Source organism: Desmodus rotundus, chromosome 5, assembly GCF_022682495.2.
Source record: "Desmodus rotundus isolate HL8 chromosome 5, HLdesRot8A.1, whole genome shotgun sequence".
In the NCBI taxonomy this organism is placed as follows: Eukaryota; Metazoa; Chordata; class Mammalia; order Chiroptera; family Phyllostomidae; genus Desmodus; species Desmodus rotundus.
This window is the reverse complement of record NC_071391.1, coordinates 115,149,691-115,221,300: the sequence shown is the minus strand read 5'-3', so window position 1 is coordinate 115,221,300 and position 71,610 is coordinate 115,149,691. Positions and strand designations below refer to the sequence as shown.

The 71,610-nt window shown below is 40.6% G+C and overlaps 2 protein-coding genes, 1 non-coding gene and 1 pseudogene across 10 annotated transcripts; 1 reads left to right on the top strand and 3 right to left on the bottom strand.

Moving 5' to 3' along the window:
- The first annotated feature begins 906 nt into the window (after positions 1 to 906).
- On the top strand, positions 907 to 7,469 carry MRPL19 (mitochondrial ribosomal protein L19). The gene is made up of 6 exons (XM_024558527.4): positions 907 to 1,031; positions 1,225 to 1,342; positions 3,625 to 3,743; positions 3,932 to 4,066; positions 6,736 to 6,917; positions 7,054 to 7,469. The coding sequence occupies exons 1-6, from the start codon at positions 929 to 931 to the stop codon at positions 7,273 to 7,275; spliced, it is 879 nt and encodes a 292-aa protein (XP_024414295.2). The 5' UTR covers positions 907 to 928; the 3' UTR covers positions 7,276 to 7,469.
- Positions 7,470 to 24,784: 17,315 nt separating this feature from the next.
- GCFC2 (GC-rich sequence DNA-binding factor 2) lies at positions 24,785 to 60,068 on the bottom strand. 8 transcript variants are annotated; one of them, XM_053924807.2, is made up of 17 exons: positions 59,744 to 60,068; positions 55,813 to 55,938; positions 52,116 to 52,340; positions 51,106 to 51,203; positions 48,570 to 48,688; positions 47,236 to 47,422; positions 45,706 to 45,829; positions 44,717 to 44,798; positions 44,076 to 44,188; positions 43,105 to 43,304; positions 41,289 to 41,439; positions 36,317 to 36,438; positions 33,788 to 33,864; positions 32,316 to 32,382; positions 29,126 to 29,272; positions 26,175 to 26,299; positions 24,785 to 25,083 (listed from the first exon to the last, which is right to left on the bottom strand). In XM_053924807.2, the coding sequence occupies exons 1-17, from the start codon at positions 60,039 to 60,041 to the stop codon at positions 24,966 to 24,968; spliced, it is 2,379 nt and encodes a 792-aa protein (XP_053780782.1). In that variant the 5' UTR covers positions 60,042 to 60,068; the 3' UTR covers positions 24,785 to 24,965. The 8 variants fall into 8 exon arrangements, 6 of the variants coding, with proteins under 6 accessions (XP_053780782.1, XP_053780784.1, XP_045049757.2 ...); XM_053924809.2 differs by lacking the exon at positions 52,116 to 52,340; XM_045193822.3 differs by lacking the exons at positions 55,813 to 55,938; positions 59,744 to 60,068 and adding an exon at positions 53,503 to 53,938.
- LOC112303136 (small nucleolar RNA U3) lies at positions 31,016 to 31,227 on the bottom strand. The gene has a single exon (XR_002974620.2). It is a non-coding gene; the product is annotated as a small nucleolar RNA U3 (small nucleolar RNA).
- On the bottom strand, positions 31,153 to 31,937 carry LOC112303030 (small membrane A-kinase anchor protein-like; annotated as a pseudogene).
- Positions 60,069 to 71,610: the final 11,542 nt, after the last annotated feature.

Here is a 71,610-nt window from a genome sequence, read left to right as displayed (position 1 = left end):
GGGAGGAATCCAGGATGGCACTGAGATTTTTAGCTTTAAGCAACAGATTGGATGCTGAAGCCATTCCTTTAGATAGCCAATACTGCCAAGAAGGCTGGAGGTGAACACCATGCATTCAGTATGGACATGCTGAGTTTCAGCTGCTTTGGGAAATCAATCCAACTGGAATGACCACTAAGCAATATAATAAATCATGTCACTCTGACCGTGAAACCCTTACAGGGGTACAATTTCAAATTTCTTAACAAGACTTAGAATTAATTTACCTTTTTTAGTTTCAGCTCTGTTACTTATCTCCATCCAGGTTCCCAGCCCAAACTCAATTTTAGTTCCTCAAAGGGGTAATGCTCCCTGTCTCCCAGGGACTTTGTGCCACCTGTCCTGTCGGGATCTATTTATTCTCCTTGCATTCCACAAAGAGCGAGAGCCAGGTAAGGTGATGGGATGAAATGGTAAACAGAAGACCACCTCATCCGTGCCCTTGTGGAGCTTACAGTATAGTGGCGTAGCTAGACACTAATCCAACAATTCCACAGGTAACTAAAAATTAAATTAAACGTTAAAATTGCAGATGATGTAAGAGCTGCTAACAGAAGGTGCCTAGTAAGGATGAGAGCCCGTAATGGGGTTTTGATGTAGTGAAGATTTGCCTGAGAAAGTGAAGATTGAGTTAATTCAAAGAGGGACAAAAGCTTTCTAGGCTGTAAGAATACTCCTGTATAAGCTCATAACTTGGTACATTATAGGAAACTAGAGAAATATTCACTTTTCGTAAAAAGTCCAGGCCTGGTAGGGAAGGGGGCGCGTAGGAGGGGGGAAGGGGGAAACTTGGCTATTTTGTCCCATAGCAGCTGCCATAGGGCCGTAGTGGGCCGCGACTAGGCGCACGGATTACCGGGAGTTGTAGTCTCTACCTGGGCGAGCAGGCATGGCGGCTTGCCTTGCACGGGGATGTGGAGCAGCGTCAGGCCTGACCCGGAGCGTGGGGGTCGCCAGGGCGCTGCTCCCTGTGCCGGCCTCTGTCGCCTGCCGTAAGTGGAGCGAGGCTTGAGAGCCGAGGCGCGGGAGGGATGCAGGGCCAGGGTGGTAGTAGGCGAACGTGAAGGTCTGGGGTGACCTCGGCGGAGGAACCTCGTAGGATCTCGAGCTGGGGGAGATTGCAGGGTTCCCCAGAAGGAAAGGGCAGGCTCCAGCATGCTTGATCTCTGCTGTCTGTTCCCGCAGGGGCTGGCGCGGGGCCGGGCCGTCTGCAAAGCACTCGACCTTCCCAGTCCGGCGCGTTCCAGCCGCCTTCAAAACCCGTTATCGTGGACAAGCGCCGTCCCACGCGCGAGAAAACCAGGTGAGGCCCGGACCTGGGCACGATTCCTTCTTTTTGGGTCTGCGCTCAGGAACTTGCCTTAAGTCTGGGCTCTAAACCCGGGGCCGAAACTCCTTCTGCACGAACTCGTGGGTCGAATTGTTGAGCCCGCGTACTGAAAGCACACCCAACTCAGGCTTGCCTTCCTCGCTTCTTCCAAGCTGAACTGAACTTTGTCTGCAGTTTCATTAATTTAGAACTTTAGATAGGGATTTCCCAGATTTGAAGGTGTTAGTGTTTCTGTAGATCTAATTAGAAAGCACTTGGCGGGGTGCGGAGCGCAGTACTTGCGGTGAGAATAGGCTCTGTGAAGGCGCTCTCGGTTGCTGATTGGGTGGGTTATCTCTGCCTGAATGTGTATGTATGTTTAACATTTCAAATATGCTGTGGTTCTGTGTTGAAATAAAGTTGAATTTATGGAACTTAGAAATTAAGAAAATACTTTTATACAGCTTTTTTTTAATGTGGAAAAGAAATAGCTCCTTTAAATTGCAGCACTTAATGTAATTCAGTTAAATGAAATGTAAATTGTGTAACAACTTTGGAAAACAATTTAACACAATTTAGTAAGTTTGAGGTTGTGTATACTCTTCCATCCAGAAGGGTATAAAACTTAAAGTAATAAATATGAAAAGATACGCGTACGAATGCACACAAAAGTATTGTTTGTAACAAAAATTAAGAAGTAACCTAGATGTCCGTCAGCACGTGGGCTATTTATTACCGGCAGTGAAAAATGAATGAACTAGAGCTAATGTGGATTAACTTCAAAAATACATGTGTAAAAAAGCAACCTGCAGAACTGATGTAGTATGATAGCATTTTTATATTGCCTAGACATATATGCATATGTAAGGATAAAAAATATGTAGAGGAAATTTTCCACTTTCACAGAGCAATCAAACCTAGCTTTCCCAATAACTCTACAAGCCGACATTATGTGCCTCCTTGATGTGGCAAAATAAGATCACATCATCGCCTCTGTAATATTTTTACCAAAAATATCTAACCTTAGTCCAGGCATGTGGAAACAATAAACAAATCCAGATTCCAGGGACTGTCTGTAAGACAACAGGCTTTGACTCTTCCAAAAAGTCAGTGTTATAAAAATCCAAAGATGGGGAATAGTTCTGGTTTCAGAGACTGAAGAGACTAACGACAGGCACAGTGTGTGAAGCTTGATTGTAGCTTGGATTGGGCAGCAAATAGCTATGAGACCTTTTCCAGGACAATTAGGTATATTTAAATATGAACTATATATTAGATTGTATTTTTGAATTAATGCTGGAATTCTCAGGTGTCCTAAAGGAATTGTGATAAATGTAAGAGACTGTCCTTGTTCTTAGCAGACACCTTCTAAAGTACTGAAGGATGAAATGCCTTGCTGCTTGTCATTTTCAAACAGGTCAGGAAAAAATCATGATGTATATGTAAATTATGTATGTATATGTATATATAAAGCAAATATGCAAAATGTGGGCAGTAGCTGAAGTATATTTGAATGTTCATTGTATTACTATTTCAACTTTTGGTAGGTTTGAAAGTGTTTTAAGTAGGGAATTGAGAAAAGGAAGAAATTCATAGGAATAATCATCGCCGAATTTCATTACAGCACAGTAATTAGAGGGGCAGACAGGGGTGCACGGGGCTGCAACCATATTGATAATTTAGTTCTTGAGATGGGTGATAGGGACATGAACTTGCATTGTAATGTCATTTATACTTTCCTGTAGATTAACATTTTATAATGGGTTTAAAAGCAGTTCAAGAGACTTAGGGAGATTATTTTTTAAAGTCAGTTTGATTATTTATATGTTTGTGTCTTTTCCAACGTAATTTATTATAACATGTGCAGTCCAACATGTGGCCCATGGTTATGGTCACAGGCTTTGGAGTCTGACAGACATTTAAACCTTGACTTGATAAGTTTATAGCTAATATAATAACAAGTCAGTTATTTATCTTCTCCAAACTTAATTTCCATCTGTGAAAAGGAGATGTTGACGCCAAGCCACCTGGTTGTTGTAAGGATTAAATTAGGCCGTAGATGTTTAATAAAGCGTTTAACACAAGGCCAGGTGTGTACTCAGGGTTATTAGCTATTTTCATAAGCACTGACAACAATTTTAGAAATCAGATCAGTTTTTCTTATTTAGAGAAGGAGAATAAAATGCTTCAAAATCATAATCTTTCTTTTTTTTAAAGAAAGCAACAGATTCTTTTTTCATGGTCTTTAAACTTTGCTTTTAATTTTTTTCCTGCAGATTCTTGAGTCCTGAATTCATTCCTCCAAGAGGGAGAAGAAATCCTCTGCTATTTCAACTGGAAAGAAAAGATATGTTAGAAAGGAGAAAAGTGCTCCACATTCCAGAGTTCTACGTTGGTCAGTAAGGGCTGGACGCTTTCATTCGTAGTGACTGGAGGGTCAGTTTTCTTCCCATGGAGAAGGTTGTTTTTCATATGCGTGGGTTTTGCCTATATGAGGTTATTTCTAACAGTATACTAAAACCTTCGGGAAGTTATGCAGTTACCTAGAAATGCCATTGTTTGCTTCTGCGTCTGAATTTGTAGGCAGCATCCTTCGTGTTACTACAGCTGACCCATATGCCAGTGGGAAAACCAGCCAATTTCTGGGGATCTGCATCCAGAGGTCAGGAACGGGACTTGGAGCTACTTTCACCCTCAGGAACATTATTGAAGGACAAGGTGGGTAGGGTTCATTGCATTATTTTGGTTTTCTGGAAAGTGTCACCTCAGGATCCTTTTGTTTTCTGCACACTGGGACGAGACATCTGTGACGTGACAGTGCAGGGGGGCTCCTAGGGATGACACGGGCCCTGTGGCCGAAGAAGGCATGGAAGTTGAGGTGGCCGACTGAGTACAGGTGGTGCTTTGCTTTCCCTGGAAGGCTTCTTTTCCTGCAGGGACTACAACTGTTAGAGGGACACTTTCCAGACGCTGGCAGCATCACAGGAGGAGACAAGTGACTGCAGCAGTGTGGGGACATTCATTTTAGGCGCAGATAGCCCTTGAGAACATTATGAGCATGATGGTGTCTCTATGAGTTCTTTCTCCTAAAATGAACGGTCCCCGGTTTCCTTCATGTTAACAGCAGTCACCACAGGATGGGTTTTATAAGAATCGGAGAAATTTTTTTAAAACAATATTATGTAAGCTATGCCTAATAAGGCAGAGGAACAAGTGGTAAAATTTTAGAAAGATTACGAATCAGAATGGCAGGAACAGTGAAGTTTCCATTCTTTATGCTGTGCGCTGCTTGATCCCCAGCAGCCGAGTGTTGTGTTCCGAAGGAACTGAACATACGAGAGCAGTTGCTGCCTTTCTTGTCCTGCAGTGACCTGTGATGCTGTGCTTCAGTCAGGTTGTGTACTGGAGAAGCCGTGTCACAGAACACCTAGCAGGTGTGAGTCACACAGACCTGGGTTTGATTTTCTTTACAATCGACATAATAGTTTGTGCCTCCCAGGTTGCAGTCAGTTGATCGTGGTGGTGACATGAGGTGCTGGACACAATACTCAAAAGTAGTAGCTCCTTGTCATTCTTTTTTTTTTTTTTAAGGTTTTATTTATTTATTGTAGACAGAGGGGAAGGGAGGGAGAAAGAGAGGGAGAGAAACATCAGTGTGTGGTTGCCTCTGGCACACCCCCTACTGGAGAGCTGAGGTGGCCCGCAACCCAGGCATGTGTCCTGATGGGGAATCGAACTGGCGACTCTTTGGTTCACAGGCTGGTGCTCAATCCACTGAGCCACACCAGCCGGGGCATCTCCTTGTCATTCTTTTGACTGTAACCTGCCTGTCTCTTCCCCATCGATACTCCCATTTTTGCTGGTCCGTTCTAGGCCAGTGGCTTTAAATATCATCCTTATGATGACCATTCCCAAATATATACCTTGAGCAGTAACCCTTTCCAAATTCCGTATTTGCATATACAACTACCAATTTGGCATCTCCATTTGGATATCTTATAAGCATAAAACAAGTTCAAAGGAGAACTCTTTATTTCCCCTCACAATGTGTTCTTTTCAAGTATTTTTTTCCCTATTTCTATAAATGGTACCGCTCCTCATCCATTTAATAAAAATTGAGGAGCTTTTTTTTTTTTTTAAACATCAACGTGTGGTTGCCTCTCATGCGCCCCGCACTGGGGACCTCGCCCGCAACCCAGGAATGTGCCCTAGACTGGGAATCGAACCATGAACCTTTGGTTCATGGGCTGGCTTTTAATCCACTGAGCCAAGGAGCTGTTTTTGATTCCCTTTCACATGCTTAATCAGCAGGTGTTTATAGCTCAGTCTCCAAAAAGTGTATCCCAGTTTTCTCTGTTTCCCCATCTCCATTGCCGCTGCTCTTGTCCTTGCTGCTACCCTCTCCTCCTTGCAGCTGTGCAGTATCACTGGTTTACTCCCCCGGCTCACCAAGGTAACATGCTCCAGACAAGTGGGCCTTTTTCAGGTTTGCAAACAGGGCAAGTTTGTTAAGACTCCAGGAGCTTAGCATTTCCCATTCTCACTGCCTGGGGCATTCGTGGCCCTGTGCAGTATCAATTTAAATGTCACCTTTTCAGAGAAGCTTTTTCTGACTACGCTATTTAAAGTAGCGGCTTCCCATGCACAGTGTCATCACCCACTACACTGTCAGCTTTATGAGGGGAGGAGATCTTACTGTCTGGGTTTTGCTGTAGGTGCAGCTCCTAGATCAGTGCCTGAACCAGAGCAGTTGTGCGGGAAGTCCTGGATTAAATCCTGGTGTGGAGCACTGGGTGTTAACACAGATCACGGATTTCACTATTTCTGTTCCGCTCGGGCTTATTCCAGGAAACCTTAGAATATACTATTGCCACTGAGCATTTGAAGATACAGATAGTATATATTAAGTTATTCCTGGTAGCATCTTGGAAACATTAAAAACTGTTCTTAGCTTGCTTCCTATGGAAAGCTCCAGAGTGTTTAAACAACAAAACAAAACAAAACAAAACAAAAACGAGGCTATCCTTACCGGGGCTTCTAAACCAAAGTTAGAATTTAAAAATGTACTTACTCTCTTTCGCATCATCAATCCTCTTGCTCTTAGTGTAGACAGTAGAGGTCTATTTAAATAATTGGGAAATAAACTACACGACAGTGAAGAATTTACTCAGGTTTTCTCCAAGTTAATACTGTCAGAATTGAAGAGCTATTGACCCAATATATTTATAGGAGACATCATTCTTTTGACTTTAAAGATTGAAATTTATGCCACATTTCCTACCTGCAAAACCCTGTGCTTGTTCCTTGACGAAATAGCTTTTACTGTATTGGGAGGCTCATGCAGGAATCTGGACTTCGATTGTAAGACTGTTTTCTTCTCTTCTTAGGTGTTGAGATTTGCTTTGAACTTTATAACCCGAGAATCCAGGAGATCCAAGTGGTCAGACTGGAGAAACGGCTGGACGACAGCTTGCTGTACTTACGAGACGCCCTTCCCGAGTACAGCACTTTTGATGTTAACATGAAGCCAGTAGTACAAGACTCTAGCCAAGAAGTTCCTGTCAATCAGGTATAAGTTGAACACTTCAAACTGGAAATCGAAATATAAAATGAGAGTCAAATTAATGAAAACTTTTAGAAGAATTTTGCTTGTGACTCTCAGTCTAATTTGTCCCCCCTGTCCCTTGTTTTAATCTCTTCCTCAGCTGAAAGTGAAAATGAAGCCTAAGCCCTGGTCCAAGCGCTGGGAGCGTCCAAAGTTTAATGTTAAAGGAATCAGGTTTGATCTCTGTTTAACTGAAGAGCAAATGAAAGAAGCTCAGAAGTGGAGTAAGCCGTGGCTGGAGTTTGATATGATGAGGGAATATGATACTTCAAAAATTGAAGCTGAAATATGGAATGAAATTGAAGCATCGAAAAAGTCTTGATCTGAAAATGTGTTTAGCTCCTTGCAGACAACACGCCGACTCTCAGAGGATTTTTTTAGAAACCAATTTAAATTTCGTATATAAGGACATAGTCATTCAATCAACTCAGCATTCATTATTTTATGAATACTGTTTAAAAAAATTTAAATTAGCACATCTGTTTATTACTTTAAAAGATGAAGTATACATGCCAAGTGGTCTGGTGTCTGTTCTGTTACTGGAGGCGAAGCTAAAATAGTTAAACTCCAAAGAATTCTCTCACATAAAATCTGGGCAAGGAAGCAGCACCCAGCCCTGACCAGCTGGGTGTACCTCCTCAGGCAGGCACAGCCCCGCCCACATCTCCAGTCTGGTGTCAGAGCAACACAGGCGGACTGGGTGTCTCCATTGTGCGGATGTCACCAGAGTTCCCCATTTCCACTCACCTAGTACCGAGCCCTTCCGGTGAAGCAAGGGGGAGCAAAGGCCAGTGGCCAGGCAGGACAAATGCACTGTCTCTGGAGCACCATGGCAGCACATGGTCACCTCGGGAGGCTCTGGGGTGGAAAACAGGGTGAGAGAAGGTATCTGACCCCAGCTGCCCTGGGCCTTCCAAGCCCCTCCCCTCCCCGCTCCCAGTTCCCCCTGACCCAGTCCCCAGAAGCCAGGCCAGGAGACCACAGCTGTAGGGGCTCTGGCTTCACGGGCTTTGCCAGGTCTCCATGTCCATTACCCTTGGAGAAGACCTAACTCAGTCTCTAACACCTAAATCGGACCATGTCTCTTCCCCGCTTAAAGTGCCTCCAGAGCTGTCCATCCCCTGTGGGGTAAAGTGTATAAAAGTAGACTTGAGCCCCGGCTGGCACAGAGGGCTGCCCCTCAGCAGCCCTGAACCAGCACTATGCGAGACACTTCCATCAAAATCATCGGGGTGCCCATGTGGTGTTCCTCATGCTCCGTTTTAAAAGGCAGGGAACGTGTAATGCGTTAGAAGGATATGGGGACAGTGGTCGCAGATGTCAGAGAAGCAGGACAGGGTGGTGGCTAAGACCTGGGCTCCAGAACCAGACTATGGAGCTGCGGTCCTGGTCTCCCCATGCTGCACGGCCTTGGGCAGGTTACCTGACCTCCCTGGGCCTCAGTCCCCTTACATGCAAAGTGGGGGCTAAGATAGTCCCCTACTCACAGGACGTCAGGACTAACGAGTTTTGGAATGCTTAGGAGAACATCTGGCACCTGGTAAGCCAGTGTTTGGTGTTAATAAATAAAATTTATGTACTTATTAAATGAAGACAGGCATACAAAGACTTGACTCCCCAAGCTATATTTTAATTGCATCCAGCCCTGAACTTGTCCCCAACCTGCGGTCCACTGCCTCTCTCCCCGTGTGAACGCACACCCCACCCCCTCTCGTTTATGTGCTGTTCTGGAAAGGAAGCCTTAGCACGGCCTCTGTGGGACAGACATCTGCAAGCTTGACCTTCCCCTCCCCAGTGCACAACCAGGCTCACACATTGGCCCATCCATCTCTTGAGTTACTTCAAACTTCTGGTCATCAAACAAAGGCCAAGTTCTCTTCTCATGAATCCACGGTGGAGCCTGTCCTGAAAGCCCATCCCTGATGTTTTAACCACAGTGACACCTGTGCTCTCTCCCGCAGTGACCCACAGATGGCGCCGTTTCCTCCGGCTGGGCAAGGGGCAGGGCGGGCAGAGAGGGGGCTCCCAGGGCTGAGCGCACTGTGTTCACTGTGTGTGTGGATCTGGTCCCCGCAATGTTCTAGTTACAGTGTCTTCCAGGGCTCCAGACCCCTCCATGGTGGGAGCTAGTAACCCCAGTGACCTCATCCCTGGCCCGCATTCCCTGGGCCAGGGCTCGTGAGGTTTTGGTAAGTGTAGAAAGTTGTCAGTTTCTCTGAACAGGGACAGGTGATGGCTAATGAAGGACAGATGACTGGGGCCTTGTCCCCAAGGAGCTGACACAGATGGTCAGTCTTCGTTTTCAGGACCTAGGCCGAGTGGAGAGGGCCCCTCTCCCACCAGCTGGAAACTGTTAAATACACCAAACCCTGACTCCAAAAACGGGAGTCAGGCAGTCGTGGGGCTCCACGTGTCCCCCTCCACCACAATGTTCTTGCCAAGGTCATGGTGAAGTGACCCTTTTATTTCTGCTATGGTCTGAGTGTTTTTGTCCCCTGCCCCCAAACGAACATGTTGAAATCCTATGGGATGGTATCAGGGGGCGGGGCCTTTAGGAGGTGTTTAGGTCATAAGGGTGGGGTCCCCACGAACCAGAGTAGTGCCCTTAAGAAACAGGAGAGGTGGCGTCCCTCTCCCCCATGTGAGGGTGCCCACACACAATTACTTTCTCTAAAGCAGGAAGAGGGCCTTTGCCGGGCCAACCATGCTGGCTTCCTGATCTCCCACTTCCAGCCCCCAGAACTGAGGGAAATAAGTGTTTGTTGTGGTATCTGTTACAGCAGCCCAAACTAAGACTGCTTCCAAATTCAACAGGTACTTTCCTCCTTTGTTTTTTTTTTACCTTTTTGCAGCATCCCTTCCCACCCCCACCCCTTGAAAGTCCCCATGTCCTTGGATTTTGTGGCCCCACAAGCTCCTGGTTTCCTCCTATCCCTGGCTGCTCCCACTCAGAAACCTCCATGAGTTTCTCTTTTTCCACCCTTCATCTGGTGTTGGTCTTCCCTCTATGTCTACTCCTCATGCTCTTCCCTGCCCTCCGCACGGACTCACCCTACGTAATCTCCTCCCTCCCTCCTCTCTCCCCGATTCTATCTAACTTAAATCGGTCCACCAGTCTCACGAACCAGCTGCTACAATCCCTCCACTTTCTCATCACACAGCCCCTTCAAAGGCAGGGTATGCAAACCCGAAGCAAACCCCAGCACCCGTCCGCCACAGTTCCTATCCCCACCCAGGCCACCAAGCCAAGTCTGCCCCTGGCCCTATATCCAGGGTCACCTAAGCCAAGAACTTGAGTATCATCCTTGACTCCTTTATTAGTGTCTAATAAGTAACACAAACCGAGTGGCTTAAAACAACAGAATTGTTTCCTCTCACAGCTCTAGAGGCCAGAAGTCTGAATCAAGGTGTTGTCGGGGCCTCTCCCCAAAGGATGTAGGGGATGTCTCCAGCTTGCATTCAGTTAGTATTTCCAAAATGGGGAAGATAATCACTGCCCCCCGTCCCTGCCCTGTGACTGGGGGAAACGACCACTCCTTCGTCATGACTCCAACACGTGGCTCTGGTGACAGGCGCTAACCCAGCCTAGAGTGGCTCCCTCCGCCTGTGGCTGGCTCTGAGCTCCAGAACATCTCCCTGGCGGGGCTGAGCTCTGTCCCCATCACTTGCCTTGAGGCACGCAGTGTCCAGCTCCTCTTCTGCCGGACAGCCCTTTAGTGGCTCCCCTCTCAACATCCATCTAACAGGGAGATGGCAGCTGGGGTTCCAACCCTGCTCAGTAACCACGAGCCAGTCTTGCCCACCTTGAACTCAAGTTTTTTCCCTTGTACGCCAAGGGCCTGACCTCTTTACCCAGAGTAGGACCTGGGTTTGTGCTGCTCACACCTTAAAGTTCACATGAACCTCTGGGCACCCTGTCCAGTTCCAACATGGGTGGGGCCTGGGGGTCTGAGCTCCTAATAAGCACACTGGTGGCAGGGAGCTGGGCCGTCTCCAATGCCCCCCTCCCCCGCTTAGTTCTCTGTCCCTGAGGGATAACTCTGACCATGGCATAGAGACCCCTATGCTCTTGTCCACGGTGTTTCACCCTCCTCCCCCTCCCTTCCTCCCTCCCATCCTTCCTCAAGTCAGGGACATTGGAACTGCGGGAGAAAGGAAGACTGTGGGGCAGTTAGCCCCTGAGGGAGACGAGTATTGCCTGCAGAGGGCCCAGGGGTGCTGCCTGGGAGCAGCAAGTGGGTGGGGTGGGGAGGGGGTGCCTAGAGCCTGTCTAGACAGATCAGCCTGCTGTGACCCCTTGAGTGCTTGCACCCCATTTCTAGGCAGCATCGCTGCTGAGCAGCACCCCCTCCCTCAAAGCCAAGAAAACGTTTCCTGGGCTACGTGAAGCAGAACTATGCAGCCATGTTTCACCGCATCTAGAACACTGTTGCCGAGCTGTTGATCTGTATGCTCCCCTTGGGGCATCTTCTAAACTGAGAAAAGTCCTGTCACAGATGGGCGCCTGGGTGCTGGAGAAATTAGGTGCTCATCAGCACTGTGTCTAAATTTAGCAGATGATTTTAGAGCTTTAAGCTAACATTTCAAGAATGACCTTTGTAATTTTGGCAAACAATGATGGCTTCCACCAAACAATGTTGATTTTAAGGAGCAGGATTGCTTTCGGCAACCCAGGGTGGATTCAGCCCTTTAGGAAGTGGAAGCGGACGGCAGAGCTGTGGGTGCTCAGGCCACAGTGGGAGGACAGGATGTGGGGTGGAGTGTACAGTGGGCTGGCGTGTGCTAGAGCAGAGTCCGCATCTCTGTGACCTGAGCTCAGCGCACGGTCTGACAGGCTCCCCCGGGCCCGCACACCTCTGCCTCCTGTGCAGCCCGCCGGTCACGCACGGCCTAGAGCAGCGGCCGGAGCTCTGTGCGCAGGCGCGGGCATGCGACTCTGCCACAAGCTCGCAGATCTGAAAAACAGATCGGATTACTGCAATGTCTGTGGGAAGGAGCCTGCATTTTAAAATGACGGGGATGTGTATTTTTAAAAACTCAGCAACACAGGCCAATGATATTTCCAGGACACACAGCTGACTTACGGTCGATTTTTTGTGTAGCTTCTGGAAACGGACAATGGCAGTTGACAAGCGGTGGAGGAGAGCAGGGTGGTGGGCCTCTGGGAAACAGAATCCAAGTCCTGTAGCTTCTCTGAGCGTTCCAGCTGGCGCGAGGTCTCAGGTCAACGTTGCCGCCCTGAAGATGGCCGTACATCAAGACAGACACTGCTGTGACCGCTCAGTCCGTGACGAGAGGGACATGAAAAGAGAGCCAGGGACAGCTGCAGTCCTGCCCAGAATTCGTACTTCAGCCCAGGATGCAGGGGGTGTGGCTGAGGGTGAGGGAGTGGCTGCTTCTGATCCCACCTGGTAAGTGTGGCAAGAGCTTGCCCAGCATCAGGGGCGCTGAGCGATACCCCAAGGGAGGGTTCAGTTCACTTTACCGTGTTCGTGCGCTGACCCCTGGGCCTCGCCCTGCCTTTGGAGCCCCTGCCCCCTGCACACAAGTCAGAGGACAGGGCTTGGGATTGGTCTCTGCCTCCTGACAAAGCGAAGCAGTTTAAGAGGAGCCAGGACTTCGCCTGGGGTTGAGGTCCCCTCATCAGTCCCGAGGGCATACTTTGGGCATTGCTGGGGCCAAAGTGTGTGCCCCCCAATTTTTATCTCGAGGCCCTAAACACCACAGCCTCAGAATGTGACTGTATTTAGAAATGGTGTTTTTAAAGTGATATTGGGTTGGCCAAAAAGTCCGGTTAGTTTTTTCCATAAAGTAAAAGACATTTGTCATTTTCACTAATGACTTTACTGATTTGGATATTTTGAGTATGTCGGCTATCTCCCATGTAGAACGTTGACTGTTCTCAGTTACTGTCTTGATCTGATCGCCATCAACTTCACCCAGTCTGCCTGACTGTGAAGCATGGTCCCGAGGGACATCTCCAGCACAGAACTTCGCAAGCCACTCTGACACGTTCAATCAGTCACAGCACCTTCTCCATGCACTGCACAGACCCGTTCTGTGTGTTTCAGTTGTGTTTTTACCTTTCTTGAGGTGACAAAGCATAATACTCCGAAAATGTTTCGTATATTCTTCCATCTTTGATACTGACATGGCTACACAAAAATTCACCAATTTTGATTTTTTTAATGCACGCTGATATGACAGCTGTTACAAAACAAAATTGTTTCGAATGAAGTTAAAGACACCTAAGCACCACTACAGCCATTTTACAGAAAAAACCAAACAAACGTTTTTGCCAACCCCATAATTAAGGTAAAATGAGGCCATTAGGGTGGGCCCTGATCCAACAGGACTGGCGTCCCCATAAACAGAAGACATTAGGACAACGACACATAGAGGGACGACCACGTGAAGACACAGGGAGAAGGCGGTGGTCTGCATGCTGAGAGAGGGGCCTCCGTAGGAGCCAGCCCTGCCCACACCTCAGTCTCGAACTTCCGCGCCCAGGACTGGGGGAAACACATATTGGTGGTTTAAGCCCCGGTCTCTGAGGTTTGTCGTGGCGGCCCTGGACCAGGCTTTAGTGCTCCCACCGCTCTCCGGATTGTTGACAATGGCAGCTTAAAAGTAATGGGCGTGGGTTCTTGGAGGCCCTTCCAGGGGAGAGTGGGGTCTGTGGCCTATTCCCTGGCACCCAGATGGGCTCGGGGCCACTCTGACAGAGGAAGGAGAAGTGGTGCCAGTGCCCTCTGAACTGGGTGCTGTGCTGGGGTTTGAGGATGCTTGTGTGGGCACACCCCCTGGGACCCAGCCACGTGCTGGGGAGCCTGGGCCACAGAGGGAGGCCCCATGTAGACTCTTGGTTGGCAGGCCTACCAGGTTCAACTCAGACTCGTCCCAGTTCAGACACTAGACATGAGTGACGAATCCTCCAGAAAATTCCAGCTCCTGGCCATTCCAGTCGCCCCCACCTGTCTGAGTCCCCTCATAAGAGTTCTAGGATGTCGGGGAGCAGAGGGCCAGCAGCGGCCAGCAGCCTTGCTGTGCCTGGTTCACCCTCCTGACCTGTAGAATCGTCAGATAAGTGAGCGGGCGGTTGGTTTCACCACTTGTCCAGGGAGCCTGTGCAGCAGCCCTGGGAGCTGGAGCACCGACTGCCTTCATGGGCCTCAGCACCCACCCATTCAGCAGACTCTGTTGAGGAAGGGACATTTGCCAGAGCTTGCACAGGTGCTGGGGTCACAAAGCTGAAGCAGAGCTGTTCCCGTCCCACAGGGCTTGATTGGGTGGCCTGGTCTTTGACAGCCCTTCACTCCCAGGTCTCTTTCTCCTAATGAGGTCACACCCCCAGGTCCTCAGATTAGGGCCTGCTCTTTGATCGCTGGTGTTCAGGTGAGTCTGCAAACAGAGGCCTGGGGGCAGTTCCCTAAACCAAGGAGCTCAGCCTGGGGTGAAGGTACAACATGGAACTGTGTTCCCAGACTGATGGCACTGGGCCAGGACTCCTGGTGCCGACCATCAGCCTGTTTCTTGGTTATCAATGTCTCAGGTTATGCATCCGTGAAGTGGGATGACTGTCCCTTATTCTCGCTTGGAGTCAGCAGACATACGGGGTATTGGGTTGAGGGCCTGACACACACTTTCTGGACAGATCTAACTTCTCCCATCCTTGGCTGGCACTTCAGGTGTCCCCTCCCCTTCACGTCACTCCCTAGATATGACCCAACTTGTTTAGCTGTGTCTCAGGCCCCCCTTGACTCAGGCTGGGGTCTTTTCCTGGAGAGACTAATACAGAGCCGTGGACGGCACTCTGTCTGAGGTGACCTGCCACTTTGCGTCCGGGCTGTGCTCTGAAAGGGCTGGAGATTTGGGGTCAGGGTGCGCTGGGACACTGTGGGAGGATGGACTGCTGCCTCCCGCCTGAGCACTTTGGCAAGCCCTGGGGGAGTGGGGTGTGCTGAGTGAGCCTGGCTTTCCATGCTCATGTTTCCATGGCAACAGGGAGAGGGGCCGGATGTAGCAGTCTCCAGGGGAATGCATGGGCACTGCTGTCAGCAGGAAACACCCCAGAGTGGCACCCTGATTCCAGCCCAGGCTGCCACTGCCCACGCTGGCATCCTACTGAAGCTAGGTCCCCCGGTCCCCGAGGGCGGTGCAGTAGACCCCATGTCGCAGAGAGGAACCGAGGTGGAGGCCAGAGGGACTTGCCCACAGGCACCTGCTAAAGAATAGATTTGGAGCTGAAAGGGAGCTTCTGACCTGTGGGTGCCTGACCCTGGGGGGTGAGGGTCCCTGAACTGCTCCAAATCCAGGTTTGTGCTCCTGTTGCCACCACGAGGGGCCTCACGGAGCTGAGGGCCGAGCCCAGTCTGTCTGACACTGAGAAAGCAGAACAGGCCCCACACGATTTTAGGGGACACTGGCGTTCCAAGGACGTCTGCCACACTACATCTTTTACTAAGGGAAATGCTCCAATGGCCTGTCAGAGGCACTTGCAGCAAATCATTGCTTGAAGGAAGGGTGGAGGAGGGAGGAAAGGATGTGGGAAATCAAGGTTATGGAGCCTCCCCAGGGACTGGTCCAGTTCCGCCAGCCGGACTGACGCTTCCTGACTGGTGGCCCAGCGGGAGCCTGGCCTTACTTACCCCCCGGACTGCCGACACTCAGCAGCCTGCTCACTAGCAGACGCTTACCAGCACAGCCCTGGGCCCCCTCTGGCTTGCCCAGTGGGCTGCCCAAGAACAGATTCTTCACCTGTGGGGCGTAGGGTCCCTCCCGCACGCAGCTGGTGGGGCGGCGGCGAGGCCAGTCCAGCCAAGGGCAGGGAAACACGTGCCCTGAGCCCCCCCGGCCACACCCCGGCCTGTGCTGTGCTCGGTGCCTCTGTATTGTAAAGGAAGTTTTATTCCATTTACATTTTCGGGTGGCTCTGCTTCATGAAGCGCACCTGTTGGCAATGATCTGCGCGCCTCAGCCCGATCGGTTTTCTAGATGCGGGTGGGTCTGACCGCCTGTCCAATGTCATCGTGGGTGGGCAGAAGGGCAAGAGGTGGCCAACGCAAAATGTGAATGTAATTGCAAAGAAACTGATTAAGTCCAGCCAGACCGTGGAGTAAATGAACCTAAATCTTAGCAAGGATACTAATTTCTGCCTATGAAATTAGGTGACAAATATTAAAAAGTCTTCAATGAAAATGGGTGAGAATGAAACTGGAGGGATGAAACAGGGCGCAGTAAGTTCCGTGAATGTTTCCTAAGTGAAAGGCAGAGTTTGGGGTCCTTCCGAACCAACAAAGCAAAAACATCTCAACTCGAGGCAGCCTGGAAAAATGTGGCCCTAAATTCCATGGATGAGGAAGTCTCGTTAAAGCTAACTTGAAAATGTTAAATCTATTCTTCTTAGCTGGAGGATATATAGCTTCAGTCCTCTCTCCCTTTGTCTTTGTCCATGTGTCCTTTACACATGTGCCTCAACTTGACCCCATTATCCATTATCCCCCCTCCCCTGTGGTCACTGTCAGTTTGTTCTTTATTTCCCTGTCTCTTGTTCTATTTTGCTTGCTTGTTTGTTTTGTTGATTAGTTTCCACTTATAGGTGAGATCATGTGGTATTTGTCTTTCACCACCTGGCTTATTTCACGTAGCATAATGCTCTCCAGTTCCATCCATGCTGTCTGTGAAGGGTAAGAGTTCCTTCTTTCTGTTTTGTAGTATTCCATTGTGTAAATGTACCACAGTTTTCTGATCCACTCATTTACTGGTGGGCACTTAGGCTGTTTCCAGCACTTGGCTATTGTAAATAACACTGCTATGAACATTGGGGTGCAGAGGTTCTTTTGAATTGGTATAACATCCTATTTTGACCTGATAACTTTGCTATCATCCTAAAAGTTAGACTCTAATTTTCCCCCTCACATTTTAAGTTATTGATGTTATAGTGTACGTATGTTTTATATTGTATATCCAATAACAGATTCTTGTAGTTATAGTTATATGTATTACATTTGTTTTTTAAACTAGAGTTGTAAGTGAATTACGTCTCACCTTTACCATATTACAGAATTTGACTGTATATTTATCAATAACAGCGAGTTTTAGACTACCTTGTTGTGTTCTATGCTATTAATTAGTGTTCTTCTCAACTTGAACTTCCCTTAGTCTGCTGGAGTCTCCATTGGAGTGTTGCTGGGCTGTGAAACTTTCCAAGTATTCCCAGTCAGGGGTTTGGATCAGGTGGGTCTGGGAGCTCCACTTAGCAGTGGGTTGGGCTACGAATTAGCTCTCCTGCCCCAGCAAGGCCCGGAGGGCAACTCCAGGCATCCTCGCAGGGGTTCCTGGTCAGGCTTTCTGGTCAGGAGGGGCCAGGAGCTACACGCAGCAGTGGGTGTGTGACAGGAGAGCAAGCAGCTAGGAAATTCCTGGGCAAGTGGAATGGGGAAGCTGAGACCAGACAATCAAACAAGGCCAAACAGCTTGAGCAATTTACAGCCAGCTGGTGAATCACAAGAACTTAAACCTCCCCTAACCAAGGACACTTGAGAACGAGTGGCTTACACCTCTCCTCCCTAACCAGAAAATACATAATTTAAATCTCCCCGGTTTGGGAAATAGAGAACAGAGACCCAATTAATGCCATTTCTGCCAGCTAAATGCAAGGCAGATAAAGTCAGGGGGATAAATAACAAAAACCCCATTAGAGCTGGACAGACCCAAGGTTACAGCAGACTAAAGAATCATTTCAAACCCTCCTCCAAGATTGTCCTCTGCAGGAAAAAGATAAAAAGGCTTCAGGACAAAGACTCAGTGTGGGCTCGCTCTAGAGCATGCCCCTGCCCCTTTCCTGGGCATGAACTTCTCACCTCTTCCTAGACTCCAAGGGTCCCCATGAGACTTGCAGCCAGGGCAGCAGGGGGCAGCGGCAGCTCCACCTGGACTTTTCTCCGACTCCCAGTGAGCTAACAGCAGCCCCGCCTTGGCTCACTCCTTTCCTTACGTTTGTACGGAGCCAAAGCAGAACTCTGCCTAGGCTCTCTCCTGTTACTTCTTCTACCGTAAGTCCTCCCTTCGTTTCACTGTCCCCAGCCTTAATAAACGTACTTTCAAAATCACCTGGACTCATATTGTGAAATCTTCCCTGCCCAAAGTCAAGAACACACACACTCCAGGCCAGTCCCTGTCCGGTAGGTAACAGGTGGGGCTGTAAATGAGCTCCTCTCTCTGACCAGAGTAAGGGAGCCAACTCCAAGTTCGGAAAAGCTGTTTGTTTCTGGTCTTTACTCAAGCCAACCTGCACCCAAATTCCCCGAACAGTGTCCCGGCTTTGCTTGTGGACAATCAGCTCTGCCTGCAGTACTCTGCTCCAGCATTTCTGCACTATTTATTCAGCTTCCAGGTATTCCAACAAGGCGTTTCCTGTGACGTAAGACTGGATGGGGACTCTCAAGAGATGACCAACAACGGTCGGGGAGCTGGAGGTGCACCAAGGGTTCTCTCTTCCCACTGGAGGAAATGACGGCTCAGGGGAGGCCTGCTGGTTCGCTGCTGCTCTGGCCCGAGGGAGGCAAATACGGTCAGCATGGAGCTGCTCCTCTTACTCTGCCAGTACAGACTGTCTTGGTCTCCGTGGTGCAAGGAGGGCTTCAGCTTCATCCCGGCTTCTAGGATTCTCCCCGTGGTGGTTTGTCCATGAACAGGTCAGTTGTTCTCGCGCGGGCAGCGAAGTCTGGACTGACTCATGTCTCCGTTTGGGTGACTTCCTACCATCTTAACGTTGCCTTTTTCTTGATTGCTTGGTTGCTATAAACTTCTTTTTTCAAGAGTTCTGACAAAGTTGGCTGTGTCTGCTGCTGCTTTTTCCCAGTGTTTCTGTGGGAGGATGAGATCTTGGATCTGTCTGCTCCATCATTTTGCTCAAGTGTGTGGTATTTTTAAACATTAGTGTTGTGGTAGGACTATTATTAGCTGGAGGGAAATAATTCTCTGAATCTTTTGTGTCATTCAGAGTTCAAAAAGTCATGCTTTTCCTATTAGAAAGAGAAACAATGATATATTAAAAATTTCATTTTTCAGGGATGGGTCAGTCTAAACCCCACTAGAAGGGCTCCTATGTTCCAGACACTGTTTGAAGCATCTCATGTCTCTTAACTTTCACAGAAACCGTGCGAGGCAGATGCTTTTACTTCGTTTTACAAACGAGATAGCTTCAGAGAGGGGAGCAGCTTGTCTAAAGCGGCACAGGGGGATAGGTGGTGAGGCCGGTACTAAAACTCACAAGCATCTGAGTCAGAACTCTGTTAAAGTCAATTTAAAAACATCTCCAGGGATGGATGTGGAAGAAGGAATAAAGGGGAATAAATGGTAATGGAAAGAAAATACAATAAAATAAACTATTGAAAATAAATAAAAAAATCTCCAGACTCTATCAGAATATGATGGGAAGGCGGGGGATGGATGTTAGTGTTTTACAAGCTCCCAAGGGGATTCTACTGCACAGCTAGTCTTGAGAACCACTGCTCTCTACGCCCTGCCTCCTACAGAAACAGCGGAATGCAGGTGAAATTCAAGGCAGGTTATTTTGCTCTAAATTAGGCAGACAACCAAAAAATGCCCAGTTAACTGTCTTCAGTGAAGTCAACAGAGTGACCGTGTCCTGGTTTTCCGGAAGTCTTATTCCTGCAAACCAGGGTGGCCGGTTACCCTAGCAGCAAGCTACCTTTAATATCCTTCTTAGATTTAAAAATCCTTCATGTGTTCCTGAAAATTGTAGCACAATAAGGAAAGTGGTTTTCCTACGTATTCCCTTAGCCTTAACAAACCCAAATGTGTCCAGGGACGTTCTGCATTTTTCAATGGACTATCAGTGGTTCTAACTTTCCCACCTCACAGAGCCTTTAGTTTTGCAGGAACTTTTAAAGGGTGCTCTGCCCACCCCCTAGGCCAAAGGAAAGAGTGCCATTTATTAATCATTTGTGCCCAAATATTTTAAACAACAGACATAAATTTTTAAAATTGCATCCTCAGCACTTTGCATAATGACTAATGGCAGTGTGCGTTATCTGTCGGCCACTGTGCAGTTTATCAAGGCTGGTAATCAGACTGGGCACCGCCGCTCACTTCCTGTTCCACACGGAACTACTTTTCATCACAGCAACCGGTCAGAGCAGCTTCGCCAATGCATCTCGTTTTCTAAAGTAATGTAACACGACCATGTTGAAATTGAGCAACTTTGAGCTCTAAGTTCCAGTGGTTCTGACAGTTGTCAAGTACTGCTGTCCCCCTTGAAAATTTAAAATGCTCCATGATGTCTCTGTGAGTTTACATCCTGTCCCAGAGCATCTCAGCTCACAACTTGGGAACCGTGGGTCTGAAGGCATTGAGTTCTGCCACACAGCCATTCACATGAAAATATTCAAATGAATAGTCAACCTCAATGTTCTCTTGACATTGAATAAAAAGCCTACAAGCTCTGTGTTAACAAACCTTAATTCAAATTTTTCTGGACTAACTCCATGAGACTTAAATGTTTAAGAGGATACTGCCAACGTAAATTAGTTTATGATTGTCTTACAGAATTTTCCTGGACATATCTGGTTAGATCATACTGAACCCCCAACATTAAACACTAACAGGGCAGTGATTCTGATTCTTGGTGGAAATGTGTTAAGTGTAGGTTTGTTTGTGCAGAAAATGGGTTAAGAGCCACTGGTCTAATGGACTGTGTGTGCTAAGAACAAAAGTATCTCTGGACATCCCCATCCGCTTTTTTCAGTTAACATTCACCAATGACCTTTGAATAGATTCATGAAGAGCAATTACTGTGGTCTTCAGTGTTGCTCAGACAATTGGTAACACTGTCACATAGCCCCCTAGTCCAGACACTTGTCTGACCTATATTTATAAAAACTGATGCACAATTAAAGTACAATTAGATAACAGATCTTAAGTTTCCTGATCAGTGGGTTTGGTTTTTAACAACTGAACACGCCCAGGTGCCCACCACACCAATCAAGGTAGAACATTTCCATCACTACTGCGAATTTCCTTGTGTCTTTTCATTCGTCCATTTTAACTTTACTTTTACATTTAATATATACTGAATCATAAAGTATGTGTTCTTTTCTAACTTCCTTCTAACAAGTTCATGAGATCTTATTCTTTTGCACGCATTAGTACATTTCCAGTGAGGAGTTTTCCATTGTATGAATACAGTTTATCCCTTTTGTTTACAGTTTTTGGCCATTATTAAGGCTCCTAGCACAGGATACTCTTGTCCAAGATTTTTTGTGAACGTGCTTTTACTTTCTTGGGTAAATATCTAGGAGAATATTTACTCAGAATAAATTGCTGAGCTGTATGGTGAGTGAACATTTAATAAGAAACTATGAGCAGTTCTCTGAGTGGTTGTTCCATTCACACTTTCACGGGCAATTTATGAGTGTTCCAGTGGCTTCTTATTCTTACCCTTTGATGTCAGTCCTTTCAGTCATCCCAGTGGATGTGAATGGAATATGTCACGGTACAGTAGTTTTAATTTGTACTTCTTAGGGGACCTAAGACGAGTCATTTTGTATACATTTTAAATTTTGACAAAGTCCAATTTATCTTTTCTTGGTTAGTGCTTTCTGTGTCCTACCCAAGAAATCTTTACCTACCCCAAGATCAAAGGTATTTGTTTTTCTACAAGCTAACTGTTCTGAGTTTTATGGTTAGATCTATAATTCATCTCTTATTTTTGGGAAGGCATGTTTGCACGCATGAAGGGGAGCAGGCTCATTTTATTTGGTATATTCAGTTGTTCCAATAACCTGGTTATAAGACTCCTTTTCCCACTGAATTAACTTGGCACCTTGGTCAAAAATTGATTGGTCATATGTGTATAGGTCTGTTTCTGAACTCTTGATTCTGTTCCACTGATACAGTAGTCCATTCTTATCCTAAAGCATCGACTTGATTACTACAGCTTTAGAGTAAGTCTTGAAAGCTGATACAGCAAGTCTTCCAACTGATCTCCCTTAAGATTAGTTTGGCTATTTCAGTCTTTGCATTTCCACATAAAATTTAATTTTAATGTTTTAACCAACCAGTCTGTTTCTTTAAAGCCTAATGGAACTCTGGTAGGGATCGACTGCGTAACTGCACTAGTTTGGAGTCTAGACCCTCTGACCAAAGTCTGAGTTTTCTCATTCATGGACACGCTGTGTCTTTTTACTTAGGTTTAAAAAAAATCTCAGCAAAGATTTAAATGCAGAGAACCTGCACATCTTTCTATAGATTTGTTCCTAGGTATTTGATGTATTTTGATTCTACTGAAATGTTACTGTTTTTAAAATTTCAGTTTCCAACCGGATCACCAGCCTGCCCCTGGGCTTGCTAAATGTACTTACTAGTTCTGATTTTTTGTAGAGTACATAGAGTTTCTTGTGTAAACAACCATGTCCTTTGTGAATAATGACGGTCTGAACTCTTGTGTTCTACTCATTATGCCTTTTTCTAACCGACTGATTTTCTGATTGCTAGGGCCTACAGAACAATGTTGAACAGAAACGGTGAGCGCATTCTTGCTTTTCCAGTTCATCATTAAGTATGATGCTAAGTGTAGATGTTCTTGCAGGCGCTCTTTACTAGACTGAGAAATTTATATCCTTAGCCTTTGTGTTGGGAGAGGGTGTTGCATTTTGTCTGTTTTCGGCAGTCATTGAAATGATCGTATAGTGTTCCTCTTTTAATCTGTTCATTGGTGACTTATACTTTCTAATGTAAAGCCAACCTAACCCTCCTAGAATAAACCCTATTTAGTCACAATGTACTAATATTATTATCCTTTCTATACACTGCTGGTTTCAATTTGCTAATACTTTAAGGACTTTTATTTCTATGTTCATGAAAGGTTGGTCTATTACTTTCTTTTCCTGTAATATCTTTTTCAAGTTTTGTATCACATATAGTATTTCTTAGGAGTCACCTATATAAATATCACTTTGTTATAAGCCTAAGAAATGCAAAAAAAATTTACTTGATGTGTTTTTCATGGTCATTTTTTGGTCCTTGAAAGACAGTATGAGAAGTTTTTAAAAAGTTATTTGTCTGATTCTATAAAAATTTCATGTTCTTTATGTGAACAGAAAACTGAAAAAATCCAGGAAGAGAATCGAGATGGGTGAAGAGTTACTAAGTTGAAGTTCTGTTCTTGCTAGTTATGTTCTTTCCATTCATTTCACCCATTTCACATTAACAGGAAAATAAGAAAAAAAAACTGCACTGAGGATTAGACAAGCTTCACAAATGTTTTTGAATATCCTCAATTACAGTATATGACGGATCAAAATCTTTAGGTTCAAACTCCAAGCATAATGGAACTTAGTTGAAAAGTATCAAAGTTTAAATCAATTTGTGGTTTTGAAAATAGAGCCAGTATTTTCCATTCTATGAAAAGCATAATCTCTCTGCCCGTGAGAAAAGAGATTTAAACGTGTAAGGAGAACACATCCAACACATCTTTAATAAAAATGCAAAAGGCAGAGGCAAGTTTTCAAATGTGTATGTACTTTTACAGTAAAAAAGTTACAAATTTCATATACAGTACTGGCATTTATGTAAACAACAGAGCTGTACGCACAGACACCCCCCCCCCTGTAAACAGAGAAGAGGTCTGACAGAGTGACACTGGAGTGAGAACAGCAACGACCCGGGCAACAGGAACTGTGTGGGAATGCTAAACGCTTTTCAGCGACGGCTTTCATTTTCTAGGTAAGGTTCTATTCCTGTATAATTTGTGTAACTAAAATAAACTTAAACAATTGTTCATTAAGTGAATCATGAGTCTTCACTGCAGTAGAAATAACGCATCCACCTATTAAAATATGTGCAGCTTCAAAGCTAGGGGTGATTGTGTCAGAGGCCACACGCTCAAACCCTATACTATAATCAATTTTTTTCCTGATGGTCTTTCGGGCAACAATATGCAGAATATATATTTAGGGTTGCCATTGCTATTTTACAAATAGATTTAAGAAATATTATTATTAAACTCTCACTTTGAAAAATATTCTCAACCTTAGTCCTTGCCTTAGATTTTCATTATACACATATTTTATCAGAAAATGAATCACATGTTCTGAATATTTAAAATAACTTATCTAAGCTTAAAACCAACAATAAAAACCATAACAAAAATAGTAGTAACTATCTAGCAAGTAATGACTTAGTTTACCAAAAATATACACAAAATTAAAAGAAAAATGGCAATTGACACAGGACAGGCAAAACACTGTTATCTTTAAATATATGAGGCTCTTACCAGTCCCTAAGAAAAAGATGAATGGACATGCCAAAAAGAATTACAAATGGCCCCAAAACAACAAGCATTTACTCCCCAACAGCCCAAACATGTAATTAAAATAGGATTTTTTTCACCTATTCAATTTGTAAATGATAGTACCTATGGCTGGTGGGGACGCATTGGCCTCTCTTGCACTTGTGTTGGTACAATACATTGGTACAGATTTCTGAAGGACAATTTGGTAATCATTAGCTACCAAAGCGTTAGATACATTAATCAGTTAATACTTAAATAATTAGTTCCAATTTATATTTCCATTTTAGCTTATTTGTAAATAGAGATCATTAGAATGAAGACAACTAAAAGATGTTTTTGTGAACCAGGACAGAAGACTCACTAAAGCCAAAGCAGCTATAAGCAAGGCTTCTCCAACTCCTCTCTTAAACTGGAAAAGCAGCCAGAAGAATCAAAGGGAAATATGTGTGTTGAATTCTTAACTGCCCCTGTGTGCTTAATATGTGTGTGTGTGTATTTCAAATGTGTATATATATATACATTTGTATATATATGTATATATATATTTCGATGTATATACATATATTTCAAATCCTGGCCTCTATTACTAAGAATAAAGAGGCACCAGTTTCCCCACCCCCCACCATAACCCTCCAGCAAAGCAGCCAAGTGTGACCATACTAAAATCTACTTTATTACTCTCCTGTACAGTTTACTCAAACTTCACTAATTACTGATTTAAGATGGTCTAGGTGATATTCCTTTATGAAGGAGTCAGCTTGATTCAAAGCTCTTATTTTCACCAGCATGAGAATTATTTCTTTGACTTCGTCCCTGAAAAACAAAAAAGTATTTTCCCCTTAAAAAATGTAATGTATGAGGGCACAGTGAATCATCAGTTGATAATCTGAAACAAAAACTTTACCTTAAGCCAACATCTAAAATAGCATAACACAGGGTCCGGCAGGAGTTAACACCTGCTTGAGTGTGTAGGTAGGGGAATAACATGGGTGTAATAATTTATAGTTTTAATTTGAACATTTCACCTAAAATGTCATATGGTGTGCTTGAGTGTGATACTGTTACATTACAGAATTCCATGCTTATGATTTTGTAATAAAATACTTTGTAATAAAAAAGGGGCATATTTGTGCCAGACCCTGTATGTTCAGATGCTACCTTCCCCAGATAATTACAAGTTCCAATTCAGACTATTTTATGGACGTATCCTGGCAAATTTTAATGCGAATGACGGTGAAGTGCAGAAAAGCACAGAGCAAATCTATCGTCAGAAATCTGAGCTGTGCTGCGCTGCCACCAGCTTGTAAGGGCTATTGCGGTGGGAGCCTCAGTGGGAGCATTTACCCCACAGACACCATCCAGTCTCTGTGATTTCTGGAAAGGTGGTTCCCCTGAACACCACTGTCCTTAAGCCTCTAAACATCTGATGCTGTGAATGAGATGCACAACACAGAGATCTGGTTACTGTGGGTTAGTGGTAAACCCCAGGCTGCAGACCTGTACTTAAAAAGCCTTGAGACTTTAAAAATGGCCAGGAAAATTAAAAACATATTAAAAACATGCTTAATAAAAGGCTTCTGACTTCTAGCTTTAATTCTAAATTGCCTTCTGCTACAGTTTTCTGGATGTGTTTATTTTGGAAGAGATTTATATTTAAAAATATGAACTATAACTGAACCACCAAAAAAAGGTACAATAAGTATAAAAAATATGAGCTATACATATGCACGAGGCATGAGTATAAAATAGTGATTCCAAAGGTTGCACATAAAAATAGCTAATAATTCTACAGTAATAGTCTCAACAGATTCTTAAAAGTAGAGTAAAAGTACAAATCTTTCTAAAAATTGCTGCGGGTGTAACAGAATCCTTGAGCTACGGAGGTACAATGAAATACGCATTACCTGAATTCACCTGTAGATAACTGATGTGCAGACTGCAGTAAAAACTGGATGAAGTTTGCTAGCTGGGGAATAGATGTTCTCATGGCGGAACTTTCAAACCATTTTTCTGGTAAACATGCTGTTATCTGTTAATCAAAACACACGGCTGTTTTTCATAATGACAGTTACCGTCTGAGGACTTCTGCCGAACCTGCACAGGGAGCACGCGGGGTGCGTGCTACTCTCCTGTCCTGCAGCGTGGTTAAACAGGGTTTGAGGATCCCCTTTCTTTGTCAGGCTTATACGCTTTTTAAAAATTATGTTTTAATTCTAAGAGGTTAAAATAGACTACTTTTTACAAACAGTAGTACTTGTAATACTTTCTTTACTCTGCATTCCCGAGCCATTAAATCTGTACAAAACATACTTTACAACTAAACACCAGAAATGCCTAAACACAAAACACTTCCAGTTATCACAACTCTAAAATACATACATGTAGTACTGTTTCACTAAGACACTGGTTGACCTAGCGCATAATCCACATAAACAAATTAGCGTTAAGGAATCAAGTAGGTGACTCTAAGATACACAGAACAAAAAAATTATGGTTTTGATTTTCTTCTAATTTAATACATTGCTTTAAATGTCCATGGCAGCGTAACATCGGTGTATGTGCATTCAGTTTTTCTTTGGAAAAAAAAATAACACATCATTATCCTTAACAGATAAAGGTTAACACATGACTTGGGGGAAAGTTTTGGTAAAAACAGAAAAATGTTAACAAAATAAACGAGTAACTTCATAATAGAAAGAAGAATAAAAAGGAGAAAAAAGGGGAGAAAGGAAAAACCTGAAGTCATATTATTCAAAGCAATTCTTGGACAATCAAACAGGTTATGCTACAGTTGGTAAGATCAGCTCAGTACTCATATAAAGTAAAAGTAGGGAGAAAATGCCCCACGTGTTTACTGTAAAATGTTAAATGAAAGTTCTGGGATCCATTCTTTTAAAAATAAATCTGATTGGTCAGCCCTGAAAACAGAGATGAGAAAAAAGATTTATCCTACTGTCCTACTCCTTAATCACCACTGGAGTTTTTCGGATTCACTGAAGTTTTTTTATCTTCATCAAATCTAATACTTTTGCCATCATTTCTTCTGCTTTACAGTTATTCTGAAAAAAATGCAGACAAGTTTTTTTTTTTTTGCCTAAGGCAGAAAGTCCTAGGCAGAAGGTCCTACAAGTTTTGTTATGCCAACTGCATCTCTTTAAATTTAAAGTCCTAAAACCAACCCTTATTGGCTTGTAATTTATTATCATTTGCACCTGGCTCTCCCTTTGTTTTGTACACAGTCTCAGTGGTAAGTCTCATGGAAACACGTAGATTTTCCATAAATGATCCCAGGACATAAAACCACAGTGTCTTGGCTTGGTTATCTAGCCACAAGCCGTGGAGAGAATGTCAATGTGCCTTCTCCTCTACTTCTGCATGGTGCACTCTTATGGTCAAAGGAGATTAAATGGAACCTGAAACACACAGCATGGCTGACGATTTAAATTTTGGGTAGATAATGTAGTTTAAAACTACATGATATAAAAACCACAGCCGGAAAAATTCTGGTTGGCTAGGAAATGCAACCTAATGTTTTACATGTATGTGCACATATATTTATTTTTTCTTTTTAAAATTTATATTATAAAGTAACTGTTTTCTCATTTCTTAAAAATTCTTCAACATGACTTTTATCTTATGGATAGACAGAAATGTTTTTAAACATTTAGGTTGTTATATATTCCTTGTACTTAAAATCTGTATGTGCACTCTGATTTTTAACTTAGAATAAATTCCTAGAAGTAACACTGCTAAGTCAAGGGGTATGAACTTTAAAGGTTTTATATCAATCATGTCAAAATAGTCTCCAGAGTTGCTTCTGTCCTTCCTCCAGTGCAGAGACTGTTTCCCAGAACCGCTGGATCTCACCTTCCAGGTGAGTGGTGCCCCTGGAACGATGTGGAGCTGCTGTTTCCCCTTGCTTATGACAATACTGGCAATTACACTGAAAACAGCAGCAATAAGGTCTGCCAACACAACAGGTAAACTAATATCCCGACTGTACATTTGCATCTCTCATTATTAGTACCGTTAATCATTCCCACATGTTTAGAGGTTATTTTTTGCGTGTTATTTTTTGGCGAATTGCCTGTTGAACGTCTTTTGGCCATCTTTCATTGGAATGTTTGAATTGTTTACTGATTTGTATGGATATTAATCCTTGTTATATACAAGGGGTGGGCAAAAGTAGGTTTGCAGTTGTGAGTATGCAAAACAGTGTTTATTCTTGTGTTACTTATTTATTAATTAGTGTACTAATCATTATTGTTAAACTACTTTGTCCACCCCTGTATTGTAACTTTTATTTCTCAGTTTTTCAACTCACTTTCTTTTTAGCCTTTTATAGATTTCGAACACAAACAACAGGAGAAAGAGTAAGTACAGTGAGCTCAATGAACCCATCTTCTAGTTTTAACAGTTATTAAGTAATCTTGGTATGTTTTTGGTTAATGCTTTTTGGATCCACTGAAGTTTTTTTTATCTTCGTCAAATCTAACACTTTTTCCCATCATTTCTTCTGCTTTACATTCCGAAAGGACTCCCTTACCATCAGACACAGTCATTTATCTTTTTAGTACAATATTTTATTTCATTTTTAACACTTAATTCTTCATTTTACCTGAAATTTATGTAGGTATTTAGAGAGAGGTAAGGGTCTAATATTCTTTTTATAAGTAATTAACCTATATACTAAATTTTAAACACTGAGGAGTTGCTTCTGGGTTTCTAGTCTGTTAAATAGATTTATTTGTTATTATGTGAACATCACAATTTTAATTATTTTGTTACAAAAAAAGATTTTAATAACTGAATTTAAAAAAATGATTAAATTAGAATCATTTCCTACAGAACTCACCTGGCTGCACTTTTTAACAACACCTGGCCCAGGCACGGAATTATGAAGAGCTATGACAAGGTAGCGATTTAGCAGCTTCTCTAGTCCTAGCTCTTGCAAGGTATCATCTGGGAGGAGTCCATTCCAAAGAAGAATATTGCGGAAGAGCTAAAATAAAGTAAAATAAAATGTCAAGGGACTATGTACCTTTTCTCCAAAGAAAAACTAGAAGAGTCTCCAACAGACATAAGTTGGTCAAACTCTTTTATACTTTCACTACAATTAATACTGTTGGAACTTTCAATTTTAGAATAGAAAATATTTCTAAATAAACACCTGATACATTCCAACCTCCACATATTTGCCCATCCTATTTTCAGTTTTTAGGACAACCACCCCAAATCCATCTCACATGAATCTGCTGGAGCCTTTCCAAATCAACAGCCTTCCTCCTCAGCCCACACTCTCCCGAGCCTGGGGCCGCTGGATGCAAGCCCGCGGGACCCCAGGAGGACGGCCTTTACCACTGTGCGTGACCTCGAGAAATCTGGCAAACCTGAGAACCTCATTGCTCTGATACATAAAGTAAGATTAATAATAACCTCTAAGTTTGGAGCTAACTTGGATAAAATAGAAGAAAGAGGTAACTTGGATAAAATACTCAGAAGAAAGTCTAATAAAATTTATATGGGTTGCCTTTCCTTCCTCTAAACCCAGATATTTCTGTGAATTCTAAGGTCTTCCACTTTTTCCCAATACTGTATTTATTACTCGGAGTGCTGAACTACAAGCAGTTGTACCAACATGCTTTTTTATTGTCATTGTGATGTTACCTCCTCTTTCCGGAAAGCCTTTTTCTTGACTCAACCACACGACAAACATGAATTCACCCTATTAAAACTATTCTTCCTGAGATCACCTATGACCTCCTAATAGTCAACTCCGATATACATTTTCAGACTTTCTCCTAATGCTTTCCAATGGCATTTAGCACCATTTTAATTCTTGAAAGCCCCTCACCTAGTTCCCCTGATGCCCATCTCTTGTGGCAACTTTAAGTTTCACAATTCATTCTAAGGCTTCTTCGAAGACTCCACTTTCTCTGCCCATCTCTAACATCAGTGTTTGCCAAGGTTGTCCTTGGCCTTCTCTGCATGTGTCACCCAATCTCCTCAGAGCTGTCATTCATGACCATGGCTCCAAACACGCACAGTATGTGGTTGGCTCCCAAATCTCTGCTAGATCTGCCCCCTGCAATTCAGACTCACATATCCAGTTGCCTCTTAGCCCTCTTTTAGGTATCTTCAGTTCACTATGCCTGAAACAGATCCTATCTTCCCTCCCAAACCTGTTTTTTCCTGTATCTCTTCCAAAGCCTTCAAAGGATGTCGTAAGTTACCAGGCTGCTAAGTCATAAACCTGGCAAGCGCTCTACATTCCTCACGTTATTAATTAGTCATCAAGTCCTTTCTTTTTTTCTCCCCACCCTCCCCCTTGAATCAAGTCCTTTCAATGGTTCAGCCTAAATATCTTTCGTACCCATCTTCTCCTTACCATTCCTGTTGCCACTGACTTAGCACTGGCTTCATCCTTTATCTTTTAGACCTGGGGTTAGCCAACTGTGGTTTGTGGGTTAAGTCCAACTCACTGCCTGTTTTTGTAGAGCTGGTGAACTAACAATTGTTTTTATATTTTTACTTTATTATATTTCACTTTTTAAATTTTTATTTCTCTGGTGACGCAACAGTGTCTCAAACTGTGTGACATTAAGCTGATTTCTGTGGTGCCACAGGACCTAGGTTTAAGCCCTTTAAGTGACTGTAATCCAAGAACAAGAAGACAGAAATTTCTATTACCACAGAGCTGCTTAAAACCCGTTTCATTTTAGGTATTCCTATACTCTTTTTTTTAACCACTCAGACTGCGTTCTCTCCCTCTTACTCTCCCAAAGGAAGAGAAGAATGATCATCAATGGCTATTAGCAGTTGCAAAAGCAACACCAAAAGCCGTCTTCACATTCAGGAGAGAACACTGCCTCCTCCTCATGGTTTCGGGTGCTCTGCATGTTCAGAGAAACTTCTCTAGTAATGAACTATAGAAATGATCCCTGGAAGTATAGTCTTACTCTCTTGATACGACCACAGACTGATTTTTACATTCCGATGGGAGTCATAACATTCATGTGACTTTTTGCTCTTGTTTCATGTATTTAAACTAGCCCAACCCTATCCACGGTTCAAGGTGTTGTAATTCCACAGCATCGAGGCCCCTCGCTCTCAATGAATGGGATGCCTCAGTACTTGACGTTACTATCCACCCACTGCCGCAAGGCATCACTCAGGGTTTCCTGGGACGGCTGTGTGCAAATTCAAAGACCACGATTTCAGACCCCGTGGGTTCCTTCACTTCCTCACTGGTAACTCGAGAAGGGGTCCTAGGTTGAAATCTCTCCTCCGACAGAAAGCTCTCTGTACTTGTGTGCAGCTTGTCACTCTCAATTGTGGTAGGAAATGGAAAAGTTCGCTTTGACTTCATTCACCCGTGTGATGAAGAACTGTGAGTGAAGCACAGCAGTAGGAAAGACTACCTCAACGGCATTTTTGGAAAACACGGAGTGTGTGTCCACGGGAAGCTGACCAGTGCTCTTTCTCTCCAGGATACTTCAGAAATCACTGATCCCTTTTACCACTCTTCACATGTAGTGTAAATGGACACCCTGCCAGGACAGCCTCCGGGAGGAGGCGGCATCCTGCGGTCTCCTGGCCCAGAGGGGACCTGGAAAGCCCAGTGCAGGCACTGCCCCCAGGGCACTGGTGTCAGGGTAGGCGGTTGCTGCACCGCCTCACTGTGCTCGGGCCCCTCCTCCTGCCCAACCCCTCCTCCTGCCCAGCCCCACCTCCCTGTACCTGGTTTTTATACTTTTAAGTGATTTAAAAAAAAAGAAGAAAATTTTGTGCCATGTGGAAATTATATGATATTTAACTTTCAGAGTCTGTAAGTAGAGGTATTAACTGAAACCCAGCCATGCTCATTTGTTATGAATTGTCTGTGACTGTGTGTGCGCTACAGGGGCAGAGCTGGGTAGTTCAACAGAGACGAATGGCCCAAAAAATGGTCTGGTCCTTTATAGAAGTTTGTCGATGATCTCTGCTTTATAGTAAACTGGATTTAAAAGAAAAAGTTTTTTTTATTTTTGCAGTTCTTGGCTTACCTTTAGACCTGACCAGAATTGTCTTTCTTGGAACTTTGAATGTGGCGATGTTTTGTTTTCTACAGCACTAATTTGAAATGAAAGAGAAAGGAGACAATGCAAACAACTGTTAATCTTTCAGAACAAGAGCTTAAAAATTTGAGTGTTTTTTTTAAGCAACCAAACTAAGCCCTAATGAATTATGAATGGAGGTGCTCTGACAATATAAAAATGACAAATGCATGCACCCTTTGACCCAACAAATCCGTTTTGAAAACGGCTTACTTGCCATTAGATATACTTGCACATGCACAGAATGTCTATAAAATTACCCACAACACTGTCAGCAACGGTTTACCACTAATGTGCCCGTTAGTTACAGTACATCTATATGGTAGCATATCATGCAGCTTAAAAAAGAATGAGGAAACTACTTATATGATGACATATATAATGATAAGCTACTTATAAGAAGATCTCAAAGATGTACTAAGTCAAAGAAGGAACAAAAAATGTACAACTGTTTGCAATACACTTCCTTTGCTATAGAAAAGAAAGAAAATAAGATGACAACATATATAAGTATTTAATTCCAATTACATAAAGAAATTCTGGAAGGGTAAAAAAGTTACTAACAATGGTTATTATTGCACTCATTTAGGTACATAGCAGAGGAAGGTCACAACTGGGGTGAATGAAAGACAGAGTGGGAGGGAGTAAGATTTTTCATTTTAAATATAAATACAATTTTAAAAAGATACTCATACTTTTGAACCATGTGAATATATTACCTGTCTAATACATTAGAAAACAAACCGTAAGAAGGTAGAATTTTTGCACAGATATCTTTTCTTGATTTGCTTTGACCAGAAAGCTAGAAGTGCCCTTCTTTTCTCTTCACAAAGCTCTCCCACCCTGTGAGTACTCGCTGGGCAGCTTCAGTTCATGACCTATCACTGCAAATGATGTCTTCTTAGCAGGTGTATGAACGTGCATCAAACACTACTTGTTTCTAATCTTAAAGTGAAGTACAGAATTCACAGATGCGGTTTCTGGCCCCTCGGTGATGTTCCAGGCCTATGCTACGCTTTCTCTGTGCCAGGCATTGTCCTGAGCATGCTTCATTTCCATACTGTCCTTTGAGAGAGGCATTAACTGAATGTCCCATTTTAACATCTGAGGACAGAGAAAGGCCCACCGTCATTATCTAGTAATGGTGAATCTGGGCTCCAGAATCTGTGATTTTAATTACTCTGCTATGCTACCTGTCATGTTCTTAAGAATAACATTACAAAAAAGCAACCCTATATCCAAGGGCTAAGCATCATACATGGTACATAGAAGATGATTGAGAAATATTTGTTAAAATCTCAATTTGCATCTTAATGGGTATAAATATGTTTTGAAAATATTAAGTTTCTTTTGTATTATATTCTTAAATCTCTATTACTTGATTAGCTATTTCATACAATCTAGAAATTAATAGCTCTTACCTCTTTGGATATAGAGGAATAAAAACATCATCTTCTATTGCTTTCTTCATTCTTGAAACAATGGATTTAAGTAAATCCTATTATTCAAAAATTTAAAAGCATCAGTGATAGTCATAGGTAGAAATATATTTACCAAAAGAAGTAATTTATTCTGTATACACACACAGAATCAGGTGTTCAAATATCAGTCAGGAATGAGAGAACTTTATTCAACCGTGGTACAGCATATCACTGTAGTTAGTACAGGTTCGCTGCTGCACAGTACTCTGTTGCCTGATACTACTGATAGGACATTTAGATGGCTTCCAGTTTGGGGCTACTATGGATAATGCTGCTATGAAAGTTTTGTCCATGTCTTTTAGGAAGTAGTGGTGTATCCCATTTATATTCCCACTGCCTGTGTATGAGAAAACCTGTTTGCTTACACCTTTACAAAAGTGTGGTAATTTTTAAAAAATGTTTTCAATTCTGGTTAGTATTTAGTCATATTTTATTATGCTTTTCTTTTTAATTTTTCTGTTGAGTAATGTGATGTTGAGCATTCTCTCATATTCTTATTTACCATGTGGACATGCCCTTTTACAAACTGCCTAATTAAGCTGCTTGTCTCTGTATCTGTTTATTTATTAGGTCTACCTCTTTCTTACTGATTTGTAGAAACCTTTTACATATTGTAGCTATGGGTTCTTTGGTGGTTAATGTCCTTTGATGCAGTAAATTCATTTTGGCAAATTAATTTTTTTATTTGTATATCTAAAGTTGGAAACCAAAATATTCATAGGGGTTTTTAAGAACATTAAGTTATAGGCATGATTCATATTGCGTGAAATATTATTTAGCTAAAGTTTATGAAGAATATAGTACCATACAAATTTAAATATTTAATTAGATAATATTAAGTGGAAGAAGTAGGTTACAAATGTACATGTCTGTCAGGATTACAACTCTGAAATAAAATTCTGGATGAAAATATCCTACAATGGTATGAGTCCTTGAACTAGGATGAAAAGATAAGGGGAGTTAAACAATGTTTTTCATGTATTAGCAAAAGTACTATAATAAGATAGTGTTCTTACCCTTAAAAAGGCACCCACCTTTGGGAAACGAAAGTGGCCTACCACACACTAAAGTCCTCTGAGTCCGGGACGACGGGTGTGGCACGAAGTGAACTGTTACTCACCCCACACTAACCGGATTACTCAAAAATGAAGACGTCCACTAAATATTTTTCATAGAAAGTATCTCTAACTGAAGTTCTATTTCTCATTCCACATAAATATCTAGAACATATTCCTCAAGTGGCAACACAGCAATATTTAATACACATTAAAAATAAAAAGTCATTGAGTAGGCCATTTTTATTCATGAGACTTTTCTGTAAGTTTGACACTGCTTTAAAACAAAAGAAAAGCTAAATTCACATATTTTAAAATTTAGCTTATTAACTTTTCTGAATATTAAAATATATTATTTGGTGGAAAAGTTCTCCAAACAGTGAAGTATTTTTAACAACGAGATGCATACACCTCTGTATATACACTTTAAAGCAGCTTTGAAAAGGCACTTACATGCTCCAGCTAGTTATCTCCTCTAAGATTACATGCTTCTTGAAGGCAGAATCATGATGGAACCCCTCTTCTCCCTGTTCTAACAGTCTCCCTACTTCATGATAACAATTCAGGCACAAAAACTTAACAGTGTTCGGAATATGGATAGGACATGCCCCCTTGCTCTTCAGCCACTTTGGTAGTTCTACCTTGGGTGCTCTCCAGTCTGCCAATCTCTTAAAGCTTAACATAAAAGTCATTACTTATTTAACTGCACGAGTATACATTTTCATAAATAAGAAGAATGATAAAACAGTACTACAATAAAAGAGTCAACAGACTCTCACCAAGGCCTCTAAAAAGTTCCTATGTTTTATGTCTAGCAAAATTCAATTCTAAATCATAGTACAATGCAAATCTATCCTATTGAACTCTGAATCCTTAAAGAGATCATTGGTCTTTGGCAGGTAACAAATAATTAGTTAATATAGTGAATGTTAGCCTAATTGTAAAATCATTGTTATAGCAAGGCCACAATGCCACCACATTTTTGCCAAAAGAACAAAGGAAATGAGATTTTTTTTCCTTTGGAAGGAATGAATCTATACTAACTCATTTATGGTGATTCATTTTTGCAGGGCCAATGTACATTCACAGAGCTGAGGGACAGCTGGCTGGGCCATGAGAACCCAAGTCAGACCAGTGAACACAGAAATACGCTAATAAGAATAGAAGCAATCTGGGTCTTATTATATGTGTGTGCATCCTGTAATAATGATAACCATTCCTATTATTCGGGAGTATCAAAGTGTATCTTTCGTCTAATTAGTATAAACAGAAAAAAGGGTCAATTCTAGTTCCTATAAATCAGAACTAAATATGTTTTCTGATAATTATGTCTTGTGTGTCTTCTGTAAAAAAGATTTATAATAAAATTATGTTGATATATAAATAAAGAAATTTATACTCTGGAAATTATTACCTGTTTGCCTTTACTAACTTCATTCTCCCAAATGGAAAGTTCATCAAGAATCATTCTGCAGTGTGTTATTAAACTTGTTGTCTGTGAGGTTGACAAAGGATCCCATATGAATTCTACAAAGTCTGAAACAAAAATTTCAGTGGTGCACAAATATTTACTCAATTGCTTTGTTCATTACATATAAACAACCAAAGCTTTTTAGCAAAGATTACTTCTTTCCTTTTGTGGTTTAAAATCCACACCAATCATTACCAGTACATATTTGTCTACATCCTTAATTTCCTTGTCCTTTTGGACTTCGTAAAACTTGTCTGGCCAAACCACCCTTTGTTAGATATACCTTGTCACCGAGTCTGCACTTGCAATCATGCAGTTAAAACACGGCTGGAAAAACTACACTTTAAGTTCATCACCATGAAACTCTAGTGAACGCGGAATGCTGCCCAGCAATCATACTGTTTCCCTGGCCCATTCCTGCTCCCTCTCCTCTGGAGGATTATTTCCTGTCTTCTTCCTCCTTGCTTATGGAGTTAAGAGTAAAGTCCAAAAGTTAATGGATTTTACTCTTCTAGACGACTGTTTCTTACCTTCTCTTCTCCTTTGCTCTCACTCAGTAGATTACTTGCTAATTTGATGTGCAAATAGAACCAGGTAGAAGAGAAGCTCCCTAAGCCCTACTACAGCATCTAGTCACCTACCTGCGCGTGTGCCCGCATAGCCTAACTTGTCTTCCACTCCTGCGGATGAAGCACTCACGCTCCTCACTAAGGCCAACTCTTTATTTGTGCAAAAGATCCCAATCCCTTGGGCTTATTAGAAGATTCTGCTCTGGAATTCTGTGTTCTCGCTCCGGTATCATCATCACTTCTACTGGATCTTTCCCATCAGCCTACAAACAATTATTTCTCTTGTATTAAAAATAATTGGTCTCTTGACTTCACTTTCCCCTTTAGTACTGCACAATTTCTTTCCTTCATTTTAAAACAAAATTATTTTAAAAAATGGCTAAGCTTCCTATCTCTGAGTTCTCTCCTCCTATTAACTCTTGAATTCACTTCATTTATGCTGTGTCTCCAACCAGTCACAGATGACCTTTATGTCGCAAAATCTAATGGCTGAGTCTAGTCCCCATCTGACTTATCAGTAACACATACAACAGTTGATCATTCCTTCTAGAAACATGTTCTTGACCTGGTTCCCCACCTACCTCTCTGCTCTCCTTTGCTGGCTGCCTGTCACCTCTTTGACTTTCTAAATGATGGCAGAACTCTGGTCACCTTCTTTCTCTCTCCTATCTATATCTACACCCCTAGTATTTAAAGATACCTTGGTGGCTTTAAATGCCATTTACGTGCTCATAAACCCCAAATGTGTATCTCCTATCTAGACCTCTCCTTCAGACTCACATACTCAACTCCCTCATTGACATATCCACTTGCATGAGAGGCATCTTAAACTCGACATGTCAAGCTGAGCTCCTGATACACCTTCTACCCTAAACTTGATTCTCTCAGTCTTATGGCACGAAAACCAGGAGTCATTCCTGTTTCTTCTCTTTCTCTCTTGCTCCACAACCACAGCATTAGCAATATCTGTCAGTGCTACCTTTGAAATATAAACAGAATTCAACCACTCTCCAGCACCTCCACTTTTAACATCCTGTCCAAGCCACTATATTCTGTTGCTTGGATTACTGCAAAGCTTCATAACTGGCTTGCCTACAGTTCATTCCCAACATAGTAACCAGAGTGATTTTATTAAATGTTAAGGTAGACCATGTCACTTCTCTGCTCAAAACTCTTCAAATGGTTCTTTCACTTACAGTAAAAGATAAAAGTCCTTGCAAATGAGTGCCATTCTTGCTAACCTCTTGTTACTCTCCTCCTTGCTCACTCCACTATAGCTACACTGACCTAAGCACAGTTTGTCAAGTCCATCAGGCTAGCTCCTGCCTTGAGGCCCCTGTACTTGCTGTTTCTGCTGCCCGGGATGCTGTTCCCTCAGAGTTCATTCAGCTCACTTCCTTTTGAAATCTGCTCAAGCTCAATTGTGACCTTCTCAGGAAGGCTTTCCCTGGCCAACCTATTTTAAATTGTGTTCGTCTTTTTTTTTTTTTTTTTTTTACTGCACTGGTCCACTTTACGTGGTTTTCAGTAAATATTATAAATATATTTCTCTTTCTTGTACATTTCTTACATCATTTTTTTCCTTTTTATTGAATTTATTGGGATGACACTCGTTAACAGAATTATACAGGTTTCGTGCCTGCAGTTCTACAGCATGTCGTCTGTGTCCTGTGCTGTGTGCTCGCTCACCACCCTGTCATGTCTCCTGCCGTCACCACCTAGCCCCGCTACCCTCCTCCATCTCCCCACTGCTGCCCTCCACCACCTGGCAATCACCATCCTGTTGTCCATGCCCTGAGTTCTCTCTCTCTCGTTTTAAAAATGTTTTGCTCAGTCCCCCCACCCTCACCCCTGGACATGTCAGCTGCTCTCTATCTATGAGTTTGTCTCTATATTTTGCTTGTTAGTTCATTCTGATCATTAGATTCCACATATGAGTGAAATCATATGGTATTCGTCTTTTTTTTGACTGTCCTATTTTACCTAGGATAACGCTCTCTAGGGCCATCCATGTGGTTGCAAAGGATGGGGTTTCCTTCTTTCTTTTACAGCTGAGTAGTATTCCATAGTATAAATGTACCACAGCTCCCCTCCCCCACCCCAATCTACTGATGGGCACTTGGGCTGCTTCCACATCTTGGCTATTGTAAATAATGCTGCAATGAACATAGACGTGCATATATTCCTTCATATTAGTGTTTCAGGTTTCTTCGGATAATTTCTCTTTGATAATTTGTACCCCTTTTTCTTATTTAATTTTTCTCCTTAGCTCTTGCAACTAACATGCTCTAGATTTTATTTATCTCATTTATCATCTGTGTTCTTCACAGAATGTAAGCTCCGCAAGGGCAGGGATTTGTTATTTTGTTCACTGCTGTATATGCAGAAGCAACAACAATACCTGACACAGGTAGACCCTTATAAAATACAAGTTAAATAACAGAAAAAATAAATAGGTTAAAAAAAAACCAAGCCACAACCAAAACAGCTATTTCTCAAACACTTAGGAGGTTAGGCTTCTAATAACGTTAGATATATTCAGTACACTAATACTGAGAGCCTATCACGTGACTAGCATTAAATACAGGAGACAGAGCAATAAATAATACTAGGTAGCTGGCTTGAACAGCTTTGTCTAATGGCAAATACAAAAGCTTATAAGCAACTGCAACCGCCATCGTAAGTGAGTCCAGAGTGCTATAGGAACCCAGAGAGGTATGCCTAAACCAGTTCCTAGAAGTGATGTCCACACTGAATCCTGCAAGATGAAGAGGAGTCAGCCTGATGAAAGAGGTGGGGTTTGGGGATAACTGGATGGAGCGTACAAAATGTAAATGCCTAGGTGAGTACAGATGAAGGGCAGGAGAGGTGGGAGGAGAAGGAGTAAAGGGATGGGGCTGGAGAATTACTAAACAGATGTGATTCTGAAAGGCCTAGAAAGCTATGTTCGAGTGTTTTAAGTGAGGTAAAACAGAATCAGACTCGCATTTTACACAGATCACTATGATTATAGTATAGAAATCGGGTCAGAAAAAGAAAAAAATGACAGAATTGGCCATTGCTTATATAAAGAGGTAAGAAACAGGAAACACTGCATGACTTGAAGGTTCGGATTTGAGTACATGGGTAGATGGAGGTGCTATTTTCTAGATAAGGAACATAAAGGAGCAGGTCTGAGCAAAGAAGACAAGCATGGTTTTGCATGTGGGATTTGAGTGCCTGTACGAAATACAAGTGGATATGTTCACAGGTACTTTGATAAGAGAGATCTGGCGCTCTAAGAGGACACCTGGACTTGCTTTTCCCAGTTCTTTCGGATTTAAAATTATGTAGAGTAACACTATCCAAAAGAACTCTTTGTAAGGACAGAAAAAACACCTTATATCCACAATATCTACGAGCTTCATCTGGCTTGTGCACATTTAAAATATGGCTGGTGTGACTCAGAAACTGAATTTTAATCTTACTTGGTAGAAACTCACATATTAACACTCGCATACAGTTAGTAGTTACCATGCTGAACAACAGATGCGGACGGCACCAAAGGAGAGTGTGAAGTTGTCCAGGGGGCCCATGACGAGTGTAAAGAGATAGGACATGAGACTAAATATAAAATATTAATTTCTCATAATGCTACTCATTTGAGGGACTATTTAATTGTAAATGAAGCAGTTCAAGTTTTCCAAAGAGTACCCAAGTGAGTCACACATGCTGTACTATCACTAATACAGCTGGTTAAAAGTGCCAACTTCCTAAAATACCTAATGATCGGTTAGCGAGTTACACTGAGGAAACACTTGGTTATGTTGGCTGGGAAGCAATACAAAGCTGGCTGCTTCATCTTTTAAGAGTTATGCAGACTTCGCTGTCAGAACCCATTCTCAGTGACAGACCTCCGTTCCAAGCACAGCTTCAGGAAAAACACCACTTGAGACTGAAGCACAAGCACTAGTGCAACTGCTTCTGACTGCAGGGGCCGCAGTGAGGAAACTGCAGCAGTCTCTTCTTCACAGAGAGACGCAACAAGGAGAAGAAACATAAGGGGACAAGTTAAGGAAAAGAAAAAATACAGAAGTAGGGACAGAAGCGTGCCACTAATAAATCTACGAGTTATAAAAGTAATACCAATGTCACAAATGCTAAAGGCCAAAGATTATCAACACTTTGACAGCAAATCAAATGCACAAACAAGCATTTTTTAAACCAGCTTGAATTATGACATCTGTTGATTTTTACTGCATATTACATTTTCTTGAATTCAAAAACTTCTGTGACTGTAACAGAAAGTAATGATCTTACACTCTGCCCAGGAACAATTTAGTTTTATCAAGATTACAAACACATACCTGTAAGTCGAGGAATAATTGTTTTGTTGATGACAGTAGATAAGATTTTTTTGTCAGAACTATCTTCCTTCTTAGCATCTTCCGCACTGTTATCCATAAATTCTTCTATAGATGTGAACCACGACATCTGTTTTAAACCTATTGAATCAAACTTATAAATACAATTACCAAAGTTATAAATAAGTTCTTAAACATTAGTTTATTTTTAAATGGTTAGCTTTTCCAGTAACCACCAGAGCTTCCTGAGGATCAAAGGAGAAGAATTCCGTACTTTAACTCCATATACACAGCACAGAACCCCAAGGCTAGGTAGGGTGGCACGACTAAGACAGGACATCTATGCAACATGCACCTTTCATCTGTCCTTTTGTATGACAATTACTCTAAAAGTACCCACTCTATGTTCAGAGCTGACCACAATGCAAGCACTGTTAGGAGCAAAATACATATTTATAAGAATAACACTTATTCTTATTTATTTATAAAAATTTGTTCACCTCACACAAAATTCACTTCTGGCTCTCAGTTCTCACAGGCTCAAATGTGTATTCTGCATGGGATTTAGCTTACTAGGCAAACAGCAAATGGCCAATTATTACTTGTTGAATGAGTAAATGAACAGATCTCTGCTAGGCATTACAGAGTACTCCATTCAGCTGGAGTGGCTAACAGCGAGGCTGCTGTCCCACCAGCTACCTACCACTTTCTTAGAGATAAGCTTGGTTCCTCTACTATGAAGACAATGGCCTTGAACCTAACACAGAGCCAACAGGCCTGCATGGCTAGGGCAGACAAAGACATAACATGGCTCTAGCCTTCACTCTGTTAAGTCTTTACCTTCAGCTCTCCTCTTTACTAGAATTCCACGATCTCATTGTTGTTTGCTTACTAGGCATATCGAGATGGACGTCTAGTTAGCATTTCATTATCTATAAAGTATAACTTCTTTCAAAACCCATTCCCTCTCTGAAAAGTCCCAATTGCTATTAATGGAACTACCATTGTTCTAATAACCCAGAATCCAAACTTTGTGATCACATTTGGATGTGGGGTTTATTCTTAGTATTTTATGAATTCTTGCTTCATTATACCTCCTGTAATCTTTTTTCTCTTTCTATTGTCCCTACTACGCTGTGTAAGGAATTCGTCACTCAGGACTTGGGCTACAGCAAATCCTTCCAGTACGGATCTTCACCGTTAATCTTCCCGCTAAGTAATCCTACTGCTAGGATTTCTGAAAACCTTACTTTCATCATGTCACTCCTCCCATTATTAACCAAAACAAGTTCTTCTCTCTTAATTTAGGATCTGAACATTGGTGTAGTATCTAGCTCCTGAACTCTATTTCTCCCTGTGCACCTTCATGAAATACCTTTTTTTCTCTCCACCCTCCTGTTAAATCCTATATACCTTTAAAATCCCCGTTAGCATTCCTCCTCCTCAATGCAGTAGCTTTACTAACCATCTACTTCCAGTAAGTCATCTGCAACTTCAGAACTCTTGGTACCTTTGTCGATTTCCCAAGACTGGAGAATTCTTAAGGCTTAATACTACCTTTACTTGTTCAGTGATGTTAAACTTACTTATCAAAGAACAAGCTTAAAAAAATAGTGTTTCTTTTACTGGTGTTTCGTGCCACTCAGCCTCAAAAATAAAGTGCAAACCAAGATGGCTGTAGACTATTGCACCAAAGCACCAATTATCAACTCCAATTCTAAAGGCCAGGCACCGGTATTTTACAGCTAACCTGATAACAAGTGAATGTAAATAACTGATGTGATCAGGGTTATTCTCTTCACAAGTTAAGCATAAATACCTTAAGAGGATTCCAGTCAACCAAATGAACTCGTATTAGCGGATTTAAAAGCTTCGGTATGCATAAACCAATAAAAGCTTCATAATAAGAATCAGGAAACTTTTCTCGCCAGTGTTGAAATTTTAACAAAATATTCTGGATATTACAAAAATCATCATGCACATCTTCAAAAATCTTCTTATGATCCTGTAAAATGTCATCTGTGAACAAAATGAGTCTTTGTTATAATGCATTTTAAGTGTGCTTCCTATAAACACAGACATATAAACCATGTAACTAATTGAGTTGAAAACTCTCCTTTGATATTAACATAAGTTAGTTTTTATTAAAAAAATCACTTTAGTAATAATAATATCAACACTAATAAAATCTAACATTTACTGAGCCCCTGCTATATGCCAAAACATTACAAATATATTATCTCATTCATCATAACTATCTTCCTTAAAAGGTACGTGTTACTAGCCTACTTACTTACAGGCAGTAAACAGGCAAATAAACATCAGATTGGGGAGGTCAAGGAATCTGTACAAGAGCACAGAGAATAGAGTCCCTCTTCAAACTCTGTAAAGCCCACAACCCTTTAAATTATATGTATTTTACCTTCTCATAATGCCTGCCACACAATGGCTCTTCTATATTCAATTATTTAAAATTACAAATGATAATACAGAAAGTATGTAGTGGAAAAATAAAACCAAAAATGTCCACAGTTCCTGTATAACAAGAGATGAGAAAGGCTGAAGGAAAAAAAACAGACTAAAAGATGCAGTAATACATGCTCCTCCATTTTATCCAATTTGTTCAGAAGTAGGAGAAGGCTTAAAGGAAAAGAAAAAATGTGTTCTTTTTTTCCCCTGAAATTTCCCGACTATTTTCTATAACTTATGTATTTAAGGGCAATCACTGCAAAGCAATTCCCACCATTTCAATACTTCACATAAAGGTACATTAGAAACTTGGTGGTTGACCTCGGCTTTTCTGGAAGTCAGTCATATCTGGGGAAGACAGTTCATCATCACTAGATGTCCCTTCCTGATGATCACAGTTCCCAGAAAGCGCCCTTGCTTGTCTTCTTCGTGTCCTGTATTTTGCAACAAACCAAAAATCAATTAAAAACAAATAGCTCCTGCTCAAAGTAAATGCTTTACAACAGAAAGTCATAGTTTATATAAAATGCCCAGAAATACAGCATTATATTAGCACACATTTTATGTTAATATTTTTGAAATTTTAGTTTCATTAATGTGAGCTGGTGGTTCTTCCTCTTTATTCTTATAAGACATTCCCACTTAGGACATTACAACTGGCTACCCAATTCTGAAGAATGGGTAACAACACAATTAGGACTGGCTTCTACTTAGCAGCAGTTCCCAGCCAGATAAATGTCATTTTACCTATTCTCTGGGCTGAACCAAATATACCTGAGTTTTTAAGCCCTGCAGTTGAGGGTTTGAATTATATTAAGACTGTTAAACAATATTTTGGCTTTACATCATTCTCACAAAGTAAATTGTTAGGTTACGGTTAATTATACCATATGGTTAACTATATTTAAGTAGTGAAAAATACTTGCTCAATGATGCTTTAAGTCTTCACTTTATATAGGTACCTTCGAGATTCGATTTCTTCTAAAATCCATTGAGTTTTTTCATCTATAGCTAAGCTTCCATTTGTTGATGTCTCAGCTTTGCCTGTTTTCAAAAGAAAGAAAGCATAACACTTTGAAAATAAAAGTTGTATCTTGGGTGTGTACACATATGTGTGTATCTAAACACACACATAATATGCTTAAGTTCTGTATCTCATCATGCAGTGAAACTGCCATGCTAACTCCCTATCACAGTATTAACAGACATTTAATTTGCAAGTCTGAGAAAATGTACCTTGGCCGGAGAATGCAGTTCAGCACTTGACAACAGTAACAAAATTCTACCATTCAGTTTCTTTCCCTCATATTCTTTTTTAGTAGTTTCGCCAGTTTTTTGTCCCTGTAGCTAAATGCATACATTTGCACTATGAATGTTATTTCCTGATTTAGTATGTACCATAAATCATGACCAACCAGATGCCATGTGTCTGAAAGTCATTTTGCTTTAGCTATTATCACCTACTTGACGACACTCTCAGCACTTTCACTATCCCCTCCCGGCACCTTAACCAGAGGAAGACATCTCAGAAAATACAAAACCAGTGGGAGAACTAAAAGGTTGCATCCTCATCTTACATGAGATCTTACATATGATTCTACATTGAAATCAACCGGAATTTCTTTAACCTCTATAACAAATCTGTGGAAGGGCCATGGAAACTTTATAAAGTGAGATTTCTGATGCAGTATATGAATTTATATCTACCTATATAAAAACAGTCATTAAATGCCCAGCTGTAATTTTCATTTTTTAGTCTTATGCTTAATTTAAGACATTTTAAAGCCCTAGCTCTAAATGTTTTGGGGTTTTTAGAAGGAAGTGGGTTAAAGGTTGAAGGGACAATATGCAAAAGACATTTTTTTAAATACAGGGATAAAAATATTTTTATTCTCCAGCTGATAATTTAGCTTAAGAATAATAAATTATATTGAAGATGAAAAACACTAACGTGATAACTGTTGTAAATACGTTGATTCATGTTTTAATTCATCTTGCCTGCGTTTCATAAAGGTCATGGCTTGTTTTAAAAGGAGTGCATGCATGGATGATTCTATTTCTTGGATGTTGATAATCTGAAATACATATATAAGTAACATTTTGTGGGTCATCAATAAAAACTAATAAAATGTAATATTTACATATCAGCATGTATATATGCTCTATTCTCATATAAAGAAGCATTTTCATACTATTGCATCTCTACTTAAAAAAAATGCTATGAGGAACAGACCTAGCTGCAAATACTTTCAATATTAATAACTGGCAGAAAATCAACTTACTAGAACAGCTATAAATATCATAATAATGAAACCAAATGGGCTGAAGTTAGGAACATGAATAAGAAGAAGGAGTCTTCTTTAAGACAGAAGAGGAGAAGAAATGATGGGTACAACCACTCTTCTTAGCTGAGGGAGCAGACTGTGTGTGTGGGGGTGGTGCTTGAGGAAACTGGTAAAAAAAGTGGAGCATGGAAGAGACCTAACAAGACAGGTAAGAAAGCTGTGAAGCAGAAATGAGTGATTAATTGATACTGGCGTTTTTATACAAGTATTTCTTGGGTAATTTTCCCCACTTCAATGACGTTCCATACTTGCATCAATGTGTAGGCCTGCAAGACTTTTAACAGTGTACTTCTTCAAGGATGAATGATGAAAATTACATTGTAATAAATACTTTAAGTAACTGCCAAGTGACAGTAAAAGGCAGTCAACTTAAAACAACAGTAAATAAAAAAGTAATGCAGAAAGTAGAATATATTTCTAAAATGGTTAAAAAAAGGAACTCAAGACCATAAAGTACAGACTTAGAATGTGTAAAAAACCCCAGAAACTATAAAGGGAAAAAATAATTCAAAAATCTGATTAACACAAAAATTTCAAAACTTGTGGATGTTGAAAAGCCATCACAAACAAAACCAGAAGACAAAATAAATTGGAAAGTTTATCTATGCCAAGTAGGATAAAACATTAAAAATTAGAAGCAATAAGAAACTGTGCATAATATTAGAGGCAGAAAAACAAGAAAAAAGGAAAAAAATCGCCACTATGAACCAAAAAGATAAGCGGGCAAAGGAGAAAACAATTCAAAAGAAAAACTACATGTGTTAACAAAACAAAGGGTTTGTCTGAGGTTGAAATAAATATGTAAAAATAATAAAGATTACAGTAAAATATTTTATTGTAAAATAAAATATACAATCTTTCTGGAGGATAGTTTAGCAATGTTTCATAAGCCTTAAAAATACCTAGACCCTTAGACTTAATAATTCACTTTCTAGGAATTTCTCTCAAGCAGAAGACTTTATAATACCCTGTAATATCAAACAGTAAGGAAATGCTTAATATCACAGTATATAAAAATGGGGAGAAAAAACACTAGAGGGGAATATTCAGTTATAGGAGTTAGGCTTTTTGTACATCACATGGTAAAGAAATTTCTCTATAAAAAGTAAATAATATAAATCTTTACAGCCATGTACCTTTTCATTAAGGCAGTCAATTAAATTTTCCACATAAATTTTCATGCTTTTATAGAATTTAATATTTAGAGCTTGCTCTGATGAATTCTCTAGGTTCTGGATGGCACTCTTCGAGCTCTTGACATCTTCTATATACTTTTCATATTCCCTCAGGTGTGAGCGGTGCGTATCCTGTAGCAACGTTAATCTATGTAAATAAAAGATAAACATTGATTTATTTTCAAACTCTCATTTCTACTGTAGTAAGCAGCAGTCTGATGAAAGTTTTTTCCAAGCTACCTCACGGAGAGCACCAAGGAAACCGACAACCACGTAAACCTGGGCTTAAGAGACTTCACAAAGGAGAGCAACACAAAGAAAGTGGCTCAAAGGGAAAAGTAGGAAAGGACACTGAGAGGTTTTAGGTGCTCAAGCTAATCATAGGGTAGTTTCAGTCCTTTCCTCCCCTTCCCTTAGCATGAAATTCTGAGCTGTATGCAACACCAGATGTATTTAACAGCTGTAATTCTCTTTTCTCTTTTCCCCATCCCCATACCCCTTGCAACTACCATTCCACTCTCTGTTTCTAGAGTTTGACTACTTTAGATACCTCATATAAGTAGAATAATGTGGCATTTATCTCTTCGTGCTGGCTTATTTCACTTAGTCCTCAAGGTTCATTACTATTGGATTTCCTTCCTGTTTTAGGGAGATAATACTCCATTGTGTGCAAATACCATATTTTCTTTATCCATTCAATTGTTGAATATTTAGGTTGCTTCCACTTCTATGTTATCACAGTTAAGGCCTGTAGTTACATTTTTCTCTCTATTACAAGCAGTGCTGGCTTATGGGAGAGGCTAATGCAGTCAAAATGAATGGTTTTTCTTATCCATTACAATGTGGCTATTCTTGACTTTGAGACTGCCTGGGATGCTGTGACTTCCTAATGGGTTTCTGGAGTTCTCCTAAAGGTTTTTAAACATAGATTGTTGTTAAGTTGGTATCTCTGTGAGGGAATGAGGTCTAGGGTTTTATACTCTGGCATTTTGTTGTCATCACTCCCAACATATTATTTAAAAAAAATTAACAGCTTTTTAACATAGCAGATAAATGTTTATAAAAACATTAAGTAAAAAAATGAAGAATTTGATATTTATGGATTTTAACCATGTAATATATACCTATTTTAAAGACTACAAGAAAGAATACCAGTTTTGTTAGTGATGCTATTTTTTCTAAAAATCTGTTTAAGATTAATATATTAACAGTTTAAAAGATTATATAGTTAGTGCTAATTTTTTCACTGTTAAATATCTAGGATACATATAAATTTTAATATGATTATTACTTACCTAGTATTTAATTGCTTCTTTATAACTTCTAAATTTACAGGTGGGAATGAAACGGAAGTATCAAACTTCTTCACTGTTTGAAATTCACTGCTGTGGGAAGAAAGATCTATGTCTCTTCCCTAAAAATAATATAAAAATCAGTGTTGTTTTCAACGTTCATTAACCTCACAATTATTAATAGCATAAAAGCAGATTATATACTTGAAGATTTCATCAGCTCAAAATTCCATGACACTGACATTTTTCCTAAGTACAATAAAATATTTTCAAAACTCTTACAGTTTTAAAATTTAGAACTTTTAAGTTAATGTGTAAGAGGCAAATTATGAAATCTTATTTTTCACAAAGTTTGGTTCTCAGTGTATTTTAAAGCCAGCTTTCTTTCTTGTGGACAAAAAAGGGAGCCACACAGTAACCCCGACAAGCTCAGGGGAGGCCTGCATGGCGGCCTCACAAACTCAGAAGCCAAAGTAACCACACAGGACGGTCTGAAATTGAAACTTCCTAACTAAGAGCAGTTCATGGTGGGTAGCGTGTCCTACGGTGGTGTTTTTCCCTAACAAAGATCAATCTTCACCTAAACTGAGCATGTCATCTTTTTGCATCTAAGATAACATATGTTTGGAATATCAAAGTAATTTCCATTTTTCTGGCCCCCTCAAAGCACAACCATCTCTCCAGAGCAGAGACCACAAATTCCCTCACTGTTATTTTAATCAGTTAATTGCTGACTGTTAACTGTCCTATACCTACAAATGTAAAAGAAGTATGTGTCTATTTGTTTTACTTTTTATCTAATGCCAGAGATTTCCCTGCTTTGCTTTCTCTTACCTCCCTAATCTATCACCAATGGATTTCATGTAACCCCCTTATACCTCCCCTTTGATCGTTATGTATAAAATAAGGTGCATAACTGCTATTCTCAGGAACAAAAATCTCAATCTGCTGAGATTTTGCTTCCCAGCAACTGTTGTCAGATTGACTCAAATAGTCACAAAAATTTTTACAGGTTTGGATGTTTCTTACGTTGACCATCTAAAGTAAAAAGGAATTATGCAAATTTGAGCAATTATGAGTAGGAACTATAGCATGCTTTTTCCCCCCAAAGTATTTATAGTCATAAAACAGTTCTCTAAACAGGGGTCCCAAACTACCGGGCTGCGCGCCTGTACCAGTCCACAGCCTGTCAGGAATGGGGCTGCACAGCTGGAGGTGAGCCTGCATGAGATGCAGCTGAATCATACTGAAGCCATCCCACCATCTCTTCCCTTCCCTCCCCTCCCCACCCTGCCATGGGAAAATCATGTTCCACAAAACCGGTCCCTGGTGCCAAAAAGGTTGGGGACCGCTGGTCTAAATCATTTCTCTGTTCGGAGATTTCTAAATTACAACCAAAGGCCTACCTTTACTCAGTTCTTTTAGTTTTAATGACATGGAGATTTTACAATACTTTCTTACCTAAAGGAGCAAATAATCTTTCAAAGCATTCTCATTAGAAAGATTAAATAAAACCATGTATTTGTAAACTATTGTACAAGTTATAAGCACTGCTATTTAGATCATTATGAGCATTACAACCTACTCAGTTAGGTAACATTATCATTCCCATTTCATTGAGGAGAAAACTGAGATTTAGAAAAATTAAGTGATTTGCTCAAAGTCATATAAATATTTATAGGGCACCCACAACATTAGGCACTGTGGGATGTACCACTAAACAAAATAGTTAACAATTCTTAACCTCACAGAATGTATGCTTTAGTGGTAGTGTCAGAACCCAAATCCAGAACTTCTAACCCCAAAGACAATAAATATTCTTTTTCACTGTGAGTTTTGTTTTAAACCTCACTATTTGTTTATAGTTTATGTTTAAGCAACTTATTATTTACTATATACTGTTAGTTGCTATACAATTAAAGATAACAAAGATATCTTTAGCCACTCTGAAGTGGCTTATAATAAATATGTGGAAGGTGTTCAAAATCTATTTGGAAAAACATACACACACACACACACACACACACACATATACATATACACATAATGGCTAAATGTATAGTGTATATACATAGTGTAGTGGTTAAATGATGGTCTCCTAAAAGATATGTCTGTGTTCTAACCCCTGGAACTTGCAAACAGGACCTTATTTGGGAAAAGGGTCTTTGTGGGTGCAATTAAGTGAAGCATCTCAAGATGAGAGTATCCTGAATTACCAAGTGGGCCCTAAATCCATCAAGTGTCCTTATCGGAGACACACACAGTGTAGAAGCAGAGAGAAGAAGGCCTTGTGAATGAGGCAAAGGAGAAATGCAGTCACAGACCAAGAACACCTAGAGTGACCAGACATGGAAAAGGCAGACGAGGGATTCTCCTCTAGAGCATCCAAAGGGAGCCAGCCCTGCTGACATCTTGACTCCAGACTTCTAGGCTCCACGACTGTCAGAGTCAATGTCTCTCGCTTTAAGCCATCACACTGGTGGGAATTTGTTAGAGCTGTCACAGGAAACTAATGCACATGATATAAGAGAATGGTTACCTCTGTGATTTTCACAGCTTTCCTCATTTGCTGTTGTTCCCAAATATCTTGATTTTCATCTTCCTGACTTTCTTCACTTGTTTCTTCACTTCTGGTTGCTAGGGGGAAAAAAAACAGTTCATGTATAAGTATTCAATATTTTCCCCTTTTTAATACAGTAGCTGACATTTTTGACAGGCTTATAATGTGCTGGCTTAGCAGCTTTTTGCTTGTGTTAACTTATTCTTCACAATAATTCTGGGAATAGGGCACTATTATTACCCTCATTTTATAAATGAGGAATCTCAGATATCACAAGGTTAAATAACTTGCCTGAGGATATGTTGAAGCTGGGAACTGAATCCATCAATTTAACTCCAGAAACTGCGTTTGTCACCAAATTGTCCCACTCAAAACACTAGACCCATCAAAAAAGCTTGGAAAAAAAAGAAATATTTTGCTTCCTTTTTCAGAGTTTCTCAATTCTACTTGAGAATCTAAATATTTAAAAATAATTTTGGGGTTATAAGGAACCAAATCTCATTCTGAAATAATACTATTTGAACTGACAAAAAATTAGTAAAATATAATAGTTTATAAGTGAAAATAGTTTTTTTGAGAGCTAAAGATTATAGGTTGAGGAAATCTTTTACTATAGCAGGGAAGATTTCAATACCTAAAATTCTTGTACATGCTTCCATGTTAAAAAAAAAAAAAAAGTCTTTATAAAGGTGAGAGTAAATTTTCAATACTAAAAATAAGACTGTGATATTTTTTACCCAGCCAAGAGCATCAAGTGGAAATTAGATAACAGTGAAAACATTACACATACCCTTTGATAACACTTCGATACAGATGTGTCTTTTAGAGGCTTAATGTCATCGACCACATTGGTATTAAATAAAAATCAACTTTAATACCCTTTAGAATAGGAGACACTACATTATGTTTCTATGGAAGTTTTACCGTAATATTATATTCTAGCAAACAAGCCTCAATGGTCATATATTGTAAGTAAATTAAATATGTACTTGTTTCTTCGGCAATTCTTTGTTTAAGTGTTTGGGGCTTTGGAGCAAACGGTATTCTCTTTTCATGGTCATCAGGTCCACTCTCAGGATCTTCCTCACTGTCTTCCTGCGTGTCGGAGAAGGTGGAAGGGTGTTTGACATCCAAAGATATATAGTCCTGTCGGGCCCTGGCCAATTCACGTTTCCTGCGGGCTGCCTGAATGAAAGCTGCATCAGGGATATTTACTGAAAGAAACGAAGAGGAGGATACTGAAAACCAAGCACCAACAGAAATAAATATTCCTCATATTTAAATAAAAAAATGATGCCAGTTCTGTAATTTTTTTACTATTTTGATATGAATGTAAATGGCTCAAAATCTTCATCAGTAATGGAAGAAAATTATTTTGGAGAAAAAATTTTATTTAATTATTAAAATTTATCTTTAAATGAATTGAATGAAAAAGTATCAGATGAATGAGAGAATTAAAAGATAACCACTTTTAATAGTCTTTTTATTTTTTATTTTATAGAGTATAAAACTTATTAATATGGACTCTTCCAATTCAAAACAAGTTTCTTCATGCATGATCTAAGCTGAAATTAATCTTTATGCTGTGGGAAGAAATGGTTTCTTAAGTAAAATGCTAAGGTTAAACAAAATGGCAAGAGATATTCTCACTATTTCAAGCATTTTGAAATATTAATTAGTGTATCTTTCCCACATGGTCCAAATTCCTTCAAAAATAAATAGAAAAAATATCATATTGTTAGAGAAGCAGAATTGTTTCAATGTTTTAAAAAAATTTTACTTATTCGTTTTAGAGAGAGAGGAAGGGGAAAAGGGATAGGGAGAGCAAGAGAGAGACGTCTATTTGTTGTTCCACTTATTTATGCAATCATCGGTTGATTTTTTCACATATTCCACTAGGGACTGAACCTATAACCTTGGCATAGCAGGATGATGCTCTAACCAACTGAGCTACCTGGCCAGGGCTAGAAATATTCCAATTTTTGAAACAGAAAAAAAAAGACAGATTTTAGAAATCACAGACCAGTATGTATGATGACTAGTACTAAGGAAATCACAAAGTACTTGAATTAATTATGAAACAGTAAGTGGTGATCACTAGAAACCAATATATGTTCATTAAAAACAAGGAATATCACCCTGGCTGGTGGCTCAGTTGGTTGCAGTATCATCCCATGCACCAAAAGGATGTGGGTTCGATCCCCAGTCTGGGCACATACAGGAGGCAACTGATTGATGTTTCTCTCTCATACAGATGTTTCTCTCTCTCTACCCCTTCCTCTGGCTCTAAAATCAATGAACATATCCTTAGGTGAGGATTAAAAAACAAAACAAACAAAAAAACCAAAACAAGGAATATCAAATCAAATGATTTACTTTTTATAGATGAGTACTTATTCAGGACCATGATACAGGTCAGGTGTCCCTTCATCCTCCCGAAGTATTTAACAGTTGCAGCTGCATGCTTTCCTTGTGGATAATGTTAAAATATGTGGGGAAAATCACATAGTGCACCGGACTCTTAACTGCTGAATAACTACTCCAAAAAAAAAAGAAATGTTGATTGTAATGTCATGCCAGAGGGTTCTACATTTTGTCTTATCCGTACTCAGTTGATCTGAGCCCATAGGGGATTTTAATGTGCAACCAGGTTAAGATGATGCACTTAGGTTTAAATACTCAAGTGTATGAAAGCAGAAACAGAAATACTTGAGTTGGAAGTGAGTCACCTGAAAATGACTCGGTAAGATTTAATTAATAAATCACAATGAATGGACTTACTGGTGAGATACATTAAATCAGTGCTATATAAAGCTAATCCTCTTAAGCAGCAATAAAGTAAAAACTCAAGAGAAAAAGAGTTCTCTATCCTGTCCTGTCTATATCCAGCACATAGCTCAAGGGTTCCCACAGAGCAGAAGCTGGGCAAACGGGATTAATTAATAAAGTAAGCATACTGCTCTATAGTAACACAAAATGTTTTTATGGATTTTTAACTCATAAATAAATTTTATATCCTGTCTAAGGGGTAGAGGTTAAATACCATGTCCCACTGGTAACAGGGAGTCTCTGTAACACTGAACGTCTCAAGACAAATATCCTGTTACTGGATCATTCTAATAGTTCTATCATCTGAAAAAATAAATGTACTCCTTCCACATACCAGTCCTTAAACTTATATTCCCTCGACATCTTTTCTCCGTCAGAAAGAAAAGAAGTGTTCCTCACAGAACAAGTTTTCAACTTCCACTCAGTGCTTCTCCAAGGGGCATTTGCGGAGGGATAATCCTTACTGTGCTGAGCTGTCCTGCGCCCTGCAAGACATTCGTTATCGCTTGCTCGCGGGCGCTCCATGCCAGCAACACCTCAGTCACTACAGTGAAAAACTACCCCACACTTTCCCAACCTGCCTTCTTTCCTTGGGTGCTCAGTGCTGCACCGCTTTACAGTTACTGTCTTACACTGTCTAACCCACCGTCTTCTACAGCGGCACTGCTCAATGCAGTGACCGCTTGCCCTACGTGACTATTTAAGTTCAATCAAATGAAAACCCAGTTCCTTAGTTGGTCCAGCCACATTTCAAGACCTCCATGGGCACATGTGGTTAGCAGCCAATGTACTGGATAGTGAAGGTACAGAGTTTTTACACCATCACAGAAAGTTCCACAGGACAGCACTGTAGCCAGAGTCTAGCCAAGGCTGCACTTGTCTACTGGGCTTCTTCACTAAGTATCTGTACCTTGTAAACCTGTATAAGGAAAAAAAACTACAAGAGCTACTGGTTCTTGCTATTTAATAAGTTAATACAGCACTTTTAAAATACATGTTAACTATTATATTTCAAATTCATTTGTTTCCTTTTTAAAGCTATGTATTTTACTTATTTTCTCAGAAGTGGTTTTAGGTTTCATGAGACTGAAAAAGAGCACACGGGACAACTTATGAACCCTTGAGCTAGAGTAAAAGGCATTTTGGGCTTCATGTGCCGTAAAGTCTCTGTCAGTGCCTCAACTCTGCCGTGCAAAAGCAGCCCCAGAAAACACGTAACTGAATGAGTGTGGCCACAAAAACTGTATTTACAAAAGCAGGTGGTGGGCTAGATTTGGCCTGTAGGCAGTAATTTGCCAACCCCTGAACTGGACTGATTTTTCTAAAACACAAAAATGGTCATGTTATCTAGTTATATAAGATTTTCAGTAGTTCTCCCAAGCCCTATTCTGCCTGACTCCAATTTGTCCCTCTGCTTGATTACTTTTTGTTCCTGTTTCTTACACTCCAACTAAATATTTTCACTCCAACAACTATTTTTACTTCCCTACACATGCTACGTTCTCTCTCCTAGAGTTCTATGAAAGCTACATCCTGTACCTCAGACTTCCTTACTGACAAATTCTTACCATCCTTGAGATATGGGCGTGAATTACCCAATATAGCACAGTGGTTAAGAACATAGGCTTTGGGGCAGAGTGACTGGGTCAGAATCTTAGCTGGGCCTCTTATAAGCTGTCTGACCCTACGTATGATATGTAATGGAAATGACAATCAATATAGAAACTTTGACCATCATTAGTAATAACTACTTGCCCCATACTTTACTAGAGCTTATGTTATTAATATAAGATCACTGGTATGGAAAAATAGTGATATTAGAAATAAAATTCTTAAAAAACTTACAAAATTACCAACCTATTGATGAAAATTCTTCTTCCAGAGTGCTAGCGCTGCTGGCAGACGAACTCTGGTCATCCTTACTTCCTGAGGCATGTTGTGGTCCATCCTCTTCATCTGTTGAAAGATCAACTGTTCTGGATTCTAACAGAATATTTTTGAACATAACAAGAGAGAGTCAGGATGCTGGAATCCATAACTAAAATTCTGAGCAACACATGGCATATGTATACTATGGTGTTCTAATTTTACTCCAAATATGTGAAGTAGATATACAGGCCTTTCTCCAACTTCCATTATTTCTGAAACCGATGGATGGTCTAAAAAATGTACAAAGATTTACCCTATTTGTACTATCAGTTTATCTAGTAAAATACTCCTTTACATGATGTAATGAGAAGAGGGAAGGGAACATTAGAGAAAAAAACAAAACACACACAAAAATATTGTAGTGAATAAGCAGAAAAAGAAAAAAATAAATGCATACTTAGTATGTGTTAGGTACGTTGGAGTCTGCTTTATCAGGATTATTTCATTTATCACATTTCTATAAAGTATCAATAAATGCTATTAATGAGGAGAACTCATGTTTTCATCAGGATTGAAGAGGCTAAATAACATGTCTAATGTCACAAACTTAACGAGTGGGGAAGCAGGGCTCTCAACTAAATTTCACCCAACTCTAGAATGTAGGCTCTTTCTATATTATGTCATGTTCAAGGCTGGTGGCAAGAATTACTGTAATGAGCACTGTAGTCTTAAATCAATTATGGATCTATTTCCATTAGGTGATTTTGGGAAGGACACCTAGCCTGACAATTAACCTATTAAACAAAGATAGCAAAAAAAAAAAAAAAAAAAAAAAAAAAAAAAAAAAAAAAAAAACAAAGATAGCATTAAGAGATAACACCTAAAAAGCTATTTTGAGAATTAAATGAGCAAAATATAAAGGAATTCATGATATTTGCCAAGAAAGGATATGTTAATTCACAATTATTTTGTAAGTTTTATTAATAATCTTACCATTTAAGATTACATAAATAGTACTCTTTGTCTTAAAAATTTCCCTTAATTAGACCTAAATATAATTAAAAAAAAAAAAAGTCTGGAGTAAGATCAAACTTAAAAGACAAAGGAATACAGCTGCAGCTTCCATCTTTCTAGTCACTGGTACTTATGACAACTCCTCCTCATTTTCCAGGCTGATGAACAAATGCCAGAGCAGTGGTTCTCACAGGGCAGTCCATCAACAGACGGGTCCCTGGGGCCCTCTCAGAGGGTCTGTCAAGTCAGAACTACTTCCATCACAATAGTAACATTTTACTTGCCCTTAATGCTCTGTTGATATTTATACAATGAAGCAAAAGCGATGGTGGTTAAAAGTGCTGGCCTCTTAACACGATTCAGGACAGTGACACCAATCTAACGTAGCTACCATTGTGTGCTTCTTGTGTGTTCGCTACCATGCACTGGCAGGAAAAAAAAAGTTTCACTTGTGGTCCTTAATAAAGCAATAAAAATGATTAATTTTATTAAATCTTGACCCGTAGAAAAATCTTTTTAATAATCTGGGGAACAAAATGGAAACATACGCAAAGCAGTTCTCGGATGTACTGAAATGCAATAATGCAGTGGCTGCCTCAAGGAAAAGCACCTGGGTGATGAGCTGCACGCTGGAGCAGCCTCTGCCTTCCAGGAGGAACAGCAGTTTACTAGAACTGACAAACTCTAGTTACTCAGACATGGATATCTGAATACCTATATCAAACATTTTCACAAAAGTGAGCAAAGTTGTGCCTATCACTTCAGAAATTAAGAGATTTCAAGTGAAAACTAGAATTTTAGAAAACCGACTGATTATATCAATAGTAACGTTAATGGCTTTTTTTTTATATGGAGTCATAAAATACACCAATATCTGCAATATCTGTAAACTCAGTAAACCAATACTTTCCAAATAGTCAAACATGTTATCAATCATGCATGGGTGAAAATCCATTAAAAATCATCAGTGTATTTTAATGTAATGAAGTACAAAAAAACTTGATAGTTTTACCTTCTATGTTGCAAACTACCTTTAAGAAAACTTTACCTGAGTTCTGTTGTAACATTGAAGCAAAACACCCTCAATGATTTTAAAAAGGCTATTAAGTACTCCTCTTAATCACCTATTTATGATTTGCTTCATACACTGCAAATGAAACTGTGTATCACAACAGATTGAATGCAGAAGCAGCTTTGAGAATTGAGCTGTTTTCCATTAAGCCACACACTAAAGAGATCTGCAAATTGAAAACAATGCCACTCAGTATTTTTTGGAAAATAGTGATTTTCACAAAAATGTTACTTATCCTTATGTTGTAAAGAATTAATTTATAAAATGAATTAAAATTTACCCTAATTTTAATATGGTAAATATTAATTGAAATAATCCACAAAAGATTGTCGGGATCCTTATTTTTAAGAGTATAAAGGGATTAGTAAAACCAAAATGTTTAAGGCCCCCTCCCTTTTTTTTAAAGAAGGCCAAACAAAAGGCAACTCCTGGCCTCAATTCTCCCTATTAATCAGGATAGTAAGAAGCTAGGAAAATTCCTTAAAAAGTGGAGAAAAACGGAGACAAATAGTTAAACAAAGCCAAGCAACTGATAACCTGCTAATAACCTGCTCTAAAGCGCCTACCTTTAGAAAACAGATAAAAACCTTTAAGACAAAGGATCCAATGGTGCTTTCTCCAGCTTGCTTGCACACCTCCCATCTCTCTCTTCAAGAGTATACTTTTGCGCTCTTTACCCCAAGCTCTAAGGGTCCCCCTGAGACTTGCAAGCAGGGGAGAAGTGGGCATCGGCAGCTTGTCCCAGGCCAACCCCGGAACCTGTCTCTGAGGACTCTCCTCTGCATCTGTAACTTGTTCCCGGAGTGCACGCAGCCCAGCGTGGCTCGCTTCTGTCACTGTGACTTCCTTAGGTGAGTCTAGGCAGCCCAGTCCCCGCTCACTCCCGTTGCTGTGGCCTTGCCTCTTCTATCTGACGCCTTTGCTTTGCTTCCCTGTGCCCAGCTTTCGCAAAGGTGCTCTCAGAATCACGCGGACTCCTGTCATGAGACCTTTCCTGCATGAAGCCGAGAACCCACACATTCCAGTCGGGGCTGGGGCAGACCTGCCTCCGCCCGCCTCCCTTTCCAGGGACAAGATGACTTACACGGAGTATAAAAATAAAAGTTGTTATCAGAAGTTTAGAAAACCCAGTAAGAAATCACCAAAATACTTGGACTAAAGATAGTGGGGAGAACATTTTTTTTACCTTAAGACTAACCAAAAACTGCATTCTTATAAAGCCCCAACTCACACTAGAATACATTCTATGTAAACAAATTTTTGATGCTTGAATCCTGTATTTAAGAAGGCAAAGGTATTTTACAGCTACTACATTCTATTGAATGCCTTTATTGCACCTTTAGTGACAGTCTACAGTGTCATCAATGTATTGTTAGTGACATATAGTTACTTTTATCTCAATTTTCCCAAATAACTGGTGAAAGAGAAAACTGGTGAAAGAAGATGTCTCAAAGGCTGTCACCTGTATTCTTCTAGTGTAATACTCTGGTTAAGTATTTTCTAGAAAAATAACTGAGGACGTTTCCTAAAGGCACCTACAACTTTCGTCAACCTAAGGGCGTTAGAAAACAACATCAAGTGCTGCACTAACTACAGCTATAACTGGTGATGGCTCGTCTGTCAAGATGGGCCCCTAGCCCCACAGGATTCCTTCTACTCCCCCAAGCAGCCCCCCAAAGATTTGGGACGCAGCCAGTTGCTCGCCGGCGGGCCGTCCAGCTTACTATCTCCGCTACTGAGCACTGCTGGTGGTCCGCAGCGGGGTGCGGACGCCTCTGGGATCCCGCGGGCCTCTCCCCGCTCTGCCCCTACCCCGTCACCTGGGGCGCCCACCTTGCTGTCCCAAGCCACCTGGGGCGTCCGAGCCGCCGTCCGCGCGGAGAGCCGCTGGGGCGGCGCGCCGGGAACTGGCCCAGACCCGGCCCCAGCCCCGGCCCCGAGAGCCGCGGCCCCGAAAGGGCCGTCCGGCCGCCTCTGCGCAGCCCCCTCCAGGAGGCGGTCCTTCCTCCTCCGGGCCCGGGGCTGCCTGCTCCCCGGGCACCCGAGGTCCAGCAGATGGCTCCTCGGCGCCATCGCTGTCACTAGAGTCGGCTCGGCGCGGTCGGAAAGTCCTTTTCGGCCTGTGAGCCATGATTTGGACCTGGGCGCCGTGCACACGTTCTCTTCCGGGGCAGCCAACCCAGGTCACAGACATCCAACCGGCGCGCGCCCCCGCCCCCGCCGGGCAGCCGCTTGCGCGCGCCCGTCCCGCGCATCCTTGACTCCGACTTCGCCGTGCGCATGCGTACCTGGTCTTCTGGGAGTTGGCTGAGCTCCGGTGTAGGGTTTGACAGTGTTGGCTCTGGAAGGGGAGCTTGTGCAGATGGTGCAGAGAGTTCCCTAGATTTCTCGTACTTAAAGCCACGGAGAGCAGCACTCACAGGCTCTCCTGCAAACACTATCGTGGAATCGCTGTGCCCACGTCCTGGACTGGAGTCGAATCTGCTGTTTTCTGCTTTATGGAGGAAGTCAAATTCTCTCTAAACAAGAATTAAAACAAACAAACAAAAAGTGTGTGTGTTGTGTGTGTATTGCTTCTGAAACCTAAACAGTAAAATCTACATATAAACGACAGGGGCACAAATAAGTAAAAATCAAATGATTGCATCCAGGCTTCAGCAGAACCTGGTTAAATGCTTTGGTCCACACGAAAAGAAATCTATCTAAAAAAGGAGGGTGTTTAGAAAGATGCGCAAAGAAAGACGGCTGAGGCAAACTTGGACTGTATTCGTTAAGCAGAGAGAGAGAGAGAAAGAGAAGAGAGAGAGAGAGAGAGGGAGAGGAGGAGGGGAGAGAGAGACTTCACAGTAACTCAGAGTCTCTGGTCCCCTTGGTAAAACCAATGGTTACTTGGGTGCCTCTGACCACACCCATATGGAGCAAATAAACATTCAGTTCATTTAATTGCTCTTGCTAGGATTGGCCCTTTACTTCACTTTTCCTTTCCGGCTTTAAAATTCAAGAAGTCTTTTCAAGAGGTTCATAGAAAAGATTATTTTAAGGGATAAATTTCCAGATGCTTTGCTCACAAATGGAGTTTATTTAAATGAAAAATGTAAGTGTGATGGTGTTCCAGAAGGCTGTTTTTTCCTTTCAAATGTCACCAGTTTAAAATCCATGTCCAACTGAAATGTAATTTCAGTGTTTTCAGCTAGGTTCAGAGCCATCAGCTGATGTGGAATAGCTGCTTACCTCTTCATTTTAAACTACCCTGCCTCCACCGACCAGGCCTTTTTCTTACTCGCCTTGATGTGCTAGTACTTAGTATACACTCAATGAACATGAATTCAATGAACCAGATATGTGGATGAGGCTAATCTGAAACCTGGAAACAATCTATTTAACTTGTTGGATGCAAATATGTTAACAGACAGGTGATGAGACAGAAAGAAAAACTCTGCTATTTAAAACATAAACCAAATATTTGTCCTAAGGAAGAGAAATGAGATAAGTGGTTTTCTTGGGTATGGGCTGGATAGGAGAGCATGAAACAGACAGATCTTGTTTAATAAAGGGTGGGGCGGGAACCCTGGGTTTCCTCCTCTGACCCCAGGGAAAGCAGAGTAAATGCTTAGAGTTGTTATACTTAGGGAAAAAAAAAAATAGGATGTCTAGTAAAATTTGAATTTAGATAAATAAGAAATATTTTTTTAGGATAAATATGTTCCATATAATATCTGGGACATACAGGTCCATCACAAATAATACCCCCTTTTTATTACAAAATCATAAGCATATAATCCTGTAAAAAAACAATATCACACTCAAGCACACCATATGACACTTCAGGTGACATGTTCAAATTAAAACTATAAATTATTACACCCATCTTATTACCCTAGCAACTGTACTCAAGCAGGCCTTACTCCTGCCGGACCCTGTACATGCATAGGACATACTGGAATCCTCTGGAACGGTCATGTAAGATAAAGAGGAATGTGAAAATTTTCAAAGGATACAGCCTGGGGTGGTGATGACCTGGAACCCAAGTAGTAAGGATGGCCAGTAAGAAGTTCCCACTTGCAGAGGATAAAGGGACAAGGGGCTTTTACGATATGATGCTGTCCCTCCCTCCCCCCAGGCATTAGGTAAAACTTTGTTCCCCACAGTCTTGAGTTAACACTGCTGTTGGGAAGGAAGGATTTGGCAGCGAAGGTCACGCTGGCGGCAGCATCTTTTTCATGGCTCTTCCGTGTCTGAGCTGAGTGCCTGAGGAGATGTAGTAGGTGACTGGGAAGGAGCAGCCTGCTGTGCACACTGGCTTGGGACTGGCCATCAGATAGCCCTGGTCTCAGACATCCCCAAGGAGGGGTGACTTCAAAGGGTAAATGCCTCCCGGGGTTATACATGGCAAAAGGAAAAGAGCAGTCAGAGAGAAAGAATTATATTTCCCCAAGCAGCCTTTCTGGGTACCCCAAATCATCACTACCTTATACTATTTGTACTTTCTCATGAATACACTAGGAATTATTTCCCACACGAGAGCAAGGATAATGCAACATCACTTACTAGACCCATACCATACTTATAATACTTATTATATCAATTGCCTATTAGGAAACTACACATTGATCACCTTTCACATAATTACGTAATTGAAGAAAATTGGCATATAAAAAATCCAACTTCTGAAATTAGATGCCACATTTACTCACACAGACCCCTTTCCCTGAAGTGAAGTGGCATTTTCATTCCGCCTCTCTTGCCATTGATCAGTGGGTTCTGAGCTCCCTCTAGTGAGAAATGTGGTTCTTACAGAAGGGCTGTGTCAAATAATCTGGAAATTGCCTCCTTTCTTATTAAAGAGCTATTTTTTTCATTCTCTCTCATTATAAGTAAGGATGTATTTTCATTTTTAAAGCAGCCTAGGTCAAACTTGCTCAGAGGACAACATTTTAGGAAGTCATGTTTATAAGTATTGGATCACTCCTTCCTTTGGGAATTAAAAATATATATTGTGGAAATGCATCCCTAAGAATATAGACCAAATGTGCTTTCATTTTGTTCAGTATCTATTTTTTGAGCACTTACTGTGATAGGAGACTTGTGCCAGTGTTACTGGACAGGCACTGGCCTGGAGCGGGTCTGCTTCAGGCCGGCCTGTAAGTGTGTGGGTTCTGGACTTCGTGTAGGAAAGATTTCACGACACGAGTCCAGGTGATTTTGAGAGTACGTTTATTAAGTCTGGGGACAGTGAAACAAAGAGGAAACTTACGGTTGAAGAAGCAACAGGAGAGAGACTAAATGGGGTGGCTTTGGCCCTCCAGAAAAGTTATAGGAAAGGAGTGAGCCATGGCGGGGCTGCTGTTAGCTCACTTGGAAGTCAGAGAAAGGGGGCCGTGGAAACAGGATTAGGGGGTAAGCCTGGGTCAAGCTGTCACTGCCCATTGCTCCCCTGGCTTCAAGTCTCCTTGAGACCCTTAGAGTTTAGGAGGAAAAAAAAAGTTCATAGCTGGGAAGGGGCATGGACATACTCTAAAGTAAGCTCCTATACTGAGTCTTTGTCTTGAAGGCTTTTGAATCTTTTTTTTTTTTCTTTTCTTTTCTGTGGGTGAGAATCTTAGTGGAGGGTTTCAGCAGAATATTCATCAACTTTCCAGGAGTATTTTTAATATGCTGATATGTCAAAACGAGTGCGCAGGAGGGTTTTTGGGATATTCTTTTGTCTGCTATACTGTTTTACTTTTATTGTGGGTCTGTCTGGCTTTTAATGGGGTTTTTGTTATTTGTTCCCCCAACTTCATCTGTCCTTAGGTTTAGCTGGCACAAATGACATTAATAGGGTCTCTGTTCTCTATCTCCCAGACCAGAGATTTAAACTATGTACTTTCTAGTTAGGGAGGAGAAGTATAAACCATTCACTCTCAAGTGTCCTTGGATAGGGGAGAGAAGTTCTTGTGATTCACCACCTGGCTGTAAGTTGCTCAAACTGTTTGGCCTTATTTTATTTCCTTGTCTCAGTTTTCCCATTCCACTTGTCCAGGAATTTTCCTAGCTTCTTGCTCTCCTCCCTCACCGAGACCAGAGCGTCACAAAACACATGGGGCCCTGCTCTCCATGGTCTCCAGCTATTAACTAAAGGAGCCCTTCACCTTCAGGTTGGCTTACTGAACACTTTTTTCAATTGTATTAAGAACACTTGTCATGAGATCTACCCCCTAGCAAAATTTTAAGTGTGCAGTACAGTATTGTTAACTACAAGCACAACATTGTACAGCATATCTCTAGAAACTTTTTAATTTTGTTTTACTGAAACTTTATACCTGTTGTATAACTGAAACTTTATACCCTCTCAACACTTGCTAATTGTTGTTTTTTTTTATAGTGGTCATCCCAGCAGGTGTGAAGAGATGCCTCATTATGGTTCTCATTTGCATTTCCCTAATGATTAGTGACATTAAGCATCTTTCATATACATGTTGGTTTCTTTGGAGAAAGTCTACTTAAATCCTTTGCCCATTTTAAAATTGGGTTATTTATTTATTTATTTTTACTGAGTTATAGTAATAGCTTCTGTACTTTGGATATTAATTTCTTGTCAGATTCAGGGTTTGCGAATGTATCTCTCCCTTTGCAAAGGTTGCCTTTTCACTCGGTTGAGTGTTTGCTGTACTAAGATTTTTTAGTTGAGTGTAGTCCCATTGTCTATTTTTTTATGTTTTTTCTTGTGCTTTTGGTGTCATATCCAAGAAATCATTGTCAAGGCCAATGTCATGAAGATTTCCCCCTATGTTTTGTTTTAGGAGTTTTGCGGTTTAAGTTCTTCTTCATTAAAGTGGTTTTGGCTATGCAGGGTGCTTTGTGATTCCATGTAAATTTTAGGGTTGTCTTTCCTATTTCTGTAAAAAATATCTTCGGGATTTTAATAGGGACAGCAATGAATCCCTGTATCATTTTGGGTGGTACAGACATGGTACGAATATTGTCTTGCAATCCATGTACAGGGGATGTCTTTCTATTTATTTGTGTCTTTAATTTCTTTCATTAACATTTTGTAGTTTGCAGTGTATAAGTCTTTCACCTCTTTAGTTAAATTTATTCCTAGGTATTTTTTTCCTTTTTGATGCTATTGTAAGTGGAATTGTTACTGAAATGTTCTTTTCAGATTGTTCTTTGTTAGTGTACAGAAATGCAGTGGATGTTTATGTGTTGATTTTGTATTCTGGAATGTTGTTGAATTCATTTATTCTTTCTGACATTTTGTGTGTGTGGGTAGCCTTTAGAGTTTCCTACATATACGATTATATCAGGTGTAAATAATGACAATTTTCACTCTTTCTTTCTGATTTGGATGCTCCTTTTAAAATTAATTTTTTCCCCCTGCGGCTGAAAGGTAGAGCTTTCAGTACTATGTTGAATAAGATTGGTGAAAGTGGGCATCTTTGTCTTGTGTCTGGTCCTAGCTTTCAACCTTTCACTGTTGAGCATGTTGTTAGTGGTGGGTTTGTCGTGTAAGGCCTTTATTATGTTGAGGTATGTTCCTTCTATAGAAACTCCAATTTGTAGAGGATTTTCATCATGAACGGATGTAGCATTTTCTCAAATGCTTTTTCTACACTTATGGAGAGGGCCATGTAATTTGTATTTTTAATTCTATTAATGTGATATATCACATTTATTGATTTGCATTTATTGTACCATTCTTGTATCTCAGGGATAGATTTCACTTGGTTGTGGTGTATGATCCTTTTAATATGTTGTTGAATTGTTTGCTAATATTTTGTTAAAAATTATTGCTTTTGTATTCATTAGGTATATTGGTATATAGTTTTCTTTTCTTGCAGTGTCTGTATCTGGCTTTGGTACTAGGGTAGTGCTGGCTTTTAAAAATAAGTTTAGGAGTGTTCCTTCCTCTTCAATTTTTGGGAAGAGTTTGAGGATTGGTGTTCATTCTTCTTTAAATGTTTGGTAGAACTTACCAAACTATTTGGTCCTGGGCTTTTCTGTGTAGGGAAGCTTTTGATTACTGATTCAATCATTTTCTTGTTATTGGTCAGTTCAGATTTTTTCATGATTTGGTCTTTTTTAAAAATTATATTTTATTGTCAGTGTTATTACAGTGGTCCCCACTCCCCCCACTCGCTCAGGCAGTCCTCACACCATTGTCCACGCCCACGGGTCGTGTGTGTGTGCTCTCGGGCCACTCCATTCCCTGCGCTGTCCTTTATTTACACCCCCACGGCTACTCTTAGCCACCAATTTGTACTTCTTAACCCCTTCACCTTTTTAGCCCATTCCCTCAACTTCTTTCCCATTTGGCAACCATAAAAATGTACTTTGTATCTATGATTTTGTTTCTGTTCTGCTCATTTGTTTATTTTGTCTTTTAGAATCAATTATTGATGGATATATATTTATTGCTATTTTATGGTTCATATTTTTGACCTTCTTAAAGAAGACCCTTTAACATTTCATATAATACTGGTTTTGTGGTGATGAACTTCTTTAACTTTTCCTTGTCTGGGAAGCTCTTTGTCCTTCAATTCTAATTGATAGCTTTGCTGTGCAGAGTGATCTAGATTGTAGGTCCTTGCTTTTCAACACTTTGAATATTTCTTGCCAATCCCTTCCAGACCGCAAAGTTTCTTTTGAGACCGACTAGCTGACAGTCTCATGGAGGCTCCATTGTAGGTAACTAACTGCTTTTCTCTTGCTGCTCTTAAGATTCTCTGTCTTCAACCTTTGGCGTTTCAACTATCATGTGTCTCAGTGTGGGCCTCTTTGGGTTCATCTTGTGTGGAACTCTCTGTGCCTCCTGGACTTGTATGTCTACTTCCTTCACCAACTTAAGGATGTTTTCTTTCATTATTTTTTCAAATAGTTTTGCAATTTCTTGCTCTCTCTCCTCCTTGTGAATGTTGGTATGCCTGAAGTTGTCTCAGAGTTTCCTTACACTATCCTCATTTTTTCAGATTCTTTTTTCTTCTTGGTATACTAATTGGTTGTTTTTTGCTTCCTTGTATTCCAAATTGTTGATATGATTATCACCTTAATCCACTCTACTGTTGATTCCCTGTAAATTGTTCTTTATTTCAATTAGTGTATCCTGTTTCTGACAGGATTTTTTTAAAATGCTTTTGAGGTCCTCACTAAGTTCCTTAAATATCCTTAGAACCAGTTTTTGAACTCTGTATCTAGTAGCTTGCTTGTTTCCATTTTATTCAGTTCTTTTTCTGAAGTTTTTTTCTGCTCTTTCATTTAAGTCATGTGTCTTGGTCTTCTCATTTTGGCAGCCTCTCTGTGATTATTTCTATGTATTAGGTAGAGCTGTTATATCTCCCAGGCTTGATAGAGTGGCCTAATATAGTAGGTGCCCTGTAGAGTCCAGTGGCACACCATCGTTATTACTCAGGTTGGGTACTAAGGTGTACCCACCATGTGGGCTGTATACACCCTCTTGTTATAGTTGAGCCTTGATTGCTTTTGGCATGTCCAAGGTCAGCCACCACTTGTGTTATGCTGTGTTCTGTCACACAGCATAAGCTTCAGTGCAGATGGCTGCTACTTGTGCTGGGCTTGGAGGAGCTCTGACTAGATTAAGCTGTGAACCATGGCTGGCTGCTGCTAGTGCCAGGTCTGAGGCAACTTACTGAGAGGTACGCGGCTCACTGAAGCCAGATGCCTCTAGAATTTAGGAAAATCTGATGCCTGGGCCAAGCCAAGCCCTCATATGGAAAAGCCATTGGAAACAGCTTGGGTGGGTCAGAAAGTTGGGTGGGGCAGGTCCTCAGGGAATCAGCAGGGTTGGACAAACCGTGTGAGCTGGGTTGATCGAGTCTCAGAATGGTGTCTGCCTGCCAGCTCTGTGGCTCTTTTGGGGGAAGACTCAGAAAAGGAACAATGGCCTCTGCCAGCACTTCTGACTGGGAGAAAGCTATCCCCGAACTCTCGCCCTGATGTCAGAGAATTCAGTTTCTTCCCATATGTCTCTGATGCCTTTCAATCTGCTGACCCCACTCTGGGGCTCAGAGGGAGAAAGTCCAAGTAAGTCTGTGCATGGGCCCTTTAAGAGAAACTGCCTGAGACTACAGAAGTTTCTGTCTTCTACAGCTTCAATCCCTGCTGGTTTTTACAGCCAGAAATGATGGGGACTTACCTTCCTGGCACTGGAACCCTGGGCTGGGGAGCTTAGTGTGGGGCTAGGACCCTTCGATCCTGAGATATCCTCTTCTGATTTTTATCTACTGCATGTAGGTGTGGGACCAGCCTCTTCTGCATCTCCACTCCTCCTACCAGACTCAGTGTGGATTCTTCTTTAATTCCGTAGTTGTAGGAGTCCCATTCAGCTTGATTTCTGACAGTTCTGAATGATGGTTGTTCTATCGTTTAGTTGTAATTTTGATGTGGTTGTGTGAGTAGATGAGCCATTTTTACTTATGCTGCCATTTTGATTGGAAGTCAGTCTTTATAAATTGTATGTTCCTAAGAATTTATCCATTTATTGTAGGTTATTCAATTTGTTGGCATATAATTGTTCACAGTAGTATTTTATGAACCTGTATATTTTGTGGTATCAATTTTAATATCTCCTCTTTAATTTCTGATTTTATTTATTTGAGTCTTTTTTGTTTTTTGTTAGTAGCTAAAATTTGGTTTAGTCTTACTTATTTATTTTTGCTTTTGTTGTCTTTGCTTTTGTCACCAAAATTTTTCCCCCAAGTCATTGCCAAGAATGATGTCAAGGAGCTTACTGCCTATGTTTTATTATAGCAGTTTTATTATTTCAGATCTTAAATCCATTTTGAGTTAATTTTTGTGTGTGGTATAAGAGAGTGGTACAGTTTCATTCTTTCACACGTGGCTGTCTAGTTTTCCCAACACCATTTTTGGAAGAGATTGTCCTTTTCCCATTGTATATTCTATGCTTTTTTTGTCATAAATTAATTGACCATATATGCATGTTTTTTCTCTATTCTGTTCCACTAATCTACATGTCTGTTTTTTATGCCAATAGATACTGTTTTGATTACAATAGCTTTATAATAGTTGAAAGCAGGAAATGTAATGCTTTCAGCCTTGTTCTCTTTCAAGTTTGCTTTGGCTATTTGGGATCTTTTGTGGTTTTGTACAAATTTTAGAATTATTTCTTCTAAATCTATGAAGAATGCCATTGGAATTTTGATAGGAATTGCATTGACTCTGTAGATTGCTTTGGGTGACATATTTTTAAAAGAGAAAGTTCTTATTTAATATTGGGTACTCAGTGGTATCATTCATGTAGGAAAAGGAAATATAAATGCTTCTTTCTTTGTATTTTCCAATTTTGAAAATAGTAAGTTGCTTACTATTTTCATCCAATTGTGACTGATTAGTTTTTTTTTAAAGTTTATAGGTACTCATGATTTAAACATATTGGATGTGTTTTGGATCAATCCAGTTATTGTTATAGTTGATAATCAAATTATCCCAACTTTGGCCAAAGGGGGTGGGGAGAGAAGAGAGAGAGAAATAAAGAGAGAAATTAGAAAAATAAAGGGTATCTAATTTGTTCTCACTTTACCTTTTACTCAGAATCTCCACTATCCTCTACAACTTCAGGGAAAATGAAGAGAACACAGGGAATTCTAAAGCTAAAACTATTAAAGTTCTATAAAACTTCAAGTTTCGAAGACCCAAATCATTGTTATTAGCCTTGATGGCAGTAAGATCAGTCTCTTCTTAAAGCTATAACTTGTCACTTGGTGATTAAAAACACGTGGCCTTATGCATTTGGACATTATTTCCAATCGCATATTCTAGTATATTATAAGTTGATATAACATAATGCTACAGGAGACTCATTTGATGTCTCCAGCTTTTTACCTAAGTAGACTCTTCATATTCTGAAACCTGGTTATTGAGTTTTCTAAAGGAGGTATTAGAGAAAAAACTGCCTTTAAGCCTCACTGGAATACATCTGAACTGATAATGTTAACAACTGATACCCTACTAAAACTCCAAGATGGTGATCTCAACTTAAAAGACATACATTTTCTTCTGACTACTAGATGTCCATTCATTCAGAGACCTTAAATTTAGGAGTCTCAGGAATTATCCAGAAGCTTCTGACTAGAGAAATCCCCCTGCCCCCCTCTCCATGATGGAACACACTGTTGACTACAGGAAAAGCAGCTTCCACCAAGACAATGGAAGATTAATTGTTCTTATTCTTTATTACCTATTTGCTTTTCCTTTACTATTAATCTTACTTATTGCTCCACTTTGATACCCTTTATTAAACTAACTAAAAGACTTCTTAATGTGATATCCCTTATCTTCATTCTATTACTTGGACTTTGTATAGTCTTTGACTACTTAAGAAAAAACAAGACTTTATGAAGTGCTTTCCTCAGATAATAGCTGTCAGCTGACTAATTTAGTGATTATTCCTTCAAGCAATTCCAAAGGTACATTATCTTTTATAGGACCTTTCATAGCTTAAATTTTATTCACATCTTTAACGCTAACCTCTGTATAGTCTTACAAAAATTAAGCCATGACCTCATGTTAGCAAAATACTTTTGCTGAAGTTATTACAAATATATCAGCAAAACCCAGTCTTTCAGGAAACAGAAGTAATATTAGGATCTTCATGAAACAATCAGATTATTCTCTTCAGAGACATACTCACATGTTTAACTTCATTCAAGAAATCTGCCGAACTTGACAGACAAAAATTTGGTCAGATCCAATTGTATTAATTCTTAATGCCTGTCACATGGAAACTTAACTTGTGTTTTCAAAATAGTTATTAGAGATTTTCAGTAATTTAAAAGTGCCAGGAATTATGTTTTCCTGAAAAGAATACTCAGAAACCTATAAAAAGACTCAAGCACAGGCAACTTGGAAATTTTCCCTGTAAGGAAAACCAACTCCTTCTTTATGCATAATATATGGACTACACCTCCCACATTTAAAAAAAAAAAGCACTACCAGAAAAGAGTAACAAAACTTATAAATTACAGAACTTTGCCTCTGAGAGTTCAATGAGTCTGTTTAAATTTAAGTTCATTAGCTAGAGTTATCATGGATAGTCACATAGCCTCTGAATTATTCTTAACTAGTGAAGGAAAATTTGTGCCATAACAATAACTGTGTTGTCTTAAATACTGGAGAGCAAGTAGAATAGTCCATGACTAAACTGAAAAAAAGGTACTTGGCTTTCTAAACAGACACAGGTGTTATCATTGCCTGGGCCCCTGGCTTGTTTCAAGTACTTGCTTTTTATGCAGCTGACCCATCCATCTCACCCAGAGTCCTAGATGTTACCGCACAGGCATTGTCATGTTAAATGATTCAACAACTCATCCTATGATTGAAAAAGGAGAGATGGACCCTAATGGAACTATAGGCTCCGTTCTCTGAACACACGTGATCTTAATTAGCAAAATCTCAGCAGTGGCGAGAAACTTAGTATCATGAATACCATCTCCCTTTGGTCAGAAAGGAAGACTGAGAGGAAGAAAAGCAGTCCTGACACCCCAAAGTTGGCCTGATACCATCACCAAGCCACAACGTTGCTAGGTACTCACCCAGCACTCACTCACAACTAGGCCACATGCTCTTCTTTTAAATATAAACAATTGTTCAGAACATCAACATCAGACAAAGTCATTCAGTGGCCATAACGGATCAAGACAAAGACAAGAGTGCTCTGTAATCATGTCTATGAACATTGTCCA

Coding starts and splice junctions, on each gene's coding strand:
- MRPL19 (XM_024558527.4), top strand. CDS start 929: ATGGCGGCTTGCCTTGCACGGGGATGTGGAGCAGCGTCAGGCCTGACC. Junction 1,032..1,224: donor GCCGGCCTCTGTCGCCTGCC/GTAAGTGGAGCG, acceptor CTGTTCCCGCAG/GGGCTGGCGCGGGGCCGGGC. Junction 6,918..7,053: donor AAGAAGTTCCTGTCAATCAG/GTATAAGTTGAA, acceptor TCTCTTCCTCAG/CTGAAAGTGAAAATGAAGCC.
- GCFC2 (XM_053924807.2), bottom strand. CDS start 60,041: ATGGCTCACAGGCCGAAAAGGACTTTCCGACCGCGCCGAGCCGACTCT. Junction 43,305..44,075: donor TGACTTCCAGAAAAGCCGAG/GTCAACCACCAA, acceptor TTTTGTTCACAG/ATGACATTTTACAGGATCAT. Junction 26,300..29,125: donor TTGTTAAAAAGTGCAGCCAG/GTGAGTTCTGTA, acceptor TTTGATTAACAG/ATAACAGCATGTTTACCAGA.